Raw genomic sequence first — 72,089 nt, forward strand, 5'->3', positions numbered from 1 at the left:
AGGATTAAAGATCTTGCTATTAGAGCTGCAATAAATACACTTTCGTCATTCTTGGAGATGGCAGAGGAGCAGCCCAGAATTGCTAATGATTCATTAAGAGAGATTTGGGGGTCTATTGTACCTCTAAGATATTTCTCAATCTCCTCCCATAGGTTCTGAATTTGTGGGCATTCCCACATGATGGGCCCGATTCACAGAATGACCTTAAGACTCTTAAGACTAACTTTATTACTACTAAACTGAGAAAAATCCTAATTTTAAGACTTTCGGTATTCACAGAAGGCATTTAGGAGTCCTAAAGTTAGGACTACTAACTTCTGTGAATACCGAAATGAGTAAGTGCTTTCTGTGAATACCAAAATAGTAGTAAGTTTAGGATTGAGTCTTAAGTTCATTCTGTGAATCGGGCCCAGTATGTGTTCAAGTACCTTTCTCTGCACACCGAAAACATTTATCCTCTATTTGCGGGTATATATTATGGAGAAAAGAGGGTGTTCTATATATCAACCATTTTGTATAATATTGCATATGTTTAAAGTTTGCTCTTCGGAATATGGCTGCATTAAATTTATTTAATTTATCCCAGGTTGATTTACTAATCTGTATGCCTTCCCTTTTTCTCCATCTATCCCTGATCTTTTCATATAACAGGAGGGAATTGTTTTCGTCAAAAATGTTGATCCAGCTGCTAACCTTTCGTTGTATGGGGCCATTAAGTCTGGTTAAATTATTGATTCTTAGAATATCATAATATGCCAGAAGCTAGGCTTTTTGTTTAAGTAGCCATTGTAAGGTCTTATAGCGTACTTTCTTCGGGTACTAGTCACTCTTGAGGGGTCAATAATATTATGTTCACTTAAGATATTTTTCATAAAAAAATTATCTGCTTCTTGAGTGTCTACAAAGAAAAACCTAAAACTGTGATGTGCAAACGTCGCATATTAGTAATCTCTAATATTCGGGAGAGATAAACCTTCTTCTGCGATCCACGAGTTTAAAGTGCTAAGTGGCAATCTTGGTACTTTATTTACCCATAAAAAAGAAGAAAACATACTATCTATCTGCTTAAAGAAGGAGGTCTGTATTGCACAAGGAGCTGCACTAAAAAGAAAATTAAAAAGTGGAAGAATAGACATTCAAATTAATGCAACACATCCCATTATTGAAAGCGGGAGCTGGTTTCATCGTGCTAGTTGAGAGCTCACCTTTTTCAATAATGGAATGTGATTTAGTGAATAGAGATCCTCCACTTTTTCTGATATATATATTCCTAAAAACCTCTTTGGACAGTTATTATATGTCTGTCTAAATTCAGGTAGCAGAGTGTTAACGTACAATTGAATAATATGATTTCTGTTTTGGTTTTATTTATTTTTTACACGCCTATTCTTTGAAAGTCTGCAAACACTTTCATAACTTCTTACTGGGTAGCTATCTTCGTATCCAAAAAAAGAACTATATCATTTGCATAGAGTTTTATGTTGGTCATTCCTCTAACGGGGGCCATGTGAGCTCTTTTTTCTCTAATTGCTATTGCTAATGGTTCAATAAATAGGGCAAATAAAATCGGGGAGAGGGGAATACCTTGCCGAGTGCCTCTATTTATATGACATGTCCCTACGTTTGATGAGTTGATTAAAATCTGCGCCTGGGAATTCCTATAATGTTGATTTAATAAAAATACAAATTCACTCGGGAAGCCGAACCTCTCCAAGATTGCAAAGAGACAGTTCCATGAGACAAGATTAAATGCCTTCTCGGCATCTAAAAAACAGATTTGTGCCTCCACCTTATTAACAATAAAATAATCCAAAGCCTCCAATAAAAAATGTGTATTTGTATACAGCTGTCTTCCTGCTATAAAACTGCATTGGTCTGCCCCAATGAGTGATCCTACCATCTTATTTAATCTATTTGCAAGCAGCTTGGTAAAAAATTTGTAATCAGTATTTAGGAGGCTTATTGTCCTGTAGGACTTCAGATTTTCCCTATCTTTGTCTTTTTTCAAAATACTGACCACTACAGCAAAGCAAAAAGATTCTGGCGAGACCCCCCCTTGTAGTAGGTAATTAGCAAGTGTTAAAAATTCAGGGCTAAGTGTTGCATAGAATGCTTTAAAAAAAATCTGCTGGGATACCATCCTCCCCAGTGGCTTTACAGTTAGGCAGGGAGCTGATAACGACATCTAGCTCTTCCTTTGTAAATTCCGCTAGCAACAGCTCTTTAAAGATACTTCCTAACTTTGGATTTTGAAGTTCCTGCAAAAATTGATTGTTTCCGATGTGACTTGGTGGGATGTTTGATAATTATCTTTATAATGTCTGAGAAACATCTCACCTATAGACGAAGTAGTCTTTATATGGGCTTTAGTCACATTATCATATATACAGTCTACTCTATTACGGACTTGGTTTTCTTTTGCTTGCCAGGCTAGCAATCTCCCCGTATACTCGCTCTCTTCATAGTTTTTTTACATATTTAGCCTACTAGCCAAGACCCCTAATTCAAAGTAGAATTCCCTCATTTTTATTTTGGCATTAAATACCTCTCGTCTGCTGTCCTATTCCTATAATACTCTAGATTAGCATGGGTCAATCTGGTTTGTAGCGCCATTCTCTCCTCCCTTTTAGCCTTCGGGTTTGGTATTTCTTTGGAGGTGATTAAATCCCCCAATGTGGCCTTAAAAGCATCCCATACAATATTAACTGGGGCCTAGCCTTTATTTATGCTAAAAAAGACCCATATCTCATTCTCGATTTCCGCACACCATTGTTCCTCCGCTAGATTTAGTTTATTGAAGTACCATCTTCTTGATACTTCTTTATCCGTTTTACCTATCGTTATTACTATCTTATTTAGTGCATGGTCTGAAAATGCATTTGCTAAGTGCTCATATTTATTTATTTCGAGACTATGTGAAGTTAAAAATAAATCCAACCTGGATGATGAGTCATATTTTACAGAGTCACAAGAATATTCCCGTTTAAGCAGGTTTTTAAAACGCCAATTATCCAACATATCTAAATCCATCTTGCATCCCTACAGGGCTATGGCAACTTGTGGTTTATTTTGTCGCCGATCTTTTTTAGTAGAATCAGCCTTGGGATTTTGTAAAAAATTAAAATCACCTCCCCATATTATTTGACCATGTATACCTGTCATCGCTTGCTTTAATTGTAAAATAGGGAGCGGGTCATCTATAACTGGCACATAGATTGTAGCAAGGATTACATTTATCTGATTTATTTTCCCATGTAGAAATGCCCATCGACAACTCATGTCTGAATGCGACCCTTACTGCGATTGATACTGAACATGCTTGTCTATAAAGAGACTCAAACCCCTCTGTGCCGTCCCTGATACAGATGAAAAATGATAGCCCACCCAATTTCTAAACACTCTGCTAGAATCTGATAGAGCCCTGTGATGTGTCTCTTGTATGAAAATCACATCAGGGTGGTGGCCGTTTAGCCATCTCTCTATAGAGTGCCTTTTACGACTGTTGTTTAACCCATTTGCATTCAAAGACAAGAATGTCACTTTATTCCTATTCATAATATACTAAAAACAGGAAGTCATTGCTTAGTTTTTTATCCACAGATTGTAACTAATATTCGATAAAGTGCAGTTTTGTGCTCTATGTGCAAAAGAGATGCTTCTAAAATGCAAGATATGCAAGGAATGTTTCTTATCAACAACACTAAAACCACAATAGCTAACTGCTATATGTTCTAAAAGACAAATCATTTTTCATTGTGCAATTTGCGTGGATATCGGGCCAACACATCTGATCGGAACATTATAGCAATGGTGCAAAATAACATTAATGTGCAAATTACGCTGTTGTCAGATCCGCTGTTATCAGATCCGCTATATACAAAATATTTAAAATACAAAATTATGCAGATATTAAACCAATACAGCCGTCCTGGACCTTGTGACAATGTGCAAAAAATAGTATTAATGTGCAAATGGCGCAGCTTGACGTGTTAGATGTGGGAGAAATGTTTAAATTGCAAACCGGGCAAAATATTATAGCAGCATACAAAAAGAGACAACATGCGTTAAAGTGCATTAAGATGTGATGTTCAATGTGCAGCATACCAAAAATAAAGAACACAGTGCATCAAAAAAGAAACTTTTCTTAGCAGCATTATCCGTCCTATTTGGAAATATAGGGATTCCTATAAAACATGCAACAAAAAAGAAAGAAAATGTTATCTATGTACTCTCTTTTTTTCATTGATTCACCCCCTCCACCTCCCCCCACCCCACCCCGTCTAGAAGGAACGAAAACCCCAACTGTCCCACTGTCCTTCCCTCCTTCTCCTTCTTCTTGTTGGATGCCATCTTGTTGCATCCTATCGCGTTTCCTGATTCACCTTGCGTTCGCCCCTCAGACTCTTTAAATGATTTTCGTTTCCTTCTGACTGTGAGCGGAGCAGCTGACATATCTGAGAAAATTCTGAAACTTTTGAATGTTCTTCTTGATATTGCCATATTTAAGATCTGCTCTTTAATTCTTCAATCCGAAAAGTTCATTAGGAAGGTTTGTGGATATTTCAAATTTGCGGGTTTATGTGCAGGTACCCTATGGGCTCTCGTAATTGTTAGATCACCTTGTAGCTCAGGTATCGCTTTTTTCAACAATAACTCAGTCCATTTCACCATTTCCGTCCCTCCAGTCCCTCTGATACTCCCACGAGACGTAGGTTGGATCTCCTATTATAATTTTCTAAGTCTTCTAGTTTGGACTCCATCTGAGACTTATTTTTGTTCAGCACCTGGAGATCCTTCTGCATGGAGGTGATGGTGTCTTACAAGGTTGAAACCTGAGCTTCCACCTCTGCTACCCTCCTGGGCAGGCTGCCTAGGTTCTCCTCCATCCTCGTCAATCTAGTAAGCCTGTGATGTTTTCAAATCCCTTAGTTCTTGGAGGATAGTTGTGAGCATTTTCTGCACTGAGATATCCTGTTCACGTCTTTCCTCTCCGCAATTTTCCTCAGCCCCCGAGGGCAGAAATATTCCCTTTTCTGGATCTAACTCTGACTCAGGTAGAGAAGCCAGCTCATTAAATAATACCTCTACCCCATCTACCTTTTGCGGCATCTGTTGGGGTGGCCAAATGTCCTGAGCTCCCTGGGTCTCTTGGGTCTCCTCGGTTTCCTGGCTTACTAGCTGAACAGAGAGGGGTGCATTTACATGGATAGCAGTGCTTATTTCTGTGAGAACTACACGATCTGTAGGTTCTGGCACCTTATCAGCATTCGATTGGGAATGTGAAAGTGGGTGCGTGGGTTGAGCTGATAGGGCGTAATCAGGGGTGAGTAGCAAATTCTGCCCTTGTACGTCCTGTATGCTTTCCTCACCCACTTGCCCTTTTACCTTCTCCATCTCCTTCTCCCGGTTTGGTTGTGGGGTGCTGGTAGATTTACCCCATATCGCAAGAGGTTTACTGAAGAGGGGATACTGTTTAGAATTTGCCCAATTTTCTTCCCCTCTACTGAGAGCAACCCCTGCTTCATCCTCCTCCCCACCTCCTTCACCTTCTTCATCGCCCATAGCCAGCATGCTTAGATCCGCCAACAATTCAGACAGTGCCTCTGCCTCTGCATCTTCCTCTACCACCTCCTCTTCCCGGGACTTTGCAAAGGCCTTTTGTCTGTTCTTCTCTGCCAATGCTAGCATTCTAACTTTTAGGTCCATTATTTGCTGTGCATTTCTTCTCCCTTTTCTTGCACCCTTGGGTACAAGTACGGGCGTTGGTGTTGGTGACTGGCCAGTTTTTAAAAACTCCTTTCCTGTCCACGTCTTAGCCTGCTTGCTTCTTACTTTTGCTGGCATTTTTGAGTTCTTTTGTGACGGAGCTAGAAGTCACTTTCAGCTATTTCTTTTAAAGGAGGGCACTTAATGCAGAGCTCTTAATGGACCTAAACACACCTTGAGCCACCTTATACTAATGTCCAGCTCCTGCTCCTTACTCACTGGCAATATGCACTAAAATCTAGTTGTTGCCCGCAGGTGCAGGTACAAGCTGGGTTCAAGTAGTTAATTGAAGCCTGTGGGCTCAGGGGCTCATGGCGCATGGCTCATGGCCCAATGCTCAGTTTTTTTTTCTGGGTTATTGTCATACAATGCTCCACATTACCGTATATCACCGGTATCCTCGGCCCTCGGACATCCTTGCCTCAGTCCATCTATCTACTCCAGGCAGGTAGATCCAGCTGGCAGGGCTTCAGATGTTTCCTGGTGTCCTTGCGTCCTTCACCGCACCTCCTTGGTGTCCTCTCCGATGGATTCTGACACGCTCAGTTCTGCCCTGCCTAGTAGGAGGGGCAGGTGCGAGCGCCACAGCAAAAGCAGTAAGAGGTGGCGTGTGGTGTGTGGCGATAGGGGGAGGTGGGGTGGAGTGTCCGCGACTCGGCTGCGGCTGTGGGTCTTTAGAAAGCAAAAACAAAGCGAAGGCTCGAGTTTTAGTGGAGCATCTGGCCGTGGGTCTTAAATTGCAGAAACAAAGCAAAGAGAAGGCTCCAGGTCCAATTGTCGCTTTCGAGCTCGGTCTCAGTCAGCGGCCCTCAGTGAGCCGCCTCTCACATGGGGGGGGGGGGGCCTGGTGAACCAGGAAACTCTCTGGCATCGTGCGTGGGGTCATGTTAGCCGCATCTCTCCAGGTCCGTTAGCTGCCATTTTCAAAAGAACTGATACCTATTTTGGGACTAAGGGCCAGATGTACCAAGAGTAGAAATAGAGATTTCCACATAGCGGGATGTGTTTCAACAATAAAAAAGGAACCGTTTTGTTTTCATTTTTTAAGAGCAGGCAGTGGTCCATGTCTGCTCTTAAAAAAAGTGTTTCCAAGGTTCAGGGAGGGAAAAGGGTCCCATGGGGAACCCTTCCAATTTGCGAATGCATTACAACCAACTTTGAGTTGGTGTTAAAATATCAAGGTTTGTATTTCAGTTGCAAAGCCTTGATACATGAGAACGAAAATCACAATTTGGAAGGGATGCACTAAACACACCCCTTCTAAATAGTGATATCTATACCCAAACATCTATTCTGGAGATTCACAGTTTGGGTGTTTGTGCATCAGGAAAAGCATTTTTGCTGTCGCTAATGGCTTGATTTAGCAATTTAGGCCATTTGTAACAGTAAAAATGCTTCGTACATATGGCCTCAAATTACCAGATTTGACACAGTGGTAAGTCAGACGTAAAAATGACTACAAGTTTTGCATAGCTGCACAATGTAAGTTCGGGTTGTGGTTTCATAGAAGATAGTTTACACTCATGCACCTAAATAAGTATCATGCTTAAAATCCCAAATTTGTATCCAGGCTACTGAAGACAGCATTTTAGTGCAGCTTTTGGACTAAAGCATATTTTTCTAACTTTTGCAAAGAAATTGTTGCAAATATCGAATTCACCACATGCAGATATTTGTACTTATCTACATACCACTAGTGCATTCTAAGTTGCCCTGTGGTTTCTGAGCCTACCTCTTGTTAGCAAAATGGCAGACCCCATTTTGGTTCACATCTTCTGCATCATCTCACTGCAGCCACAGAGATTATTGGTCTGATCTGAAGGAGTTGCAGCACAAGAGGATTCAAGAAGGGCTGTCCCCACACCCACTGCACACCTCCAGTCAAAATGAAGTATCTCAATTGCTTCTTTGTGTAAAAAGAACCTCCCAGTCAGAGCCTAGTTATTCCCATCATAGGATGTGGGATGGTTGGAGATTTCTTTGATCCTTTGGAATCAATAGTAGGAATTAATAGCAGGCTCACCTTTGCCAAAGTTTATAATCAGGCCAGCGAAGCTGTATGGTAGAAATGCACAGCGGTCTAGGTTTGCTTAATAGAAATTACTGTGGTCTAATGAATAAAGTAAAACACTTTTGCAACACAAGTCACATGGCTATAAATATTAGCTGTGTGAACTACAAGAATCATGTTTTAATTTGTTTAGGTATTTTGTGAATCACAAACAGTCTTTCTATAAACGAGTGCAATGGGACTCTTAAACAGAGAACAGTCTGGAATATAAGAAAATAAGACGACTTCCTTGCTGCTGACTGGACAATTTCCCATCTTTATGAATCTTGAAGGAAAGCAGAGAGAATGTTGTCTCAAATGTTCGTGCTTTTTTATCTCCTATTGATGAGTTATCTTTTGAAGTACACCTTGAATCTGAATGCGGCAAGTGCTAAGACAGTTTGGCTTTTAATGGCCCATGAAGACAAAGGGGTCCATCCATTTTTGAGAGCGTGTTTTTCATTAGGGACACAAACAGAGTCCATCAGAAAAAGGAGGAGTAGACCGGGTTGATTAGGGTTTCTTCAGCCGGTACATGTGAAACATCTAGAGGGTAGAGAAGGCTCTTTAGATAGACGCAGCTGTAACTGCTGCAGAAGCAAACCAAAACCTGCTCAAATAAATTGGACTTTTAGGGCAGATTCTCAAAGGTAAATATCCACCATGTATATGTACTCACATGAAGATTTACTCCTAGATGTAATCACATTTCTAAGTGGAGATTTATACCTACCTTTATACGTACATATCGTCATCCCCTTCCAGTGAGGGAGGGGGATTTGTTCCAATAGAAATAAATGTTACTACTAGTGACTTTTAGCCCATTGGTGGAGGTCTCTGTCATCACGGTAAATATTCTCTATGGTAAAGTATAGAAAATGTAATAAAGTTAATATAAAAAATGTCATACAATTATCATTTTTTTAAAATGTATCCATATAATTTCAACTGTCAAACGAATTTAAATAATTTAACATTACCACCTCCTTCCCAAACCCCTATTTTCCTAAATTCTTATCATCTAGTTGTAACTATTTCCCTTTTACCCTTCCACATTGACTATTAAATCATATGCAAATGTGTGTGAAGATCTCCACAAAGAAGAGAGGTGGAGGCCTCGGGCCATAGTTTTGTGAATTGCATGTTGGAGAATGTGAATAGTTCTACTGTTGTACTGCTTTATATAGTACAAAACACAGTTTCCTATTTGAGCCTTATGTTTTGGGTATAACTAGGAACTGTAGTGAGCCTTCCCATATTTTAATCAGTAATCTGGTGTCTAAGACGCTCATGACAGAAGACTTTTCATGTACCAGGGAAGATGTTACAGAAATTCTCTCCCCCGTAAACCACTTTCTGCCTTATTCAATTCTGACCTCCTTAGACCTTGGGAAAGCTGTAATCCATCTTCCTCAACAGCCTGGTCAATGGTTCTTGTTGTGCAGCATGAGAGATAAAGAGGAAACTCCTTTTCACACTATCCAAATTCCAAGATATCAAACTGCTATGTATGAACTAAGGTCAACAATTAAACGCAGGTTAATTTGTTTACTGTAAACTCTAAAACAGAATAATATACACCAATCTAAGCATAATAGTATAGAAATTCAAAACAAATAAAATTAATTCAAATCTCCGAACGATTCACCCTATATAGCAAATGACTAGTTCAATCACAGTCACATCAGGAGACACAAATCTACGTTGGATTGTATCAAAGTTCCATTCAGAAACCCTTACAAGTCTCTAACTGTCCTTATACTACCCTAAAGTGGAAATCCTGGTCTAAGACATGTTTAAGTGAAGGTGAAAAATGTGTTGGTTGTCTAGTTGGTTGTCTAGTCTTCCGAAGAAGTAACTACAACCGGAGTCATGCATCATAAAGACACAGCATCCAAAGATGAGGTCTGTACCTCAAGGCATCCTGAAGTAAAAGTCTCAGACGTCCCTAACTACATTTCATCACAAGCAATCTGCGAATCAAGGTGCGTCCCACACTTCTACTAGTATTTTCTCTTTATTCCAGCATCCTCCAGCTTCTTCCCTCCACCTGCATGTTCACACCTAGAGGCATTTCGTATGTCCTTGGTGCCATCTCATCTCCAACGAGAACTTGTCCCGCATCCGTTATTGCGATTCTTCTCAGTCTTCTCTATCTACTAGAAACACACAAACTCTTTCTCTAAGCTAATGTATACGTGTCCACCTGTAGTGGGTACACAAGATACATGCAACATTCAACGGTGCAAAACAAATATGCATTCAAACATTAGCTAGAAAATAATTTGGAAATGCATTTGAGGTCTACAGTTAAGCTAAATTAACAACACACTGGTTACATTTTGTGAGCCCTTCTACAAGCAAAAAAGTCATACTTTTAAGATCTACCTTAACAGTTATAAATTACATTTTATATCACAATTATGACATTAAACTAAATTAGCAAACACATTTAGTTTGTTATCCCTTAACTAAGTATTAATGCACAATGCTGTCAATTCCATTTCTGAAGTACAAGTGATTTGCATTATTCATGAGGAGACTTTAACATCTCATACTCCTCCTTCTTCTTGTTCATGTATTTGTCACACAGAATATATGCGAGTGCAGACTACCGGTGATTATAACACACTCCTGCTGTCAATTCAAAAAAGGGGCCCCAACTACTCTGCTCCAACCTCACCACTGGGTCGTCCTCTCCAACAAACTTCAAGACAAATCCTCCCCTCTCATATTTTATCCTCAGTTTGTGGCTCACCTCTTCGGTTTCATGTAACTGCTCAGCTGACATATTTCATAAATGACCTCATGACTATCCCATCCCACACCCCAATCTTGGTCCCAGAAACAAAGAAAACACTGATATATATGACACTTGCAATGCACTGTCTTTGGATTGTGTTAAGTATGGCTCTCATAGAGAGTCTCTATCACGTATTTCAGTTTGTAGATGCTGTAACTCCCTGCTATGGCGTACCCAGTCTTGCCATGTCAGAAAGGCCCTCCAGGCCAGGCTGACCAGCCTCCCTGAAAGCCAGTCAGTGCAGCAGTCTGTTTTGAATGAAAGTAGAACGCACAGCCGCAGCAGAGGAAAGGAAAGCAGAAAAGTTTATGGTATATTTTTTTACTTTTTTGGACAGGTATACATAACAGAGGCCATGTTATGCATATGCCATAGGCACCCCCCTCCAATGACTCCTCCACCTCTATATAGCTGTTGAAAGCAGGAGCAGAAGATTTTGTAGGCATACAAAACATGAAATTCTAGATGGATAAGGGGAGAATTATGGGGATGTTTTTCACCTTTGGGTTCTGAATGACATCATAGATAACTCAAGTTACACTCTTTGATGTCACACAGGACGCCTCAGTGAAGAACATCACTGAAATTCACTGTTACCCATCTATAATTCTATATATTGAACATTAATCACCGTCACTCTCCTTCTACATAGCTATACTCCTACCTACAATCTAATGGATTGCTTGATACTATTATCTCCAACATATGCATAAGGTAGGCAAACCCGTGCTAGCATTTCCATATAAACATTTACTATATGACTTTCTGAATAATTTAAACTTAATTAGATTAATTTAACTTAAATGTATCTTAGGTGTAAAGCCTAAAATGTGGCCATGGATTCAGTACTCCTGGGCCTATATTAGGCAACTGTTCTATTAACAGCGCTTCCTTTGGATACGTTTTTATAATAACTATCTACAAATTAAATGTGTGTATATAGATTTCTTTGAGCTAAGGTAAGGATCTAGGGGCCATATGTATCATAGTTTCGTTTTGCGAATTCCAAATAGCGAATCTTAAGGAATCGCTATTTAGAATTCGCAAAACGGTATGTATGTACAAAATCGCTTTTTTATAGCGATTCCTTAACATTCCTAATTTGCGATTAGCAAATTGCTAATCGCAAATTACCCATTCATTTCTATGGGCCAGGAGGCCCATAGGAATGAAGGGGCAATTTGCGATTAGCAATTAGCTAATCGCAAATTCTGAATTTTTTCAAGGGTGCAGGGGTGTCTCAAGAACACCCTGCTGCACCCCTGAAAAAGACATTTGGGGACATATGGCGCACATACATGCCCTAAGGGCATGTATGGGTCTCATATGGCACCTTTGGTTTGTTTGAAAAAAGCATTATTAAAACAATTCGCAACTTACCACCAACTAGAAGTTGGTGGTAATTTGCGATTCCTTAATGGCATTTTTTTGCATTTTTTTTCTTTGATACATTGCATTTAAGGAATCGCAAAATTTGTGATTCCTTAAGTGCAATCGCAAAATAAGGAATAGCAATTTTTGCGATTCCTTATTTTGATGCAAAAATGTTTCATACATACCATTTAGGTATTTAGCATTCGCAAAGGCCGAAATTCGCAGAATTTCGGCCTTTGCGAATGCTAAATAGCTTGATACATATGGCCCTAGATGCCTTATAAACTGGTGTTAGAAATGCCTGGGTGAAAGGTAGACTCTTTGTATGCCTCACCTAGTCTGTGATGGTCCCTGCAATAACTTGTTTTCATAGATGCATAATTTCTAAATTAAAGTAGCGGGCATATTTTAAAAAACATTTCTCTCTTGATGTAACTGTCTCCTCTTTCAATCATGTTTTCTTGCTAATTCTAACACTGCACACAAGATGTACACGTCTCTGTGTATTGGCACTGGAGACAAAAAGATGTTAAAATCTTGCTCAGGGGGAAGTTTACATTTTTGTAACTCTTGATGACAGTGTCCCAAGTTCTTATCTGCTCTACCAAGTGCCTATTTGTATTCTTTGTGAGGATATATTCATTTGGCCAATGCTAGAAACTCGTGTGCAGTATAGTATGAATTTGAGTCTTGCCTATAATTGAGGAGCTTCTCCCCACCAACAGTATCAGGGGGGTCCCTGGTCATTTGACTCTGTTATTCACACATATTTAACTTTTCTTTTATAAATAAACAATTCAAACTCTTAACTTGGAATGTGAGGAGAGTAATTAGAGAAGGTACAGCAATTTAAAGCAGAGTATTTAAGACCTCCAAAAACCAGGCCCAATTTTCTGTGAAGTTCAAATATAGGGAGTCATTGCGATGTAGGGCGATTGCCACCTCCCGCATGGCGGTGGCGATCTGCCCTACATCCTTCCCCAGCCGCCACCCATTTACATCCACCACATTAGTATGGCGGGGGGAACTGCGGCGGAATGGAAGACCGTCAGCCGCTTTTCCGCCTTGTCGACAAGTCGACCAGGCAGTAAAGGGTTTAATATTGTGGCGGTGTCTGCTAGACACCGCCAGCTGTATTAGTATGTGGGCAGAAACATGCCTTTCTATGGTGCCATTGCCGCTAGGGAAAGCCATCCGGAGTTCACTTACGGAGACCCATTGTGGGCCCCCAGGGAATCTGGGAGGTGGGGTGCACGTGGGGGGTACCAATGATACTTCCTGCATGGACATGGTGGCAGGCACCTCACAGTGCCTGTCACCTTGTGCATGACAATGCATGCAGTGCATTCCCAGCATTGTGGCGGGCGGTGCTGTGAGCACCTCCCTCCATAATGCTGGGAATGGATTATGCCACCCCACGGTGGCATCCTAATCATCAGGGCGGGACCGCCGCACCACAGGCGGTCGATCCCAGCACCGCTAAAGCGGCGGGTGGACAGAAGTCCGCCCGCCATTCTAATGGCCCCCAAAGATTCTATGGTACCTGGATTTTTTATTTGTTGTTGTTCGTGATGCTTTCGATTTTAGTACTAACTCTCAGTATGACATCCTGTGACTTTGAATGATACAATACCATTGGTATATCTAATGCGTTTTCCTCATCAAAGGTAATGAAACAGAACTATTTTACGAGCTCTTAAAGTATACAACCTCATTTTGAAATAACATTGTGTTCTAAGAGCAGTACGAAAAACAAGGACTTATTGGCTCAATGAGCCCATAAAAACACAAAAGTTCTCATTTTTGCATTTCAGTACCAAGCCATTTTATTGTGTTCTGTGTGCTAAAAGTATAAACGTTCAAGACTGAACACCAGGCCTTAAAAATACCTACTGCAAATTGAGAACAAATCCCCGCTGGGCCGTTTTATGACTTCATAGGTCTTCCTCCAGCAAAAATGTACACTTAAAAAGGTATTTATAGATGATGGATTGGGATATGAAGGCTAGTAACTCAATTTTTTTTCACCTCCCACAGATAAATGAGTTGCTTTCCCTGACTCAGACAAAGGTTGCACAGCTGTTCTTTCCCTCTCCATGTTACAGTCACTATTAAGGCAACTAAACCTGGACAGAAAACTGGAAATGAGTTTGGCTTAAAGGCGTGCTTTCGTTCATCTAGAGAATGGTGGTGAATTTAGATGATCATTTTCTTACACAAATTATACTGTTTACAGCAACGCTCGAGCCAACATGATAATTCGAATTTACCCAAGTGTTGGTAGGAAACAATATCCTAATCCATACCCAATAGTATCTGACCTTAATCTCAGCCAGTGTCCACTAAAATGCTATGAAACATACCCCATTCATTTTCCCTCCTGTAGCAGATGGCCAAGAAAGTTTCCATGGGGCAGTGCCTGCCGATTTCATAGACTTGCTAAAGCTTTGGAATTTGGTGCCTAAAGCTTCTAGTAGATTGAAATTCAGATCTGTAACTACCAAAGTCACATTGTCACTGGAAATACTTTCCTGTCACTCTTGACTTTTAAATAAGGAATTTATGGGATTCGAATACCCTCGTCACAGCAAGGTTCGAAGCCACACTTGGACAGTACTCCACAACATCAGATGCCTTATTTTTGTGGTCCTGCAGAAGGCATAAACTTCCTAGCAAAAAGATCTAAGTGGTACTAACAAGAAAATCTTGTTTTCTGGGATTGCGCTTCTGTGGATTAGCCTTAGCACTTTGTCTCAATCACACTTCACAACAAATAACTATCATTTTCATAGCTATTCCCAGACGTTGAAACTTTCATTAACATTTTCTAATATAGAAACCACAGACTTCTCAACCATTTAGTACAGCCAGTGCTTCAGCCAAAGTACAGTCCCACTTTCCTGGCTAAAGATACCTCAATTCCCATTCTCCCTGTGATTGTACTGCTGACCCTCAATATGGCAAGCATCTCTAGATAATTGAGAGAAAGCTTGTTCACTTAGGTGACTGTAGTATACTGCCTGCAGGTTCCTCTTGTCATCTAATTTTCAGCAATTTCCACTTGGGCAACCTGGGTTTATAGGGGTAAGCCAGCAAGGATTGAATGTTACCCTACCCTTATCTCTGTAAATTTTTAACACTATCTCCACATATTGGGGCACATTAGGATTGCAATTTTCCGCATCCTCCGGCCCGGCGGAAGCCACCGCCGGCCAGGAGGATGCTGAAAAACCGCAGCGGACCCACCAAAGACCCACTGCCGTATTAGGATGGCTGGTGGGTCTGTCTGCGATCATAATGGGCCCCATTGTTTGGAGTGTTCCTAGGTTACCTGTGGTGAAGTGGACATTTCATTTAGACAAACGATATAGGTTTCAAGTGTTGCAGTATGTGTTGGCGCCTGCTCCTGTGTACATAGGTATGTGAAACAACTCAATGGAAAAAGGTGCCACAGGCAGGGGGATAACCCCAGACCCCCAAGGTAGACACAAGGTCTTTGAACAAATGAAGCAAGTGGCCTTTGCACACGTGAAAAACTAAAAGCAGAGTGAATACTGCTAGTCTCGAATACAAGTGTAGGCAACACAACAATCACAGTAGTCCAAAGTTGCATTTTGTTCTTCGTTTATTGCCGATAGGATGCCTAGCAAACACGTGTTTTGTCATAGTACTGGACCCTTGAATTCTTCAGGTCTAAATAATGTACAATGGCCTAATGTCAAAACACTGTTACATCCCCCATGGGGCTGAACATTACTGCGAACACTGTGACTCAAGTTCTACCAAACACTCAAAGTGTGTGTTTATTTTGGTTTTATAGGGATAACATTTCGTGAGTAAATTGATTTTTATATGTTTTAATTTGTTTTTTAATTAATAATATCTGTTTGATTGATCATTAATTGTGTTACTTATGGAGGTACACTTGTTTAGAAATTTAGATGTGTGTTGTGAATTGTGTAGTGTTATAGGGTAAATAAAAAATATTATTTTTATGTAACAATTAATGTTTTTGATTATAATTAATTTCTATTTAATGTAGTCATTTGTTTGTAAATTTAAAACAATATATAAAATGGTCGTAGATAATTTTTAGATTTTTTAACATTAGTATATGTTTCTATTATTTGCAATTTTTATTATTTCTATATATGTTTTATTTTTATTTTTTTATTTTTTTGGTATTGTAGTTGATATTTTGTTTGGCTTTAATTTGTAGTTGACTCGAGTGGGAATATTAATTGTAACTCTCTGCTATCCAACACTTTCCCTACTGTTGCACTCACTGGAGTGAGAATAGTAATTTGTTCCCTTCCGCTATCCAACACTATCCCTATTGTTGCACTCACTAGAGTGGGAATAATAATTTTTACTCCTCTTCTATCCAAATATTTTAATGTCCAAAACGTTCCGTACTTTTGCACTAAATGATGTGCAAAGTGTAAGTATACAAATTATTAAATATTTCAATGTTTTAATTTGTAACATAAGGTTTTTTATTAGCTTGTATGTTAAAGGTGTGTATATATATATTTGCATTTTTTATATATTTATAGCATTTTAAAATAAATTAAAATTATTAGTTTCTTAATTGCTTTAAAGTAAATATACATTTATATATTACATTCAATTTTTAAATTACGTATGAGTTGAAATGTACATTACATCTAAATAATTGTTTTAAGTTAATGTTATTTGATTTATTTAGCATTATTTTTATATATAAAAAAAGATCTTTGTACATCAATATTTTTTACATCTATATTCTGTTTTCAATATTTTTGTACTTTACATAATAAAGATAGGATGTTGATATTTTGGACATTGATATTTTAGTGTTGATATTTGTGCATGGGAATATTATGCTAATCGATATTATGGCAGTGATCCAGAAAAGTACCCAGAGTGCATTGTGTGATTCGAGACGCATTATGGGAATGCTACCTGTGGATAACTGGTTGTTGGAATTAGGGATAGAGTACCCCATCTTCTTTGCCTTCAGAGAGAGAGCATCTCAGAATGAGTGCTTTCTTTGTGATGGTGGCTTTATGCTACTTGACCCTTTGATGGTGAGGAGACTTCTTAAGAAGACTCCATGCACTGACACCTTTCATCTTTCGTCTTTGAAAAGGCTTTGTAGGGATGTCACCTTAGCGCTAGAGTAGGGATGAAATTAATTATTTTCACTCACCAACCCTCGATGCAGGAACATTTAGACTCATGCTTCCTGATTTCCTGTATCCTACCTCTTAACTTAATTGTGTTCTTTATGCTACACAGTCTGTATTGAATGTGCAGATTTGGTTTCTTGCTAGTTCCTTTGTATTTCTATACCCTCATGATGAGATGTCGCTATGTCTAGTTATTTTTGGTTTTGTAAAAAATGAACTAATCTTAAGCAGTTGTCTGTGGCTTATCATGTACTAAGGAGAGTTATTGGCTAATTGACTATTTCCTAATGACTTTTCTCCCCAATACACTCTCATGCTGAGAAAAAGAACCTTCAGAGTGTGACTCTAGAACAGGTCTAGAACTAATGGGCCTGGCTCTTTCATCTGCCAAGAGCTTCTCTCAGGAAGCATCTGATAATTTCAAAATATTTACATGGAGGCTCAGGCCAGCTCACTGGGATAGTTGCCCTAAATCTGCCTCTAGTTCCACCTATTCTAATTAGGTAAATCCTTCTATACACCAAAAATAAACCCCTACAACTAGTATTGTCTCTACTGGCCCCATGTGTTGAGGAGCCAGTATGTCACTGGACGTGTGTCTTCAAAGGGTCTTCCCTATGGTGAGACCTTTACTTTGACTTCCTTCATACACCAATAAAGACTTCACACATCATCAGTGGAGAAGTGTGGCTCAATGGTTAGAGCGGCAGACCCTGATGCAGAGGTCTAGCCCGGGACCAGGGTTCAATTCCCCGCCTCGGCGGGTCTTGGGCTCAAAATTCCACAGACCTGATAATTCTCGCCTCGTGCCTATTCCAATCATGGAGTCCCACTCTGCAACTCTGGGCAATAGCTTGCTTAATCTCCACAACAGCCCCCACAACGCTAAGGATGCCTGGCCTCCACCTTGGGGGTGCCCAGGAGTGGACGCCTCACAGGGAAAGCCAGGATGGGTTCCACAGTGGTATTCGTACAAGCGCCTTGAGACCCTTGCGGGTAGTAGTGCGGTATACAAGTATCAATTTACACATCGACCACCAAGGCTGAAATATAAAAATTGGATATCATTTGAGAGACAAATAACTTAGAGTCAAAAGATGCACTTTGCTAAACTGCATTTAAAAAACTGCAAAAAGCAACAATCTCATATTTATCTTGTACAAATTATAATAGCGTTTCATATGGTGGCAAGTAAATAATCAGTAAACAGCTGTTTCATTTTGTTTGGACCATGCTAATTTATGCCATAAAATGCACGTAAGCTATCATATTCTTTACACGTTTGACCATATAACCAAAAGGAATCACATCAATGACTCCCAGAAGGATAAAAGTTACCTTTTTTAGAACAGCATAAGCTTTTTTTCTCAGAATCGCAATTAGGAAGTCGGCATTCCTAATGTAGGAAACTTTTCAGTTTCAATAGGGATTATAGTGGGTCGTACCTCATTTATAATATTTGATGACCTACTTGGAATTGCAGCCATTACATGGATGGTGACCTGCTGAGGTCAGCAGAGCACCAAGTGTGTTGGTGATCAATCAAGATGATCCCTGGTAATAATATACAGAACCAATCATCAATGCGTTTCGGCCAATGCCTTCCTCAGGAATTCTGTATTACCAAAAAGAGCTATGAGACAAGAAATGTGTATACACATTTCTTGTCTCATAGCTCATCATCTTGATTGTAACCATCCTAATGAGATATTGTCATCAATTTGCGTGATAAACCAACACATTTGTAATTGTGACTAATTGTCCCTTGCAGTATCAGGGGTTTACAATATAAATTTAAAAAGAGCTTGTATCAGATATTTTGAGATTGGTTATCAGATGGTAGAGAGTGTCCGATATGATTTGTATGTACCATGAGATGCACTGAACATATATATTTGATATAAGAAAGGATCAAAAAAGCCATGTATTTATATATTAAAAAAAGAGAATTTATTAAATAAAAATAATATTTTTCTACATCTTTGCTCTATCTATTTTGTACTTTTAAAGTGTTCAACGTATGCATTGTTTTATATATCCATGCATGAAACCCGGTGCCTTCTGTTCATTTTTTCTAAGCTAGTTATTCCTTGCTAGGGTTCTTCCTTAATTGCAGGGGCCTGTAACATTTACTAAAATCATGACACAGATAGTGCAGCCATTTCGGAGTAAGCAAATCAACAGTAGTACACCAGCAGCCAAGGGGAGAATTAAAGGTAACCGACAGAAGATGCTGGAAAAAATAGAATGAAAAAATTGCTGGTATCACACCAAATATTGTTTGGAACGAGGTCACAATGCCAGAACCCACAACTTTAAAAAAGCGTGCCAAGCCAGTTGCCGCAGAGGCATTGAATATTGTGTGGATCAAAGCGCCCAAATGAAGTGGGAGATCAGTATTTAAAAGAGCATGCACTTCTGTACGGGTGTTAGCCACGTGAAGGACAGATTTTTCATGGGAAGTAGGAAGGACAATTTCTCTTTGGGACAATAGAGCCCTTATTCTGCTCATTTTGTTGAACTCTGCTTTCAAGGTTGTAATGGAAGGTCAGATAAAAACATCAAGTCTCTCACGCGGGGGCGGGAAAAGCAGATTTTTGCAGCAAACTACACGTTGGGAGAAAGTTACAATGTACAGAATCCCTGCTAGCATCCCACAGCATGCTTCATTATTTAAAAGTAAATAACTACTGTTAGCTTGTAATGTAAAAGCTGGTGCAATTGCCGGTAATGGAGTACCTTTTAAAATGCAAGCTAAATTGCGGGCTTCCGTGTTACACATTCTGTGCAATTGTATATTTGTGCACACCAGTGAGTGATCAAACTTGGAAATGCACTTTTCGCCTTTTAAATAAACTTCTTCACCATCTCGCATGCACCTGTATGTGAATGGCAGAGAACAAACTTCATGGAGAAAAGCACTACCCAGTGGTTCATATCTGCCTAGGGCATAATGTTTCATACATGAACTAAAACAGTGTTATGAACCCATGAATAAGCCAAACAGCAGAATTAGATTCAGTGACAGAAAAGGTAAGGGTTTACATTTTTCTAAATGTAAAAGTGTATATGTTGCATCCTTCATGGACATGAACTGTTGTTTATCAGTTAAATTAAACAGTAAAAACAAAGATGAGGTATTCATGTAGTCCCAAGGAACTTTACGATACTTCAATGTTTGCAAAGTCCAAGCAAATTGCATTATCGAACGCAATTGATTTTGACCATGGAACAAAACAGAAAGATCATCTTGCACAACATCCACAACAGATGAAACAATATTATCTAAAGTGTAAATTCTAGAAGAAAGAGTATTAATGCTATTATCAACGACTGCAAGCACTTTTTCTAAATTAGCTTGATCAATAGCCCTTAATCTAGAAGCAGCTTCAATTTGAGACAATTTTCAAACTTCGTTGTAAATAGCATAAAGCCATCTTTTGGATCTGCCTCCTACAGGGTATTTAACAAAGTCATTCAAATCAACATTGTCAGTCAATTGTGATAAGTACTGCTTAACTGATGGCATGGTGGAATGTTTAAGCCAATTTTGACATAATTTGCATACGGAATAGGTAGTAACAGAATGAGAGTTTTCCAAACGGGGGTCCACCTTAACCTGCGTATAGCCCAGGGCCAGACCCAGAAAACGATGTTGGCATGAATCAGCACTTTTTTGCCATAGCAACAAAACTTGGGGATCCAAGCTGGAAATATAAAATGAGGTATTAGTAAGTAGGGACTGCAATTCATCAATTGACATATCCGTTTGATTGTCCCAAGTAGGATAAGCACCCAGATCAAGAATGGTAGGGGTTTTCATCTTTTTAGAAGTAGCCAATCCAAAGCAAGTAGTTTGAAAAATAGTAGAATTTAAAATCAACATGTTGGCTGGGATAAGGCACGCGCGATGTAAGGCTTCTGTGCCTTGTATATACCAGGTTTTAGAACCCCAAACAGATTTAAGATCAATGGTATCTTTCCACAGCTCATAGCCACCTACAGCTAATTGATCCATAAAGGATTTTGAGTACAATAATTTTGCATGAGTGAGTCTAACTTTGGAAAATGACTTAGTGGCCGTTTTAAAATATAAAGCTTCTGGTTTGGATTGACTAAAACCAGTGATTTATGTACATTTTTTCAAAAGAATTTTCGAACTGCTTTCAATGAGGGCTGGACAATGTTCCCATTGTGTATAAATCAGCACATTTCTAAATGTATTTGCTTTATGCATCAGCATCAAGAGGGACTTAAACAGGTTGAAAATAATACATGGTATAATACATGGTACCGATGATTGTCAGGGGATCCAGTTAAAGAAATACAAAAAATTATTTCAAAAATCTTGCAAATAGGAAGAGAGGAGGGATTTCTGTGTCCAAAGGAGTATGACTTTTTGGTTAAAAAATTTCCAAGAACCCCCATTTTATATCTTCTGCCGAAGATCCACAAAAACCTTAGTGCACCCGCGGGACGGGCTATAGTCTCGGGCTGCGACTCTTGCCTCGAACCAATTTCACAATGTGTGGATTTCTTTTTAAAGCCATTCCTTAAAGGGGTTAAATCCTATTTAAGAGTTACCACTTATTTTTTGACGAAGGTAGAGGGTACCCTTTTCGATGATCAAAAGCAAATAATGGTGACGATGGACGTCATATCATTATATACGCAGATACCACAATAAGAGGCATTAGAAGTGTTGGAATTATACTTGGTGAGCAGAGAGAAACCCCATAGAGTGCCAACATCATTTATTGTTAAATTAGCTGAAATTGCCCTCAAAAAGAATTATTTCACCTTTAATGATCAATTTTTTATGCAGGTGAAAGGCACCGGGGGCCTCATTTATGAAAAGTGACGCATCGCTAAGCATGGGTGAATTTTGCGGATCTCGCGTTCGCGAATTTGCGGATTTTTGAACTCGCAATCCGCAAAATCCGCGAATTCTTGCGAATTTGCGGATTTTTTTTTTTTTTTGTGTTCGCAAGGATTTCTGCCAGTTCGCGAGGGTTTCGTACCAGTTCGCAATTGCGAACTTACATTTCGTCGCGCAACGGTCGCGAATTATGTTGTTTCTACGTCTGGTTCATCATCACAGGTTCCCAGCACCCTCTGTTTCACCACTGCAACCCTCTGTTACATCAATGCCACCCTCTGGTTCATCATTACTGTAGATTATGGGGGGGAAAAGCAAGCACACCATCCCTGCTTCAACTCAGATGAATTAATTTGGGGTTAGTTTATTAATGTGTCACTGTTTTAAAATTCCAGTCTGGCACCTGCTTCCTTATCTGTAATTTTGCTTTCTGTTGCAGTGCATTTTTTTTCCCCAGGACCTTCTTTGTGGCCTACTTGTAGCTATTGTATGAGCCTGCTGTGAGGGTCAGAGCAGGGTCATACAATTGTTGCAACTAGCAACTGAATTCTGGAGGGGCCCCAGTCAGGAAGCACTACCGGGAATTGTTACTAATGATGAGTTTGAACTCTTGCCCCTGCCGAGTGCTTTCACTTTTGAAAAACTCGTTTTTCTGCAATTTCGCGGGGTTCGCGGGGTGCGAACACGCGCAAGATCGGATTCGGAAGCCGCAAATTCGTGCGAATATGCAATTTGTTTTTTTTGCGGCGTGTTAGTTGGCAAGGTTTTGTGCGTTTTTGCGAGCCGCTCGTAGCGCAAGACGCAAAGTTACCCTCGCGGTCGTTCAAGGGCGCAGCCATCTTGTTTGCCTGACGTATTTCCGTTTCCGGGCGCGAAGTGTAATCTCGCAAAGTCCGCGGTTTGCCAGTACAGTCTCGCGCGTGTTCGCAAGGAAAATCTCGCGCGAACTTACCCGCGCGGTCGTGAACGGGCGCGGCCATCTTGTTTCTCATTCATTGCTATGGTTCTGGGCATGGTCTTTGTATCCTCTGTCAATCTCTGCCATCCTTTGCTTGTTTGAAGTTTTTTTTTATCTATTTTACTTATTATCTATCCCTCTATTTTTCTAGCCCTATATTTTTGTGTTTACTGCTACTTTTGGTTAATTTTAAACTACTTTTGTAAACTCTTTTCTTTTCTTCTCTTCCCTATTCTATTTTCTTTATTCCTTTCCGCCCAGACCATGGTGAAGGGAGCCGGGAAGCATCCCGAGAAGGGGAAGGGTCCCGCACCCCGTGTCCGGCTCCCGTGCGGGCGTTTGAGGGGGGAGCTAGTGATGCCACGGGAGATCTTTACCCCGGAGGAGGTGGCCCAACTCATTTTTTATGTTCAGCGCCGCCTCCCCAGGACCATCATGGGAGGCGGCAAGATCAGTGCCGGGTACGGGGCCCGGGAGCGCCGGAAGCGGTGGGAGAAGGTGTGCCAGGCCATTTACCACCACTCTCGGGTCTGGCGCACCTACAACCAGGCCACCCACCGCTGGACGGATGTCCTGACCCGTGAGTGAGATCTGCTCGACCTCCTTGGCCTTGAGATCCCCGGGCTTGGTGAGTAGTAGTAGCTATGTCTTTACTACTATGTTTTCTCCTGCTGTGTTATTATATTGCAAATTTTTGTTTTTTACCAAGAGCAATAATGCTGCTCATTACATTGTAGGTACATTTTATTTCAAAATCTTCTGTGCATTTCAGGTACACTGCTCTCCTTCTTAGTAGTGTTGCTACTATGCTTATTTGTTTTAGATTTTGTGTTCATTTCATTGGCCTGTGAAATTATGTATGAGTGTAGTTGAAAGAACTGCGCAATGCTACACACTAAGGTTCAGATTTTTAATTACCGGCGCATCCCTGCAAAGTTGCAGGGATGCGCCAGTAATTGTGCGTCACGCCACCATCACCCATGGTGCGCCGTATTACAATGCGGCGCGCCATGGGCCCAAAACGTCACCAAAGCGTTACGCATCTGTGCCGTAAAGGTGGCGCATTGCTGGAGTTGCGTCGCAACGATGGTGCAGCTCCATCAATTCTCTGGGGTGCCCTATCTCCCCAATGCTGCGTCAAGCCGTACGTCTGCTTCAAGCAGGCGCAGGGTTTGAGTCACGCATCATTGTCCTCAAAGTGACTGATTGAAATCTTGTAGATTTCCCTCAGCCACTTTTAGGATGCGTTCCTGCGCAGGAACGCCCTCCCTTGCGCCGGAACACCCCTATTGGCGCAGGGCTTTACAACGTGATGCATCTCCCAGATGCGTCACGTTGTTAATATACGCCGCACCATTGCGCCTCTTTTGTGCTGTCGCTGCGTCACAAAAGTCACGCAACAATGGAGCAAAAGAGCCGCAAGGGCCTTATAAATCAGCCCCTACAGACTCAAGTCCAGTCCTTCCTTTGTACACATGGCGATAAGAAGAAATAGTGGTGGTGGATTAATAGTTTGAGTATTTTAATGACTGGTGAATGTAGTAGGAAACTTTAGTGTTGTCGCTGATCTTCAATCACGATGGACTTTGGCTGTCACTTTGCGTGCTGCGGACTGCTGCCTGCCAATCCTAGGCAAACCTTTTTAGTACTTTGTTTAGTGAGTTACATAGGGTAGTTTCCAATTCGACGGTCCGCAAATCAAGCAATACTAAAGTAATGACGTAGTCGACCACATGAGATTGGTCAATAATATATCCCGTGGAGTCGTTCCCTATTTGCTATTTCGCAAAAATATTTTGTTACTTTGTTAGTTCTTTTTTAAATGTTTGATTTGGTTGAGAAATAAATATCATCCATGTTTTCTGTTTTTCTTTCTTTCATGTTGTACATCAGCTTCCCCCAGGGGCAAGAGGAGGACACAGGAGGAGGAGGAGGAGGGTGCTGTTGTCGATGCAGGCCAGGACCGGGCAGTCGAGGGCTCCTTTGCTGGCCCCAGTAAGTTTTAATTTTAATATAGAGTACTTATTTTTTCCTAGCGTTCCTCATTCGATTTTTTCTAAATCGTCTTTGATCTTCTTGTAGACAGGATCTAAATTCTTATCCCTATGACTCCGTGTGGTATTACTAGATTATTCTTATTAGTCTGTCTGTGTAGCTAACTAAGATTGCACATTTGGCATTTCCATTGGACTCCCATTCTAGTCAGCAATAGCTCTATGCACTGAGTGTAGTCCTCTGGGATTGTCCATAATGTCTTTTCAAGTATTCTAAATGTTTATGCTTTGACCATTGCCAACAATAAAAAGGTGAATGACCACCACCAAGAAATAATAAGATACTACTTTACTTTTGGTTTGGATAGGACAATCCATTCTACTACTGTTGCAGGGACAAATCTGCACAAACAGAACTATGGACACTAAATAATGCATCGCTTAGCTTATCAATTATAATAGGTGCTGTAACTGTTAGACTTTCCACATACCTCAGTGATAACAGACTTTGTAGTTGAACCCCCAATCTCCTTACTGACTAGATAGTGTGGCAGAGTCATTTAGCTCCCAAAGTCACCGATGGCAGAGGCACGGACTCATGCTTGCAAAAATTCGAAAACCTTTAGCTCATCCACTCTAGTCTGGAGGACCAAAAACCACAGAGTCTATTTAAGTTTAAAAGCTTTATTAAAAGTAAACACATTTATTAAATTCAAGTTTGTCATAAAAGTGAACGTGTAACTGAAAATGGAAAAGTGCTTAGTGCTGACGATTAATTGGACACATTTCTTGTGGTCGAGCCGAGCTCTCACCTGGTTTGAACTTGATCCTGCTCGTGTTCTTAGAAGTCAAGGTTCTGTCTGTTAGGAGAAAAAGTGGTGCGTGTTTAAAAGTAAAAAGCAAACATTCATCAGTTGTGCCAAAAAGTGCAGCAAGACAACAGCCTTCCCTGGAAAAAGGGACATTTTTACTCTAGAGTACACAGTCAAAAATTATTAAATTGTACACTTTTTTTCACATTTCTTTCTTCCTCCTAGACCAAATATTATATAGTAGTGAGTGGTGTATTCTAACATTATTAAATGTACTTTGTAGGTGGAACATCTGGAGACGGGGCCAGCGCGGAGGTGGTGGCATTGGACGAGGAGGACAACTCTGGGGAGGAGGCGGTGCAAGTGCCGGAAAAGGACATGCCTGTGAGGGTTCACACGGTGGTGGCGGGCAGAGGTAAGCTATACATTCCTTAGTCATTGAGATTGAAGACTGCAGAGTGTGCTTTCTGCACGGGTGTATTATAAAAAAAGCAGGTAGTAGCCTCCTCTAAATGTACTTCGACTTAGCTGTGAAGTTTTTGGCGAGAAGAATCCCAATCAGATCTGAGGTGAACTTGATGGATGGGATGAACGAAAAGCGAAAGAAGGGTGTAAGTAAGTGTGGAAGCACGAGAAATGTAATGATGACTGGCAAAGAAGAATGATATGTGTTTGCTTGGTCCCCGAGGTGGCTGGGAAGGTAAGAAAATGGTATGGTGCATGGCTGGGTGAATGATGAAGCAAGGATGGGTGGAAGGAGAACAGCCTGGGTGGGTGAGACAGAAACTGTATGTGTGCAATATACTTTGAATGGATGGATGCCTGGATCATTCATGGTACTATCTGACTCTTAGATAGCATATGTGAATCTAGAGAGAGTAGACGGTCACTGGATGAACTAAGTGTTACTTTGAAGAGCATGTAACACCGCACCCGCACGTCCGTTCCAGTGTAGGAAAGGCAAGGAAAAGAAGTTGTAACGTTGTCCAAAGACTACCATGAATAGTAGCAGTAGTTTGTATTGCAACTGCAAGCACAGCATATATCCAGTTATTACGGTGGGCACTCCCTACCTCCCTTAATAACTTTAGTTTAGTAGTAGTACGTCATTCATGTGTGGGGGTATCACTGTTCACTCAATAATAAGCAAAGCACCTAAAGTCATCCCATATGTCATCAAATACATCCCATGTGAAGTGATAGATAATCAGATAATTTAGCTTCTTCATTTTCCTTTTCTAATACTCATTTGCACTGTAGGGTGAAAGCTAAATTAATTAAGCAGTAGCCCTTTTAACAGAGTATTCTCAGTGCCACCCGTAATAGAAAAGTAAGAGCTTTACCACCTGCATGTACTGGACCGGTACAGTAACGCAAGTCTGTCTCACTCACCATGGTGTGCGTCTGTTTTTCTCGGGTGCAAGTTCACTGCGCTGGCATTATGCCGGCTTGCATAAGATAACGTACCAATGTTCCTAAACAAGAGAGAAGAAGAAGAATAAGAGTGGTGTACTGTCATAGTCGACTGTAATAGAAGTCCATAGTGCTCGTAGAATTTGTTCCTTAAACTCCCACTAATGTTAGAGCAAGGATGAAGAAGTCGGAGGTTACATAGATACTGTCCTCAATAGTTATGCACTGTGCTTTCAATTTGCTACTTGTACTGTGACAACTTTCTGCTCAATCATTTTGTGTTAATCTTAAGGAGCATTGGTTACAGACTATGTCTTTCTTTTTTCATGTAGTTGCTCCTTCCAAATCCAAGACACCATCAAGGAGGAAGGAGCAGGCTCGAATGGCCCGGCAACGGAGGCTGGATGCCACTGTTGCTGAATATCGGCGGCTGGTGGCCCTGGAGGAGGAGGAGACGCAGTCTGGAACAACAACAACGTCCACTGGGACAGCTGCCTCCTCCTCCGTGCGGGCTGCCAGCCAGCGCAGTGCTCCAGCGGTACGGAGCCGGGCTACCAAAGCCAAACGCCACCGCCCAGCAGCAAAGAAAGCAGCTGCCCCTCACAGGATTTGCAAGGCACACCGGCGCCGCTTATCCCTCAGACTGTCCTACCTGGAGCAGGAGGTCCATAATTATAAGAACGTGGTGGAGGGCCTCCGCTTCGAACTTGCCACCCTCCGCAAGGAGCATGATGCCCTGGCTGCTAATTCCAACAGCACCCTGCCATAGTGTCCCTTGCCCCCTTTTTAGAGACTTTTGGGGGGTGGGAATTGGGAGTTGTGATTTTTGGGGACTTTTGAAGGACAATCGTTGGGGTTAGGGAGGGTCTTGCGGGAGATTCTTTTGTTAGGGCTATAAAAATATACTTTTTGAAACTTTATCTGACCATACCTGTTTTTTACTGCTTTTGAGTCTGGTGGGTGGGGGTTTAACATAACAGTAAGTTTGTTTTCCTGAATAGTCCTAGGACTTTAGTAGTACTACCGTCAATCAAATCTCTCGTCTCTCCTAATACTCCATTATACTACCTCCAACCAAACGCCTATCTTACCTGTAATTTCTGTTTGCAAGTAGGGCTAGGCCCAGGGCTGGCTCCACGGGAAACAGCAAATAAGGTTGGCAATCCTGGGCGGATAAAATTTCCTCATAGCGGTGGTACTAGTGGTGTGACACAGTGGCAGTTGCTTGCCTATGAAAAAAAGAAAATGAAATCTGGTTTGTCCTCCTGAGCAATACAAAGGTACAATACAGAATATAGCAGGTGACAGAAGTACACTAGAACAGTGCCACGTTGTAGCCTAACAAATGTTAAAGTATAACTAATTCGGTTGAAGTTCTTTGACATTAGCCATGGGTCTTTGTCAAGCAGAGTAAGAATATATCCTCGGATTTCTTCACCAGCCTGTTGCTATCACCTTATCCTCCCCAGCAAGTGTGTGGATTTATTGCTGTAATTTAGTCACACATCAATCAAAACCACACAGCCCGGGGGAAGAGGGTTAGGGTTTGAAAAATGGATGGGTACGGGGGTTTTTGGGAAAGGTTTTGGGAGACAAGAAAAAGTAGCACAGCATGGACGAACAATTGTGAACATAAACAAATCTTTGGGTACAAACCTATCCATCAATCTTTGAAAGTGCATACACTACTGTAACTGCATGCATGTCAGTTAAAAGTAATTAGTACTTTCGACAACTGTGGAAGAAAGAATGCGACAGTACAGGGCGTGGGTGGAAATATTGATAACTATATTCAACATAAGGTCTCTGTAGCCAGATACCTGAGAGCCTTGCTGGTCACTATAAATCCATTCACAACAACACTCAATGGGGTTGGTCTGGAAGGTGTCAGGTTTACTCCCCGTGATCCAGTCGATGCAAATATGGTTCCACCTCCAAATGTCACCAACACCCAGAAGTGTAAACACAGGGTGTTCGAGGCATTAGGCGGGGGAGAAAAATAACAAACTAAAATAAAAAATGTGGGATGGGTAAAGGTAGGGTCAGCAGGGAAAGGATACCTGTAACAGAAGACAAGACAGGCATCAGTGAAGTGCTGTCCTAACATACAAGGGTACTCTCATATAGTCTCACTAAATAGTCTGCAAGTCTCCCGCCTACTCATGGGAAATGTAGTTTCATAGTACGGTAGGCGCTTAGGGGCTGCGTAACCTGACAGAAGGTATAGTAGATAGAAAAGGAGAAATTGCTTTTTTTCTAGGTGTCCCCTCACTCACCAGGGTTGCCCCTTGGTGACATGCTTCATCATTGGGGCCATCCCAGTCCTCTACGGCCTGGGGCGTGCTGCGACTTGCGAATTACGTAGGAGCACTTACAAATGACTATGTGTGGTGCAGATGTGATAGTAGAGTGGACTAAGTGATGTGTTAAGGGATCAATGTAGAAGCAGAGAGAGAGCCAAGAAATGCAGTCACAGTCAGAGAAAAAGGCAAGGGATACTGTATCTATGTGGTTGTAGTGGTCCTGTTGGAAGTGGTAAGTAAGTTGCCCGCAGAAAAAAAATCCTCCTATTAGCGGCACTCCTCCATTGCAGCCGACGCTTCGTCCATCGATGTTGGTCACCAGAAGACACCCTGTCCACTGCCTGCCTGATGCTGAATTGTGGCTCGCTACTGTGAAGCCTGACTCCATCCTTTTTTCCCCATTGCAGAGACTGAAACCCGGCCTGTAATTATTCAACGAAAAACAGGAAGTGATATAATATTACAACACCACTGATAAATAAATATAAGGTATGTAGGCTGTGGAGTGCAAAAAGTCACAATTTGTTTTTCCTAGTAGACAGTACAATGTTTTTGAAAGTGCGTACTCTGAGTCACCTTTTGAAGGATAAATAAGTATGGGCAAATTAATGTATCGGATCTTGCCCCTCAAGCTAGGTGTACTGTAAACTGTGTTTTAGAACAAAATTAGATCTTCCTAGCAGTGCTCCCACCCAGACCCTTACTAAAGCCAGTCGCAAAAATGTAGAAGACCCCCAATCAAATCTCAAAAAACGAGGCCTAGCAGAAAACTGGTGACAAAACTTACTTTGAAAGTAAAAGTAGGCCGAAGTACCCTAATTACCCATTACCCACCGTGGATTGCATTCAAACCACTTGCAAGCAACCAAGCAAAAGTAGCCATAGCCAGCATCGCTCCAAGACTCGAAATCCCCCCCACTCAAACACATGCAATAGAAATACTGCTAACCCTAACGAACCCTAAGTTAAGAATAGTGGCAAAGGCTTTCTTTAACTATGCCAAATCCCCCCTTTCCCACCATGGATTTTCTTCAAATGACTTGCAACCAAAATTACACATTCTCACGAGTGCTCTAAGACCCCAGAACTCAGTTTGAAAAATCTAGAACACCCCGAAACACATGCAATCCTGCTGCTAGGGCTAACCCTAACGAACCCTAAGTTACAAAAAGTGCCAAAACTAAAGGCTTTTCCGCGCGGATTTTGTCCCAACCACTTCTACCCGGTATTAGACCTTCCCAGGAATGCCCCAAGACCCGGCAACCCACCCGCCAAGAAGCGTAACACCCCCAAACAGGCCAAAAGCAAAATCTCATACTTGCAATATTTCTGGGCCTTCGGTCCAAACGCGCTGCGTAGCTAGGCCATAAGTTGGGGTTGGCACGACGGATTTCCTGAAAAGCAAATGCAATCAAGATTAGAGTGTCCCAGCAGTGCTCCCAGACCACGAAACTCACCCGCAAACAGACGGAACCCCCCCTAAGAGCACCTCAAAGGCAAGCAAGTCATCAAAAACACAAAAAAAATTCCGCCTGGGATTTGGTCCAAAACACTTTTATCCGGTATTAGAGCTTCCCAGCAATGGCCCCAGAGCCGTCAACCCAGGAGAAAACGAGTAGAAGACCCCCAAACAGCCAAAGAGCAAAAGTACAAAAATGGGGACTTAGTCACTTTTTCACAAATTTCCCAAATCACTCCGCGCGCGCTCTGCAGCTAGGCCCTAAGTCCCCTCAGCCACCATGGATTTGCTTCAAACCTCTTGCAAAGTAAAGTATATATAGCCAGCAGTGCTCCCACACCACGAAACTCACCCACAAACACCAGGAAGCCCCCCAAACAGGCCCCCGAAAACGCTACATAGAGCAAAATGTCAGAAATAGCCCCAAAAAAAATCGGCCTGGATTTTGTCCCAACCACTTCTACCCGGTATTAGACCTTCCCAGGAATGCCCCAAGACCCGGCAACCCACCCGCCAAGAAGCATAACACCCCCAAACAGGCCAAAAGCAAAATCTCATACTTGCAATATTTCTGGGCCTTCGGTCCAAACGCGCTGCGTAGCTAGGCCATAAGTCGGGGTTGGCACGACGGATTTCCTGAAAAGCAAATGCAATCAAGATTAGAGTGTCCCAGCAGTGCTCCCAGACCACGAAACTCACCCGCAAACACCAGGAAGCCCCCCAAACAGGCCCCCGAAAACGCTACATAGAGCAAAATGTCAGAAATAGCCCAAAAAAAAATCGGCCTGGATTTTGTCCCAACCACTTCTACCCGGTATTAGACCTTCCCAGGAATGCCCCAAGACCCGGCAACCCACCCGCCAAGAAGCATAACACCCCCAAACAGGCCAAAAGCAAAATCTCATACTTGCAATATTTCTGGGCCTTCGGTCCAAACGCGCTGCGTAGCTAGGCCATAAGTCGGGGTTGGCACGACGGATTTCCTGAAAAGCAAATGCAATCAAGATTAGAGTGTCCCAGCAGTGCTCCCAGACCACGAAACTCACCCGCAAACACCAGGAAGCCCCCCAAACAGGCCCCCGAAAACGCTACATAGAGCAAAATGTCAGAAATAGCCCAAAAAAAAATCGGCCTGGATTTTGTCCCAACCACTTCTACCCGGTATTAGACCTTCCCAGGAATGCCCCAAGACCCGGCAACCCACCCGCCAAGAAGCATAACACCCCCAAACAGGCCAAAAGCAAAATCTCATACTTGCAATATTTCTGGGCCTTCGGTCCAAACGCGCTGCGTAGCTAGGCCATAAGTCGGGGTTGGCACGACGAATTTCCTGACAAGCAAATGCAATCAAGATTAGAGTGTCCCAGCAGTGCTCCCAGACCACGAAACTCACCCGCAAACACCAGGAAGCCCCCCAAACAGGCCCCCGAAAACGCTACATAGAGCAAAATGTCAGAAATAGCCCAAAAAAAAATCGGCCTGGATTTTGTCCCAACCACTTCTACCCGGTATTAGACCTTCCCAGGAATGCCCCAAGACCCGGCAACCCACCCGCCAAGAAGCATAACACCCCCAAACAGGCCAAAAGCAAAATCTCATACTTGCAATATTTCTGGGCCTTCGGTCCAAACGCGCTGCGTAGCTAGGCCATAAGTCGGGGTTGGCACGACGGATTTCCTGACAAGCAAATGCAATCAAGATTAGAGTGTCCCAGCAGTGCTCCCAGACCACGAAACTCACCCACAAACACCAGGAAGCCCCCCAAACAGGCCCCCGAAAACGCTACATAGAGCAAAATGTCAGAAATAGCCCAAAAAAAAATCGGCCTGGATTTTGTCCCAACCACTTCTACCCGGTATTAGACCTTCCCAGGAATGCCCCAAGACCCGGCAACCCACCCGCCAAGAAGCATAACACCCCCAAACAGGCCAAAAGCAAAATCTCATACTTGCAATATTTCTGGGCCTTCGGTCCAAACGCGCTGCGTAGCTAGGCCATAAGTCGGGGTTGGCACGACGGATTTCCTGAAAAGCAAATGCAATCAAGATTAGAGTGTCCCAGCAATGCTCTCAGACCACGAAACTCACCCACAAACAGACGGAACCCCCCCTAAGAGCACCTCAAAGGCAAGCAAGTCATCAAAAACACAAAAAAATTTCCGCCTCGGATTTGGCACAAACCACTTTTAGTGCTTCCCAGCAATGGCCCCAGACCCGTCAACTCACCTGCAAAGAGGTAGAACAACACCCCCACAAGTGCTGAGTCTTTCTTCATTGGGCGTAAACCAGCCCTCTGCTTTGATGGAAATAGGAGTCTGGAGGAGGAGGATAGAGGAGCATGTTCTTCTGAACTTGTGAACCTGAGGAATGCAGACTGCGGCACCTTCTAATAAATTAGCAAACAAGTGAAGACAGTTCTGCTGATGGGCTTGTTTTTGTGATTATCTGATTAAAGTTTGAATTATATTAACTGTGCACAACAAAGAAAGACAGACACACAGGAATAAAAGTGAATAAGGATGAAAAAGAAAGTTATTGATTCGTTGTCTCATTTTCAGGGCTCGAAGTCGGTATCACGGTCCAGGAATAAGAATAAGGCTTCGTCATCATACTCTGCGAATTCAGCCAGGGTGAGGTCAGTCACAGTGCCACCTGACAGAGTAGAAATTCCCTCATCTATGGTGCTGGCCACCTCCTCTTCATCCGGCACGCTCTCTCGTACTCTTATATCTGGTGGTATGAGGTGCTGATTCATCTTGATCATTGTTAACCTCTCCACATTTTTGGGCGAGAGGCGGCTCCGTTTGGGAGTTACAATCCCACCAGCCGCACTGAAAACCCGTTCAGAAGACACACTTGCGAGTGGGCAAGACAAGTAGTTTAAAGCCAGGTTGGTGAGCTGTGGCCACAATTCTTTTTTCCCATGCCAATACGCCAATGGGTCAGAATTAACATAGACCTCTGTGGAGTCATTCAGATAGTCCTTCACCATCGACTCAAGGTCCTCCTCCAAGGTTCCTCCACTTTGCGTAGCTCTTGCTGTGCCTCTGACCTTTTGAGAACCAAACCCACGCAGAGCTAGCCAATCCTCTTCAGCCTCCAATGTTTCTGTTGTCTTTCGTGCAGATGATCCGGTTGCCGGTGTCTTTAACGGCTGAGAGGTCACTTGTGCCACAGCCACAGGTGCAGAAGTGGATTGTTTTGACTGGGGATGGCCTGCTGATGTACTGCCATTTCCTTCAATTTCCATCCGTTCTGTTTCAAACTTCTTGGCTGACAAGGCTAGCCAACGTTTGTACTTTGTAACATCTTCATCAGCAAAAGGAAAGAATGCTCTGCCTGCCAGCGCCTTTTTGTAGCGTGGATCCAGAATAGTAGCACAAATGTAATGCTGTTCTGAGTGGATCTTTTTAAGACGTTCATCACCTTGTAGGAGCACTAATAATTGCTCAGCCAGAAGCAAAGAGTCTTTCTTTTTGTCATCTTTTCGAAACACAGAACACACCTCCTTCAGTTGGTCCTCCAGCATGTACAACAATGGGATAGCTTTTCCCAAATTAGAGTCCTCCTTGCTGACTGCACGTGTGAAGACCTCAAAAGGACGAAGCATGCGTGTTAGGCTTTCAACTATGTTCCATTGCGGCCCACCCATCCTCAGCTCCTCTATACCCTCTTTCAAGAAATATTGATCGAGTTGCGTATACTGCTCATACAGACGCTCAAGCATGTAGAAGGTTGAGTTCCAACGTGTTACCACCTCCTGGATGAGTGCTTTCACTGGCATTTGACATTGATATAGCATGCTCCTCAGCTGCTTGCGGGCCTTAAAAGAATGCCTGAAATGCTTGCAAATTTTTCGGCAGTTCTCCAATACACTGTACGCTGCACTGCGTTTATTACCCAAGAATTTTTGGACAACCAGGTTTATACAGTGCGCCAAACACGGCACTCTGAAATAGTAACCGTCCCTCATGGCCTTAACTATATTGGAGCCATTGTCCGTGGAAACATAACCAACCTTGCGTTTTAGTGGGGACAGACAGTTAAGGACCTTTGTGTTAAAGACATCCAAAATGTTTTCTGCTGTGTGACGTTTCTCCAAACCAAACATGGCTAGTGTTGCATGTTTCCGAGCACCTTTAAAAACAATGTTAGTGTCAACACCTGAGTTTAGCTTTGCTTTAGCCCCTGAAAAAGAGACCCAGTGTGCAGTGATGCACATGTAATCAGCGCCTGCGCCACTGGTCCACATGTCTGTTGTCAGATGTATAGTGTGAACAGCACTCTTCTGCAAAGCTGCCCCAATCACCTTCAGAACATCTTCATGTAGTGCTGGAACCGCAACTCGGGCAAAATAGAACCGGCTAGGAACCTTCCATTTAGGGCAGAGCGCTGTCACTAATTCTAGAAAACCAACCCCTTCTACAAAAGAAAAAGGGAGAAGGTCCAGAGCTAGCATTTTAGCCAGCTTAGTGTTATACAGACGGGTCATTGGGTGGTTGCGTTCATATTGCGCTTCTGTAAACAACATCTTTTTAATGTTGCCCTGGACCAATGATTTACGGGATGATGATGATCTCTTCGACCCAGTTACGCTCGCTGATGAACTTTTCCGCATTGATGTCTCACTCTCTCCCACACTCTTAGTGTGGCTCCCATGGGGTGTGCTGCTGACATGGGAACTGGGTGTAAGTGAAGTGTTTGAATCGTCTTCTTCTACCTCCTCGTCATCAGCAGATGACAAATCAACGTTTTCATTACGTGCAATTCCGGCTTTCTTGACCGCCTCTAGGTGCGGAAACCATTCGACAGCGTGCCTTCTCTCAAGATGACCTCTCTGGCCTCCGGTACCATAGTTAGAACCAAGCTTACCACGACTAAATCGAAGCTTACAAAGGCTACAAATGGCTACGTTTTCCTTTTTTGGGCAAACACTAAAGAAGTCCCAAACTGGAGACTTGAAATGTCTTCGGGGGCCGGAGGAGGCGGCGATACTGGTGGTGGTGGTCCTGCTGCTAATGACAGATGAAGTGGAGGATGTGGATTGCCGAACTTCAGTACGTTTTGCACTTTCACCACCACGAATTGAGGTCGAGGACGAGGTGGGTACCTTCTTGCGAAGAAATATTGAAGCGGTAGGTTTTGGTGTACTACTTAACTCCAACGAGGTGGGCTTGAAGAAGATGTAGACACCCCCCTTGATCTTAACCTTGCTAGGGATGTGGAAGACAATGAATGATCATCAGGAGGAGTGGCTTCCAATGATACCTCAGCTTCATTGTCGATTTCCAAATGTGCCCCTACTTCGGGAGGAACAACTATTGTGGGCACTTGTGAACGTCCATGCACCTTTGCTTGCGCATCTCCTTTTGCTGCCTCTCCTTCCACATGTACTTGGGCGTGTACTTGCACATGGTGTTGTTGTTGCGGCTGTGGTTGTTCAACACTTGTCAGATGAGTTACAACAACCTGTGTTGATTCAGGGACATTGCTGCTACTTTCTTGCGATGAGCCAACATCACTGGTCGATGGTGATTGGAGAAGTACACTGACTGCCTCTGAAGCACTCAAGGGCTTTGACTTAAGTTGGCGTGGTGGTGGAGGCACTGAACCCAATGGAGCAGGGGTGCTGCTCTCAGGTTGGTCCCCAGCAGATCCTGCTGCTGCAGGCGTACTTTTTTTTTTGCTCCCAAAAAAAAGTGGCGGGTGGCACACCAGCCTCCTTGGTAACTTGCTTCTTCTGCTCCTTACTAGCAACTTTCTTGCTAGAGGAGCTACGGAGAACTTTCTTTGGGGGCGGGGCCATCTTCTTCAGAGCAGGTCAGACAGCAGGCCGCAGTTGCACGAATTGTAGAGTTGTCTGAGGCCAGACGTGACGTCGCGTGACGTTATGCTGCACACACACACCGCTGCAGGACTTCTTCCTGGCACTGGTGGTTCTCTTGAGTCTTGTGCACCTAAAAAAAATGGAAGACAGAGGAACATCAGTTCAGTTATAGAGCACAAAAAAAATCGAAAAACACTGCAAAATCAGCACAATCCCAATCCATCCATGCCCTCCATAATGTTTAAATTCAAGACAACCCACAGAAAGACTAGGCCCATGCAAGACTCACTACCCCTGGGCATAAATAAAGGTTGAAAAGTAGGCAAAATGGTTGGAGGCCTAACAACAAAGCCTGCATTCAAAATGGCCACTTGCCTGCCAGCACATGGCCAGTGCCTGTAGCTGCACTCAAAATGGCCACCAGCCACATGGCATGTCCCTCCCCATGAACACCCCCAAAAATCGAAAAACACTGCAAAATCAGCACAATCCCATTCCATCCATGGCCTCCATGATGTTTAAATTCAAGACAGCCCACAGAAAGACTAGGCCCATGCTAGACTCAAATACCCCTGGTGAAAAGGCCACAAGTACAGGCCCAAAAATCGAAAAACACTGCAAAATCAGCACAATCCTATTCCATCCATGGCCTCCATGATGTTTAAATTCAAGACAGCCCACAGAAAGACTAGGCCCATGCTAGACTCAAATACCCCTGGTGAAAAGGCCACAAGTACAGGCCCAAAAATCGAAAAACACTGCAAAATCAGCACAATCCTATTCCATCCATGGCCTCCATGATGTTTAAATTCAAGACAGCCCACAGAAAGACTAGGCCCATGCTAGACTCAAATACCCCTGGTGAAAAGGCCACAAGTACAGGCCCAAAAATCGAAAAACACTGCAAAATCAGCACAATCCTATTCCATCCATGGCCTCCATGATGTTTAAATTCAAGACAGCCCACAGAAAGACTAGGCCCATGCTAGACTGAAATACCCCTGGTGAAAAGGCCACAAGTACAGGCCCAAAAATCGAAAAACACTGCAAAATCAGCACAATCCCATTCAATCCATGGCCTCCATGATGCTTAAATTCAAGACAACCCACAGAAATACTAGGCCCATGCAAGACTCACTACCCCTGGGCATAAATAAAGGTTGAAAAGTAGGCAAAATGGTTGGAGGCCTAACAACAAAGCCTGCATTCAAAATGGCCACTTGCCTGCCAGCACATGGCCAGTGCCTGTAGCTGCACTCAAAATGGCCACCAGCCACATGGCATGTCCCTCCCCATGAACACCCCCAAAAATCGAAAAACACTGCAAAATCAGCACAATCCCATTCCATCCATGGCCTCCATGATGTTTAAATTCAAGACAGCCCACAGAAAGACTAGGCCCATGCTAGACTCAAATACCCCTGGTGAAAAGGCCACAAGTACAGGCCCAAAAATCGAAAAACACTGCAAAATCAGCACAATCCTATTCCATCCATGGCCTCCATGATGTTTAAATTCAAGACAGCCCACAGAAAGACTAGGCCCATGCTAGACTCAAATACCCCTGGTGAAAAGGCCACAAGTACAGGCCCAAAAATCGAAAAACACTGCAAAATCAGCACAATCCTATTCCATCCATGGCCTCCATGATGTTTAAATTCAAGACAGCCCACAGAAAGACTAGGCCCATGCTAGACTCAAATACCCCTGGTGAAAAGGCCACAAGTACAGGCCCAAAAATCGAAAAACACTGCAAAATCAGCACAATCCTATTCCATCCATGGCCTCCATGATGTTTAAATTCAAGACAGCCCACAGAAAGACTAGGCCCATGCTAGACTGAAATACCCCTGGTGAAAAGGCCACAAGTACAGGCCCAAAAATCGAAAAACACTGCAAAATCAGCACAATCCCATTCAATCCATGGCCTCCATGATGTTTAAATTCAAGACAACCCACAGAAATACTAGGCCCATGCAAGACTCACTACCCCTGGGCATAAATAAAGGTTGAAAAGTAGGCAAAATGGTTGGAGGCCTAACAACAAAGCCTGCATTCAAAATGGCCACTTGCCTGCCAGCACATGGCCAGTGCCTGTAGCTGCACTCAAAATGGCCACCAGCCACATGGCATGTCCCTCCCCATGAACACCCCCAAAAATCGAAAAACACTGCAAAATCAGCACAATCCCATTCCATCCATGGCCTCCATGATGTTTAAATTCAAGACAGCCCACAGAAAGACTAGGCCCATGCTAGACTCAAATACCCCTGGTGAAAAGGCCACAAGTACAGGCCCAAAAATCGAAAAACACTGCAAAATCAGCACAATCCTATTCCATCCATGGCCTCCATGATGTTTAAATTCAAGACAGCCCACAGAAAGACTAGGCCCATGCTAGACTCAAATACCCCTGGTGAAAAGGCCACAAGTACAGGCCCAAAAATCGAAAAACACTGCAAAATCAGCACAATCCCATTCAATCCATGGCCTCCATGATGTTTAAATTCAAGACAACCCACAGAAATACTAGGCCCATGCAAGACTCACTACCCCTGGGCATAAATAAAGGTTGAAAAGTAGGCAAAATGGTTGGAGGCCTAACAACAAAGCCTGCATTCAAAATGGCCACTTGCCTGCCAGCACATGGCCAGTGCCTGTAGCTGCACTCAAAATGGCCACCAGCCACATGGCATGTCCCTCCCCATGAACACCCCCAAAAATCGAAAAACACTGCAAAATCAGCACAATCCCATTCAATCCATGGCCTCCATGATGTTTAAATTCAAGACAACCCACAGAAAGACTAGGCCCATGCTAGACTCAAATACCCCTGGTGAAAAGGCCACAAGTACAGGCCCAAAAATCGAAAAACACTGCAAAATCAGCACAATCCTATTCCATCCATGGCCTCCATGATGTTTAAATTCAAGACAGCCCACAGAAAGACTAGGCCCATGCTAGACTCAAATACCCCTGGTGAAAAGGCCACAAGTACAGGCCCAAAAATCGAAAAACACTGCAAAATCAGCACAATCCCATTCCATCCATGGCCTCCATGATGTTTAAATTCAAGACAGCCCACAGAAAGACTAGGCCCATGCACCACTCACTACCCCTGGTCAAGGCCCCAACAACAGGTCAAAAATCGAAAAACACAAAATTTTACAAAAAAAAAAAAATCGAAAAACACAGAAAAATCAGCACAATCCCAATTCATCTATGGCCTCCATGATGTTTAAGTTCAAGACAACCCACAGAAAGAATCAGTCCACCCACCACTGAGTACCCCTGGGGAAAAGGCCCCAAAACAGCCCAAAAATCGAAAATCCCAAAATTTTAGTTGCAGCAACTGTAATGCCCCAAACAAACTTACTTGTAAAATTTCTAATCCAACAGTGATCCAAAGAAAGTCAAAAAGGCCTCAAATCCAAAGATCCAGCAGCATCCACAAAAAGTAATCCTTCCAGGTCCACATCCGAATGAAAAGTGACCAGGAGATGGACAAAGCACTGGGAGGAGCCTGCTGAACAGGAACAGGAAGTTGAAGACTATGGGGCACTTCCTTCCTCCCACCCCCCTGCCCCCCTCCCCAAAATGGACTCCTCGCTAAAAAAGTGCAGGCAAATGTCAAACTAAGGAGTTATTCACATAAAAATCATCATTTCTAGAAGGTTTATGCTGCTTGCTGGTGGATTTCTTGTGCAGAATTGCAAATTTATATTTTCGCTCGCCGCATCTCAAATCTCGCAATTGCGAAGTACCGCGAGACGTGATCTCGCCGTACTCGCGTTGACAAACTATCGCTGGCAAGCCGCGATGACGTAATCGCGCTCGCCAATTCCCGCGGGATCACACAGCAAGATCCAAAATGGCGCAGCACTCGCAAACTATCGAAAAAAACAACTCGGCAAACGATGATAAACGCCGCGCGCCGCAAAAATTGTATCACCAACGCCGCGCGCCGCCAAAAAAATCCGCTGCGTGCGAATTTGCGGATTTTGCGGGAAATCCGCAAATCTCGCGGATTGCGGATTTCCCGAAAATCCGCAAAATCCGCGAGCGGAACGGATTTTCCGCCCACGCTTACGCATCGCTGCGTGAAAACAGCGATGCGTCACTTTTCACTGCGCACTCCTTGCGACACCAATGATGCGTCATATTTAATGTATGATGCATCATGTCGCAAGGACTTACAGATACGTCAGTATTTCTGACGCATCTGTAAGCGCAAAAGTGACGAATTGCTGGAGTGTGTCACAAAAGTGACGCATCTCCAGCAATGCGTCCTTTCACATGGGGAAAGCCCCATGTGAAAGGGCTTGCGTCAGTCTTACGCCTGCTGTGAGGCAGGCGCAAGATTTTGACGCAACAGCATCCTAAAAGTGACGCAGTGAAATCTCATAGATTTCACTGCGTCACTATTACGAGGCTTTTTGCGGGGGAACGCCCCCTCTGCATACATTATACCTGACGCAGGTATAATGTGGCGCAGGGGTTTAAAAAGTGACGCATCTACTTAGATGCGTCACCTTTTAAATATGGCGCAACAAGGCGCATGTTTTACGCCGCAGATGCATCACAAAAAGTGACGCATCCGCAGCGCAAAACTGACGCAAGGCCTCATAAATGAGGCCCCGGGATGGGCTGTCCCTATCCCCCAGAAATGGTGGTGTTGTACATGGCCCAATATGAAAAGAGATTCGTGGAGACTAATAATCCATTTGGGAACCATATCAAACAATGGTTACGCTATATTTACAACATCTGGCTCCCGTGGCAGGGGAGCCAGGTGGTGTTAATAGCATTCCATGAATGGTTCAATGTCAGACATGAGGATATAAAATTCTCACTTGAGTCCAGTAAAATAAAGATGACATTCCAGGATGTGGAGGTAACATGCGTTGAAGGACAGTTGAAAACATCTCTGTTCAAAAAGGGCACAAACAAAAATACCATTTTACACCACAAAAGTGCCCACCCTAGGAATTTGAAAGCTAATTTACCATATGGACGACTCCGCAGAATCAGGAGGAATTGTACAGAAGTAAGCGACTATGAGGAACACGCTCAAACCTTCTGTAGGGAAATGATAAATAGAGGGTACCCTAAAAAATGTCTCAAGCATTCATTCAAAAGGGCGCGCTTTACATTGCAAGAAGAGAAAAATGATTTAGAAAAACTGGTATGTGTCACAACGTATGGACCAGACACACATAGAATGAGACAGACTGTACTCAAAAATTGGCACCTCCTTGAGGAACTGGATTGTCCTTTTCCAAGACCTATTTTTACATACAAAAAGAACCAAAGTATAGGACAACAGATTGTCCGAGCTGACATCACATTACCAAAAATAATAAGTGACCTGCTCTCACAATGGACCCTTAAACCAGTAGAGGGACACTACTGGTCCCTTTTCATTCTGTGTGATGAGGAGTGGGATGTCAAAGTTCCATTAATCAACCTAATTTCTGATCTTTCGATTAGGTAATGTCCATTAATTAAACAAAAAAAGAAAACCACAAATCCAATCAACATGAATAAAAAATCGAGATGAGTACAAATCAGATGTAAGTCCAAGGGGTATCAAAAAATGTCTTTATACCCGAACAGAAAAAGTGAAATGTTCGATGGGGCTCTTGATCTTGTAGAGCTAGAGTCAAATGAAAAACATGACTGGTCAGCTGCACTTGTTTGCACGCCAGGCAATGACACATCAGTAGGATAGGTATACTCAATATCTTCATTGGGATCAACAGTCAGTGGATTCAATAATGAATCAGTAACTGTATGCATCTCAATGGCAATGTCAGGCCTGTTCATATTTGCCGGGGCCAAAACAGAGATTCTCAGCATTGCTGGACAAGAGGCAGCTGGAGTCACACTAAGAAGAATCGGCCACTCGCTGTAGTTTGACATTGTCAATGGAGATGTGCCTGTTATCCTTGCGACCATGAAGTGGAGGTAACACAGCAGAATGATTATCTACATCAAAAGGAATGGCTGATGCCACCATGTCTAGACCATCAAGGTCCGGGACAAACATGTTTATGCCAAAGAGCTTCTAGGGAGATTATTAAGTGCACGTTGTATGCTATACAAATGGGCAAACCAGTTCCTGCCAGTGCCTAAAACCCTAGCTGTCAAGGATTGCTTTAAGTCACGGTTCATTCGCTTCACAACAGAATTGCCCTCAGGCCGGTATGGAGACAAAAATTTGACTTGGACCACCAAAGACCTCATGGCTTCCTTGTATGCCTTAGAGGCGAACTCTGGATCTTGGTCAGAATGGAAGGTACCACATGCAAAAATTCCCACAAAGACACGCATATCCCTGATGACAGTTCGAGAATCAGCGCTGCGCTGTGGCCAAACCCAAAGAAAGCGTGTGCATGAATCCACTGCAACTAAGATGAACTTGTACGCAGTATCAGAGGAGAAGGGACCGCAGTGATCCAAATAAACACACCCAAGTGGCTTATTAGATATGTACAACTGTGTTTGTGGTGGACGTGCAGCAGTTTAAGATTTAATCTGCTGACAAATGTCACAAGACAGGACATTATCAAGCGTTTGTTTGTACAGTCTGCGCCACCAGTAACATTGCTGCAATATAGTGACAGTCACAAAAACGCCTGCATGAGCCGAGACCATGTCCTCGAGCCGAGGCCATGTCCTCGTGTGCGGCTGTTATCAAGGCTTGTCTGCGGTCCATGTTGGGAATCAATTTGTCACCAAGGTTGTTAATTCTCACATAGGGAACTTTATTAGGATCTAAATGATAAGGGTACTTCGAAGGGAAACCTCTAGGGAAATTTTCACCATTCCATGTAGCAGCGGTAGCCGCCAAGATGCCATCATGAAACTTACTTTTGGATCTTGTAACTGCTGCTACTAAGTATGTTGGCACTGCTGTCTTCGCTGCTTCGTCTGCTAGACTGCTACAAACAGCGTGTACTCCTACGCTCTGGTGACCAAGAGTATGAATTACATTCACGAGAGGCAGACATTATTTTAGTTCTGCGACTCAAACCCAAAGCATTTTATGCTTGATTGTGCTACCTTTGGAACCACGATAGTCATTATGAGTCCAAAAGAAAGCACGGAGCTCTGCCAAATGGGTGGTACAGTCCCCTAATGACTGTGTATGCATGAAATCTGACTTGAATTCACCATTCACTATGGTACCAACCATTATTACACAGGCCCATGAATAAGAATGTTTAGAACCCGTCGCCGCCTGCACCGAACTATCTGTATAAATGATGCAATGATAATCCTCAAGCGGGCGCATATAAAAAAGATAGGATGTACAAATTCATACAGTAAAAACTCCTGAGTTTGCAATGAGGGATCAAAGATAAACAGGAAATCTGGATATGTCAGTGAAGTAGCCCATAGTTTTCAATGCTGATGTAAAGCTTTTGAATTAGGTACACTGGCTCTCGTCACTGCCTCAAGGGCAGGATACGGAGTAACAACCAACATGCATTTCCCCTGCAATATCGCTCTTTCCTTTAGAATTGCCATCTGTAGTGCTTTCAAAACCTTTTTGACAGTTGAAAAGTGCATTTTAGCCAACGTGTACAAGTGTGACTTGTAACCAATAGGGACTGTGTCTCCTTCATTAAACATCAAGTATGTGAAACCCACTACGCCTGGCACGATTCTTATTACCAATTTTGTGTGGTTATCACATGTCAGTAAGTATTTAGATTCATGAAGATCAGATTGCAAGGATTGCAGTATATCTGTATGTTCTGGAAGCCAGCAAGATTTGGTAAAAGTAGGTTGTATCAAGGCATATAGCGCTTGATACGCTGGGTTTAATCAGGAATGTAAGTATGCCCGAAATAAAAAAAACTGTAAAGATTGTAATTTTTTCAGAGTTGTCAGAGCGCCCAACCGGGGGCATTTCTCCAGGAAGTGAGGTGGTAAACCTCGACCTTCGTTGTTGAGGTCATAGCCCAGAAACAAAACTGTGTACTCCGCAATATGAGATTCTGCAAAGTTAAATTTTAAACCGAAGTCCTCAAACATGACAATGATGCGGTCAACGTGACACAGATGGAGCCATTATTCGTGATCTGTGAGATAAATATCATCAACATATGAGTAAGCATCAGGGGCAATGCCGTCTAACAAAGAGACGACACGGGCGGCAAAGACACGGGTGGCAAAGACGCACAGGCTAATCTTTCGAACTTTTCTTGTTTGCCGCCAAAAGTAAATGCTGTCCATTGATTACTGAGAGAGGACAGGTTATGACTAAAAATGCCATTAGAAATGTCAAGTGTGGTTTTAAACCTTTTTCCCACTAGGCTATCCACTAATGCAGAACTGCGAGTGTTCTGTACCGCACATGTACGACACAGAGTTCAAAGGCCGATAATCCAAAACCAGGCGGTACGACCCATCAGGTTTGGTTACAGTGAAAAGAGGATTATTTATGGGTGACACACATGTCTCAATTACACCATGATACTCCAATTGTTCAAGGATTTCTGCCACAGGAGCCTTCGATTTCCGCCACTAGGGTTATTGGGGATGTGGCTGTGACAGAGAGCGCAATGAAATCTCATGGCTGGGCGAAAGTTTATCTCATCCCACCTGAGTACGGTATAACGCTGGTGCAAGCACCAGAGCTCACTCGTCTGCATAGTTCTGTGCCTGCTCCTTGGGCACAGTATGTGCAAAGGGACTATTACCTCCTCCCCTCTCAAATCAGCCAAAGCGTAAGGCGGGCCAGTCTGCCTCTGCTAACAAAATGTCATATGTAGAAGTCAGATTTTCCCCAAAAATCCCTTTTATTACACGTTGTATGTCACCTTCAACTAAAAAAACAATTTCATATAGTCTGTCAGAGGGTGCCACTCTAGTATCAGCGGTTTCCATGGTAATAAACGTGTCAGTTGCTGTGGCCTTCAGATATGAACGCAGTGCTTGCTGCACTATTGTAACCTGCACTGTCCAGCAGCGTGAGTACCCATGTCAGGTTCCGAAGCTGTGTTCTCACTATCTGTGGCATACCTTGCGATTAATGCAGCAACTTTCTTTTTCTGAAACTAAGGGCGTTGACGTGGAAAGTCATCCTGCTTGTCTTTACCGTCAGTTGGGCAGGGCTTCTCATGTCCTTGTGGGGCACCCCGACCTCTGCCAGGTTCTCCTCCACCAGCTGATGAGCCTTATGTTTCCTGTGAAGAATGAGGAGAATGTTGATCAGGAACCTGAAATTCATCAGGAGACCTAATTTTCGCACGGTGGCGCAAATTATAAGTGCTCTAGGTAGACACTGTAACCTGAGATGCAGGAAGCAACCCTTGTTTCTGTTTCTACTTCCCCTGTGTTTTACCTTTCCAATTCTGCTTTGGAAAATTTGGATGGTTGTCTTTAGCAGACTTAGCCGTCTGAGCTTGCGGTTGTGCTGCTGTTTTAGCAAAAGGCTTAACACCCAAACTATTGCTGCCAACGGTCCTATAAGCCTCTGCAATGATTTTCAGTATTCTTCGGGGCTTCTCAGCATCCGGGTCAAGGTACAAAGCATTAGACACCTCAAAGTTAACTGCATCCCCCTTGACATTGGCAATGATTAGATCAGAAACCACGTCAAACAGCCTCATTCCTAATTCGACAGCCACCTCCGATCCGTGTTGATCCTGAAAACGCTTGATCATGGAATACAGTACAGTCATAGACGGTGTGCCAAAGCACTTCAAATATACTGCTGCTAATATTTTACCCCAATTTTCATAATTGGTTACCTCCGGCACTAAGTCTTTCTGCAAACTAATAATGAGGATCCTGTGTTTTTCCACAGGTGTTGTATTCGGAAATACTGCTTCCAGTTGGTCAAATTTGTCAGCAAGCCAATAAGGCATATTGTCCTTATCTTGGGGGTGCTTCCCCATAACTGAATTAACCATGACGGAACTAATCTTCATTCCGGCCAGTCCAACCGGTTGCACCACAACCCCAGGTACCCCCCCCTGGAGGTTACGAGTAACGTATTGTACTAAAGGTCTATGAACCCCAACCAAGGAGGTATAAAGTTGACGCAGATCATCAATATGGGCATTTAGATAAAAAGGATACGGTGTGAATCCGGCCAAGACTTGCCAAGTGGCCCCAGGGTTTGACAGGGGACCCAACCGAGCTGGAGTCACACCGTGGGGAAGGTTCACATTTAACCAAATTTGATGCTTTGCCAAAATCGTAATCTCTAGTGTCCTATATGGAACATAATTTGCTGGTACCGCGGTGTGAGTGTATATATGGAATGTATTATCATCTGCATTAACTGCAGGAAATGTAACCTCAAGAGTAGAAAAGCCCAAGGGGGAACTCCGCATCAGCACTAGCCACATAGATTACCGCCATACAATCGTCAGGCACTCCAAACTTCGTAGGATGACGCCGGAGCGCTGCGCAACTATGATGAGCTATGTCAATATCGGCCATAAGGACACCGAGAAGAAAAACAATTTACATAAATTGTAGCACAAAAAGGGTAGTAATTCAAAAATGTAAACCTTTATAAATCTCAAGCTTGAATGAACCTATAATCTATCCATATAAGCAGGTTAATCCGTCACTTCTGTCTACCGGTAACAGGAGTGAGGGTGTTGTTGACTAAGAAAAGCACTAACTATTAAAGTGTCTCGAATATAAGACCAAACGTTAGGTGCGCCATGTTGCAGGGATTCTGCTAATGCACAGAACTATGTGCAGGAAACCAGGACCTAAGGGAATTGCGGTGTACCAAAAACTCACCTCAATATCCAGATTCCCTATCAGACTAGCATCAGTATCTCATTCGTTCTCCGTCCTACCGCGACACTACCAATGATTACACAACCTAGAACAAGCGACTTAGAAAACTCTCAGGAATGGTGGGAATCAAGAACACTCTTTTGTTTATATTCTCACAACATGAGTATTCAGAGTCACAGTAAAGTTTAAAATGTTTATTTTAACTACGTGCTCTAAGATGCAGTAGTATGGCTAACATAAGCAGGCATATGATTGAGAAATAAAACAATCAGCATTGTAAAATTCCATAAAACACAAAAGGAAAAATCATATTATAAAGATAGTGGAAACAGGTCTTATAGTGCCTTGTGTACCACCGTCCCCCAGGAGCTAGGTCTTATAATAATAGAAGATCTCTATATTTAAACGGGGAACCCCATACCTCCAAGATCGGCTGAGGTGAATCACATCACAGGATCAGCAAGCTCTCTGAAGATGGAAAGGTTTTTCTCCAAGTGCCTGAAAACATACATGCAGTGTACTATTAAAGGCACTCGAGTTTCAGCTATTTGCATCTGGGTGCATGTTGTGTCTAGAGCATGGGCCGATTAACCTGAATCAACAGCATACATTGTTATTTGACCTTGAAGCCTGCGGCACTAAGTGTACAAACTGAGGTCGCCGTGTTAGTCTAAGGAAGTGGAGAGCAGACCGTTCTCATGTGAAGAAAATCAAGCAGTTTAACTTACAACAAGAGATATATGTAGTGTTGTGTGCAAAAGTGGCCAGGTGTCAAAATGGTGTTTAAACTTCTAATACACGTATACTAACATAACAATGGGTACAGGCAGAACCCGGTCTTCACTACATTATTTATAAGGAAAAATAATTTTTCAAGATTTGATTTAGACAGACTTGAAGTGTGAAGAAAACACATAAATAATTAATTACATCAGTATCTAAAATCCTTCTATATTTTTCTTTATTACATTATTTTATTAATTTTTTGGTATTCTAAGTAATGAATCCCACTGAATGGGATAGGAGGGCGGGATAATGTTAGGCTCCACGGGCCATATTATCAAGAAAGGGTCGATACATTATTGCCGCTTTTATCAGAAGGAAACTGCAGCTAAAGCAGCGATAATGGGCTTGATAATATGCCCTTGTGAATTCCCATAGAAGCCCAGGTTAACACCAGAACCTGGGCTTCTATGGGAATTCACAAGGGCATATTATCAAGCCCATTATCGCCACTTTAGCGGCAGTTTCCTGCTGATAAAAGCAGCGATAATGTATCGCCCTTTCTTGATAATATGGTCCTATGTCTAGCCATATCACCTCTCATAGACTGAGCATGAAGTTTCTGTAAATCAACACCAGCCTGCCGCATAGTACATTTCATGCACCTTGCAATAGTTGCTGTGGTATCCACTTTAAAGGTTTCAACAAAAGAAATCAATACTTGCTTGATACCATCAGGGCAAAATTCACTCCTTCTGGAATCATATTCCTTCAGGCAATCTATTACACACAATTACCTGCACAAGTAAAATCTTGGTTCTTTTAGTAATATCCATAGGGATCATTGAACTTGTTACCTAATTTTAAAGCCTTAACTTCTGAAACTCAAGGACAAGAGATTTGATAGATTTAGGAAGGTAGCTTTGTAGAAAGTGTTTTCAAATTTAAAATTCTATTACATTGCCATGTGGAAAATAAGGTCAGTCCAAGTTAACATCTCACAGGGTTTCATATCTAAGTCTAGGTGGCCTCCTTAACCTGATGCTCTTAAGTGCTCTACAAACCAAAACACATTTTCCCCAGACTCCTGCCACTAATCAGACTGTGACCCTCCGAGATAGCTGATCTGTAGTTGATAGCAGTTCTATAACTAAGGCCCCTATCTAACTGCTCCACCAGGAAGTTAACTACCTCAACTATATATTCCTTACACCAACGTATCCAGGTCTTCTTAAATTCCCTTCTACCTGTACCGGGTTCCTGGAGCCCAAGATTCCTCGAGGAGCTTTTCAGCTCTTCCCAAAAGGCATGACAATTCCTAAGAACCCCTTATACTTTCCATGCAAGAAGGTAGGAAGTGCCTTTTGTGCACCAGAGGATGTTCCTCTCCATCTGTGTATTTCAGCAGACCCTCCATGGCAGGCAGGAAAAAATGAATGTCACAAGCGAGCTCCAAAGTCATTGGGAACCACGTCTGTGAAACCCAAAACTGTGTTATCAGAATAAGTCAGCATATCTCCAGTGGCACTTTCTGAAGGATCCTCTGAATCATTGCAAAGGGGTGAAACGCGTAAGCTTTGCACCCCTTCCTACTCCGAAGGAATGCATTCACACCTAAAGCACCTGGGTCTGGCATCCAACTGTAGTACTTCTTCAGTTGAAATGTCAGTTTGCTCAAAAAGAGGTCTATCTCCAAGGGACCTAATTTCCATGGGTGGGCGGAGCTTGCAGATTTTCACTATATGGAATTCTGTAGAGTTGCCTAAAAACTCAGTGGAATTTTGCTGAATTCTGCTCAGCCCTAGGAAGGTCTTGAATCTAGAGAGAACAAGAACACAAATGACCTCCTTGCTCAGGGCTGATGCGGAGGAGGAAGTCATTTCACACAGTTGACACTTTTGGAACTATCAGCAGCTCCCCACTGCATCTGAAAGCTAACAGTCCCTCTCCACCATCCCTCCATAGGCCTATTAGAATCTTCCATCCAGCTACCATGAGATTCCTCAGATGAAGAGCGGTCAGGTCTCGTGATGCCACCTGACCGACCCTTTAGAGAAGCACATCCGAAACAAGGTTACTACAAGATACTACATACATAGCATTGGCCCCCAAAAACTGAGTGATGCTGGGATAATCCTTGAGGCGATATAATTGAGATGCAAAAACATAACAAATTCCATGGCAGTTGTAAGGAAAAGCATTGTTCATTTTCCATAAAACTGCCCTGCCTTGTAAACAATGTCTGAAACTCCTGAGAGCATAAAGACCTGCTGTTAATTCCAAATAGTATATGTGATGCAACCTCTCTGTGTTTGACCACAATCCACCAGTTTTCTGTACACCCAAGACTGCACCCCAAATAGTTAGACTTGCATCGAACTCCAGAATGACATCTTGTGAACTGCCAAAGATTACCGGGCTGGTTCAGACATCTAAACCTTCCAAACCACCAACCCAGTTCCATCTTCATTTCTGGATCTAGCAATAACCTGTCCCCATACCATAATCCTCCCTGATGGGCCCTTGCCTTTATCATTTGCAAAGCATGATAGTGTAAGGGGCTGAGAAAAATGGTTTGAATAGAAGGAGGCAGTACACCTAAAAGTCTTGCTAACTCCCTCAGAGTTAAAGAATCCTGTCTGAGAACATATCTTCTTTCTTTCCGAATCTTGTTTTTTCTTCTTGAAGGGAAGAACAGAACCACATTGACTGTATGAACCCTAACAACTCCAGAGAGAGAGAAGAGATTAGAGTGGATATTTCCTTTTTACTATGAATCCCAAACCTTCTTCACCTATATAGTTACTGACACAAACACACTCTCACCAATAAAGCCAATCTTACATCCACTCACTTACTCGTACTCATGTACTCCATCACTCAACTATGCTGCCTTTCATATTCCAATTTACTCACCCATGAAACTCTGACACATCCACTCTCTCACCCACACAGTCATACACATAATCACTCACCCATACAGCCCCTCACATATGCACTCACTTACCCATACAGCCACTGAGATACCCACTCACTCATCCATACAGGCAGTCACACACACGCTTACCCACCCATACACTTAGACTGCCATACACATACTCAGACACCCAAATCTCTCACCCATACAGCAAGTCACATAACCACTTACACAGCCATACAGCCACTTAGACACCAACTGACAGACTAATACTGACATTGACACAACCAGTCACTCACCCATGCATTGACTGAGAAACCTATTTACTCACTTAAAGAGTCAGTCATGCACCCACTGAATCATCCATACAGGCACTTATACAGGCACTTATAGACCCACTGATTCACCAATACACCTTGGTGTATATATATTTTGCACTTATAAACCTTTTTACAAACTCAATGATGTCTTCAGTGCGGGTATCAGTGATATCACTGACCATGTCATGAGTGATGTAATATGCGAGGTCATAACCAGTGCATTGCAGGGGCGCAAGTTATAGTTAGCTCAGTTAACTATAACTGCTGAATTTAAATGGTATATTACCAGTGAAACCTGATCCTAACTATAACGTCTCTGCAACCTTTGGTTTTTTTCAGTGAATAAAATATATATACATATATTTAATCCAAATTGGTTCCCAGGAACAGCACTTTCATTAAAAGGGTGCAGGCGTTCAGCATGGAACCTTGTCCTGCCAATAATAATCACCAAAAAGATGTACGTCGCACTCCAGGAGTCTATTGCAAGGTCATCTTTATTCAGTGGAAATCTGTTGCCACTCAGCACACTAACTCTTACGTAATATATATCAAAATTTGAAAAAATACACACACACATATATATATATTTATATATTTTTTTCCAAACATATGATGCCTCTACTTCAGCGCACTCCCGATCAGTGCGAGTAGTACAGGATAGGGATCAAGATCCGCATTACGTATTTTCATCAAAGAATGAATTACTCGCACTCCGGGAGTTTCAATTACCAGGTTTATTAAATCCAGAGTGTTACAGCCAACACCACCAAGTTCCCACAAACCAATGCGTTTCGACCAGATTGGTCTTGATCACGGATCATGTGAGTAAATGTATATAAAATAAATATATTTATATATAATGTTAAGTTGTTAATTTATCACAAATTTAAACATGTGTGTTACTCGTGTTTATGTATGTATGTGTTCTCCTTTTGATATTTAAACATATGAATGTATATCTACTCATTTATCTATAATATATATATGTGTGTGTGTGTGGATATGGAATAGATATATAGACATATCTTTGCAACAATTATCGTAGACACATGTGCCCTCTGGCGCAAAAAATGATATTTTATTTATGAGGGTGGTACCATGCCGATGTGTTACCATGTGTCACTCACCCTTGTAAATATTTGAAAAAATGGTATTTGGTGTAAAAATACCCCAGGTTTTAACATCTATACACTTTGCTAAGTGCATCGAGGCACAGAGTTATCAACCTTTATTTCACACAGGGGAGCTTGATGCACTGCACCAAAGCGAGAGGGCAGGAATGCGGCACATTTATTAATTATCAAGCCATGTCACATTCCTGCTCTCGCATCACTCTGGTGCAACTAAGTGCTGCCTACCACGCCAATGCAGTCACCCTTGCATTATGGTGCAAGGGTGCCACAAACATTACAGAGCACACTGGATTGTCTGCGCAGGAAGGGGACACCTCCCTACACAAAGCAAGCCTCATAAGCAAAAACAACACAAACAAAGAACCCTTGATAAATCTGGGCCCTGGGATTAGTGGTACATGGTGTCAGCCTAACAGGGAGGGATTTTCATCATAGGAGTGGAGTAGATAACAAAAGAATGATGCTGTCGGGATTCTTTTCTAGTTTGCTCAGCAGCAGCACTTGTGTGGGCTGATTTAGGAAGGTATACCGACTTCTGTCCTGTCACCATTATGATAGTAGTATATCAGGGTGTTAGCGTTCTTCTCTGTGCCTTTATGTACCTCATACAGTCACCTTCTCCCTGATACTTACCATTGCATAGGGAGACTGACTTTGACCCAGCAATGGGGGCATAGAATCAAAGATCATTTGTTGAAATGCATGAGTAATTCAAAATGTAATTTTAGCTTTAGGAAAATAGAAATAGGCTATCTGATTTAGAAAGTACAATGCTGTGCCTGACAGTAATTATTTGGGAGAGTACCACTAATAATTTTTTAAATCTTTTTTATTCCTTAGATCAGCACCAAAGGGCAAGAGATCATCTGAGGTTGAAGTGGCTGCCGCTACTTGCTCTGCGGTTGGTGAGACTCCCACCACCAGCGCTGTGCCGCAGCAGGTGGTTCTGCTGGCCCCAGTAAATCCTGTTGATTACTATTTCTTGGTTTACCGCTCCCCATTTGTTAAGTCACTAACCATTAGAGACTCGCACAAATTCTGGCGTATAGTCCCTAATGGTACAGAGGATCTACCCTCAGCAATTGAGCCGAACATAGCTCCAAGCCTATGGCAGAGTCACTGTCAGGCACTGTATTCAGCAGAAGAAGGGTACCTTCATACAACAAACAGTATGATAGCCCCAGGTCCAACTGTTGACCCTTTTACTGAAAAAGAGGTGAGGGTGGCCATAGCTGGTTTGTCCGCAGGGAAAGCGCCCGGTCTCGATGGGGTACCTGGGGACCTGTTCAAGCAGGAACCAGGGATATGGGCCCCATATCTTACATTGATATTTAACGCCATTCTGGGGGGAATGGAGGTCCCGGATACTTGGTTGGGAGCAAAGGTGGTTCCAATTTATAAAAAGGGGTCCCCTCTGCTCCCAGCCAACTATCGCCCAATCAGTCTCATTGATATATCACAAAAGCTCTTTGGAAGACTGATTCTGGACCGGTTGCAGGATTGGATAGATGATACGGGTATCCTGACTCCATACCAGGCGGGATTCAGACAGGGGGTCTCCACAATAGATCAAATCTTTAGGCTGAACCTCTTATATTGGAGGACAGCTGTAATCGAGGGCGGTACCCTGTATACTGCCTTTGTAGACCTGCGTGCCACCTTTGATTTGGTACCCAGAGCGAAACTGTGGAAAGTCTTGGAGGAGTTGAATGTCCCTGGAGACATCTTGGCAATCCTGATGAGACTACATCATAACAACTATGCCCGCTTTAGGTTTGGCAGAGGTGGCAACTTATCCGAAAGGTTCCCCGTTCGCAGGGGGGTAAGACAGGGCTGCGTGCTCGCACCGACCCTGTTTTGCCTCTTTGTGAACGGGGTAGTTGCCCACCTCACCAGGATTCCCAATACTGATGCCCCAAAACTGACTGGCAGCAGGGTGCCTGCAATTATGTTTGCAGACGACACCCTGCTGCTGTCCAAATCACCTATGGGCATTCAACGCGTTCTGGACGGGTTTCTGCGGTTCTGTTTAGAGCGGGCACTCGAAATTAACCCACAGAAAACCAAATACATGATTCTTAATCCCAAGCCCCATATCCGTCCACCACCCAGGTTGGGAACTGTCCAATTGGTACGGGTGCATACAATCGAACATTTGGGGATTACTCTTAACGAAAATCTAACGTGGTCTGCTCACCAGTCAAAAGTGAACATCAAACTGGCACAGTTGGCGGGTGGCACTATGAGACTGGTGAACAAATCTCCCTACCGGCCACTTAGCCCCATTATTCATAAATACAAAATCCAAGCCCGGGGCGGTGTCACATATGGGGGCGAGCTGTGGGGCCATATCCCATCACCTAAATTACTAACAACTGAGAACAAATTCCTGAGAAAGATTGTTGCTCTTCCACAGAGTACTCCACTACTCCCACTCAGACTGGATATGGGCATTCGACCAATAATGGAGGAGCTGGGTCTTAAGCCTCTGACATTCTGGCGGCGTCTATGGAGCAGCCCAGACCTTTCAAATTACAGAGCTGAGCTACAGGAATTCTTACAGTTACCCAATGCCAAAACAATATCGTGGCTGACTTACATCAAGGGAATGCTGGAGGCAATTGGACTACCTGAACTATGGCTGGACCCATTAAACATCTGTATCAAGACCCCAAAAAAGGCACTCGTGAGAGCTTATCACGAATACATGCTCTTCAGAGCTACCGAAGGTACCCGGGACGGATCACTAGCCAACCAGTTCTTAAAAATTAAAGACTCTTATAAACTCGAATGTGTCTTAGATGCCATCTCCCCAGCACTAACTAGGAAATTATTCCTCCAATGGAGATATGGAACTCTTCCCCTAGCATCATTCACAGCATCCTGGTCTTGTCACTCCTCCTCAGAAACCTGCCCGTCATGTGCTCATCCAAAGGAGAATGACGTTCACATGGTCTTCTTTTGCAGGGACTACGAGAGGAGTAGGAAATACTGGCTAGTCCCTTTGCTCAGGAATTTGGTATTTAGAACTTTTCTACCCGCTTACAGAGTTTTAAAGACAGATTTATCTCCCCCTTTAGTTTTTGCCCTATCCAAATTCTTAACTTCTATGTGGTACGCCCGAAGTCGCTGTGTAAAAAGACTTGTGTAAAAAGACTTAAAGACCTGAGATAGACCTAACTTGTGGCACATCACTCTTTTTATCTCTTTTTAATACTCTGATCACTAATGCTGTTTAATACGTTTTTAAATTTTGTATAGAATGTAATGTATATCTTTTATGATCTTGTGATCGAAATAAAGATTTTTCGAATCGAATGTTAAGTATTTTATTTATACCATCTACTTTTTTCAACTCCCGTCTAATGTTTCGTATCCCTACATTACCCTGTTTTCTATATTCTGCAGATGGTTTTCCCCTGTCAGTAGCTTTCTTCTGCTTTCTTGTTTACTAAGCTTTCCCTTGCCCCTTTGGTATGTCTTCTTTTAAGGCTAAGACTATTTTGGTAACATGCAGAAGATCGGAGGCCCAAGTAAACTATTCATCAAACATGTTGGTTGAGAAAGCTTTCTTGATCAAATAGTCAAACAAAAATGTGGCCATGGCCGTACTGATTTTCCAATGCACGGACAGTTTTCATGACAATACAGCATGGCAGGAAAAGATTGAAATCAACCAATACCATCTGCCCTTTATTAACCATTCCTATCAACTTCTTCATTGTGCTTCATTCTCATTGTTTCATAGCCTTGTCCCTCCATTAGAAGAAAAAAGGTTTTGGTTGACTTGACCTTGTCAACCAAACCTCTAAAAGTGATAGATTTGATGTAAGCTACTGGTAACTGAACTATAGTGAGGTATTGCTGTTGTACTTTGTGCAAAATATTTACTTAGGTGGTGAATCTGGTTTCTAAATTGGGTCATTTATGTTTTTTTTTCTATCCACAAAGTGCCAGCATCTAGTCAGGGAGTGGAATGGAGGAGACCCAGGAGGTTGGAGGGGGAGCAGTCTCAGCAGAGGCAGGGACAATTGATAAATCCCCTTGCTTTATTATTGACAACACTTTATTTGTAAAGTGTAGCAGATATTCCACCAATTACGTTTATGCCCACTGCATTTACCCACCTACAATTGCAGCATGATTTAGTTAGGCGCTGCAGTGTAGGCTGTGAAATGTGCAACTGCTTCAATTAATAGTACTGCATTATGAAGTTTGCAGTGCATTATAAACCAAAAACAAGGTGAGTTTCTCTGTGCCCACTCAGTCACCTACTAATAGTACATCATTTCATAATTCTTTCCTTCTGTCCCAGCCTAACCAAAAATTGTAAATAATATCTCGGCTTGTGCTACATTTTTCTGCCCAAGTGACATTTGTCATGGCTTTCATTACAGTTTGATGCCTACTCCAAATTTTTCATTCTGTCAAGTTGTCATTCGTCAATGACTAAGCAAAAGCATAGCTAATGAACAGTGACACCCCAATATTCTACTATAGATAAACCTCTACCTAGCTTAATTCCTTTAACTTACCTTTCAGCAGAGTAACTTTCCCTACTGCCAAGTGAAGGGATGTGTTGAAAATAATTTGTGGTGGAAGCCAGGGTGTAATGTCTACACCTACATGCCTGATTTAGGGTTTGACAGATGGGACACTCTGTGACAAATGTGACAAATGAAATGTATCACGCCCTCTGTACTGCTGTGCGCTATCTTCTTATGATGGGATGGGATATTTGTCATATGTCATGTGTGTGATGGAATATTCAATCTGCCTCTAAATTTGGAGTAAGGGTAGAATTGGAGAGGCGTTGAAGAGCATGCCCATTGGAAACAATTATAATAAGGGCATAAATTATCCATTACAGCTGCCCTAAAAAATATACCGCAGAGTAGCAGACCTGCCAGAATGCCTCCATTAAATTTGTACATATACTATCAAGTACATTTTTATTTGTGCAGCATATACGCCTTACTCATTAATGAAAGGTAATTCAGAACACACAAAGAGACTGTTTAGTTGCACTATGAAATCCTTACAATACAAATAACTTTTTGATTATGGTGGTATTATGCCTTAATTACTTGCTGTCAGTGCTATTGCATTATGTGATGCATGTGTGGGGAAAACCTGGCCATCTGACTAATCATAATAATACATTTCAGCGGCCGAAGGGGAACAGCACTGTTCTACAATTGAGCCACAATAGTGTACACAAGTGTGCGCACTGAGCATTACAATTAGCGTTTTTAATTTTTTTCTTACATGGTATAGCTACTCCTGCTGCTGGAGGTCACCTATTGCGAAGTAGATAGCTGCCCCGCTATCTCAGTAGAGAATGGAGGATGTTGTGGCTGAATACGGACGGCTGGTGGCCTAGGAAGGGGAGGAGTAGGAGCCACATTCCTCCAGTTCCTTGGGCTACCAACCTGGCCCCATCCATCCGAGCTACACCACTGCTAGTGCTGCTTGCAGCTATGGTCAACTGCTGCCCAGAGGAACACCACCCCCCTCCTTCTCCTTGTCATTTACATACCGCCTCCTCCATGCACTTTACAAGAGCTGGTGCTGCTTTGACATGGTCAGCAGAACCTGGCCAAGGGGGTGGCCGGTCTATAAGCCTGTATGGATGCCCCCTAAGGCTGTTTTAAATGGACATTTTGTTTTTTGTTCTTGTTAGAGAGGGTGGGAATTAGGAAGGGAAGTTGGGAAAAGGGTGAAATATGAGACATTTGGGGTATTTGCTTGGGGTTAGGGGTTACCATGGTTCATGTCACTTGCTATCTGTCCTTTCTCTTTGCACTGCTCCATAGCGTAGCATTGTGAGTTTTTTCTTGACAAATAGCTGTCCTCTGAAATATTCACATACTTTACATCAACTTTTCCCTCTAGACTTTCCCTGCCTGTAGTCCCTTGCCATGCATTTATTTAGTATGTTACTTTACTTACCTCTGTAAAGTCCAGCAAATCCCACTACCAGAATGGAAACCAACTAGGTCTATTTAACTTATTGCTTCATGGGGTTTTTCCACTTTTGCAGCACCCAGCCACTTATCAAAGTGTATTCTAGTTAGTTAATACCCTTGTCCCTCTATAACTGATGACCGTTAGATGGTTATGCCTACAACATACAAAATAATCTTAATCTTACTCATCTATCTCTGCTTGCCAAAAACAACTTAATTAATTAGTTTACATCCTATTTATTACCTGAATAGATGAAGCGATGGCTGTTAGCTCTCTCAGACTTCCAGAACCTTTTTGCAGGTTTTCCCAAAGGGCAATCTTAATGGTGGTGATAGTAGATGGCCAGCATTAACAGGGAATATCATAAAGCAAGGTCCCACTCCCATCTATTCTGAATGATGTGAACTCCAGCTGCAGGAATATTCAGAAGGATTATCCATCACAGGCAACTAGACTCAAAGAAGCCACAGAGTTAGTGGGTTATCACAAACTGACTACCACCATGACAAAAAACTCATATTACAAAAACTAGCAGTAGTAACTTCTGAGCTATCAGGGGAGCAAGTATTCAATTTAGTAAAACAATTCAAATTAAACTTATGAAGTCCTAGAGTCAGGAGTAGGAACTCAAAAGAAGGTTAAGCATTTAAGCAGTACAAAGCCTGATTCCCAATGTTGGTGCTACTTTACTCTTGCAGTGTCAGTTTACGACTAGTAACGTTTTCACCAGAAACATTTAAAAACACTTACCTTTAACTGTGACGTCCCCGGGCTGCCCTCCTCCTCTTCTTCGCCATTAGAAATACTGCTTCAGAAAACTGCGCATGCGTGCACCACTGCGCATGCATATTTCTTACAAGAAATGCGCATGCAGGCATGCACAGTTTTCTTAAGCAGTATTTCTAATGGCGAAGAAGAGGAGGAGGGCAGCCCGGGGACGCTGCAGTTAAAGGGAAGTGTTTTTTAATTCCTTTAAGTTACTGTTAAGTTATATATTAATAGGGGGTGGAGGGGACGGCGGGCAGACTCCGCTCCGCTGCGGAGTGTGCAGAGTTTTGTCTACTTTGTTTTCTCCGTGGAATAGGGAGTAGGCAAAACTCTGCACACTCCGCGGGCGGAGTGGAGTTCTCCACCCACGGTTAGTCTTCAGTTACAGCCCTCCAGACCTCAACCACTTAATTAGAGGAGTTTGACATTTGAGCCAGCAGACTAATCTGCATTTCCCAAAACAACGTAGCTCTCCCCAGTCCAAAGAGCTGAGCAGACCTATTTGACTCATGTTGTTTTACTTTGAAGTAGATAAGTATTGTTCTTAACTTTCTTCTTCTGGCTGTTGAGATAGTCCTGTCCTGAGTCTGACTCTGGGTTCCAACCGAAAGGAGATTTAGAGAGATACATCTGTAGTGCGGGTGATAAGCAAGAAGGGCAAAATAATTTGATTGTTTTGTGTTATTTATTTCACTAAACTGACTGATCTGGTCTTTGACGAACCCAAAAAAAAGAAGTACAGCAAGTAGTGGACCATGTAATAAATTCTTGCGAAGTCTGAAAGGGGCAGAATCATTCATTGGGCCTCAAACATGGCAAATCAAGTTAACAAATTACTTGGACAGCACACTAACTGCCACCACATGAATCATCATCACTCATTCACTCAATAATGTGTCACTCATTAGTGCAATAGTTACTTGTTCCAAGCATGGTGGTGCACATGTGTCTATTGTATCTCATCTTCCCATGTAAGCAACAATGAATGGCAGTCTTGTAAATTAATGATCCTTACTGGCAGTCCAGCTAGGGAATGATATAAAGGATTGGGATGAGAGGCATTCTCTTCATGTCCTTTAGGCAAATAGTGAAACTTCTTCTGTGCATACTGGTCCAACTCCATTACAGTACATACATGTGAATAAATGGTGGAGCTGCATGCGTCAGACACCAAATGCATAAATGTTGCTCTGTGTCCTTTATTTTTTTTGCAAAGTAGTTTAATGATAAATGAAAGTCATCTTTGGCCTACTAAGTCAGGGAAGTAGAGTTCGTCCTCAATTTCAGGGGGTTCACCTAGATGTTAATCAGCAAACACACTTGAGTCTGACCAGTTGCCTTCATCCTTCTCATGTGCTGTTTCGGGAACAGGGTAATCTTGTGGTGGGAAGTGGTTTAATCATGGTCATTCTCTCCGGAGCGTGAGGTGAGCACCTGGCTCTTCTGTCTGTGACATCTGTGCCAACAGCACTAAACACTCACTCAGAAGACTCACTAGCTACCAGACAAGCCAGATACTTTATTGCCAGCCTTCTGAGCTCTGGCCATTTGTGCATAAACAATGTGCCAGGCACTGCGCGGTGCCTAGGCATTGTATATGTGGTACCCCCCGTGTGCACCCCCCAACCCTCCTTCACTTTGGGGGCCGCCAAAGTGAAGACTGCATGCCTTTTCGTGGCGGCATTGCCGCCACGGAAAGGCATTGTAAAACGACCATCATAATATGGCTGGCAGTGTATGATAGACACCGCCACCATATTATCCTTTTTCCGCCCCGGCCGCAAGGCGACCATGCGGAAAAGCGGCAGACGGTCTTTCCGTCCGCCAAGGTCCCCCCTGCCATACTAATATGGCGGGGGGGGGAAACGAGTGAGGATGTCGGGTGGATTGCCCCCGCCAGGCTGGCAGTGGCTACCACCAGCCTGGTGGGGGCAATCCGTTCGACATCCTAATGGGCCCCTAAGACTGTTCCCATTTTGCGGGAGCTTCAAAAATGCTCCCGCCAGCTGGGAGCTTACTTGTGTTCCTCTTCCTTGCCTGCACTGATGTGGGCAGAGAAACAGAACAACATATTACTCCCACCCAGAAGCTGCAGCATAAATAGCTGCTCTCTTCGGGCAAGAGCAGTTTTGGCTCCCGCACCATGCAGTTGAGGCTGCGGGGGTCCAAGTACTTCCCCTGCTGCCCCTAACATGTGCTTGGTGGGCGCCCTGGGTGGGTACTTGGGCACTCATCTATTTAGTATGCAGGACATGGGGGATGGAGTCTCCAGGGCCAAAAGAGGCTTGGGGAAGGGAGTCGAGCAGGAAATGGGGTACCCGAGGCTGACAATGGTTTAGGGAAGGGGGCTGGATGGCTCCTTCACCTAAGAAACTATATTGGGCCCTAGGATATGAGGCCCCTGGGGCCAAAAACAGCTTGGGGAGGGGATTGCATATCCCTGCCCTTTAATATTTGCCTTACGTCCTGGGGAATGGGGCCCCTGGGGCCAAAAATGGCTTGGGGAGGGGGAGTCACATGCCCCCTCTCCTTAAATATACCCAACCCAGGGGGAGGGAGCCCTAAATGGACTGGTGAGGGGTACCTTCCTGATGCTCCACTACCAATATAATTAGTCTAAAATGGCAGTCGTCAGGGTTTTTTTGCTGCTATCCCAGAGGACTCCTGTGTTATCAGGGCAACCTTTGCTGGTTCATTTGCAATTTTTGCCATTTGGGGATCCTTATGGTGTGCAGGGAATAAGGAGAGGTCAGAACATTGTAGTATACTCCTGTGAACACCTGCACATCGCAGCTCTGCACACTCCGTCTATCATGAGACTTTGACCTCTTACGAGAACAAGAACTACTGGGCACAGTAAACTAGAACAGCCATAATCACCACTAATTCCCACCTGTCATTAAAGTTTACTTGTAGACGTGGTTGACTCCCCAAGCAGACTCTCCAGCTTCCACCAATTCCCCTCATTCCAGAAGACTGTCAATTCAAATGACTGGATCTGTGCCATTATGACTTGGAAAACAAAGGAAAAGAACAACAGACAACCAATCTTCACAACTAAGGTAATGCAACCATGCAGTGCATGCAAGCCCATACTTACCAGCTTTGGGGAGGCACTTTCACTACAGATTGCTCTTGGTGAGCAATTGCATTGGTCCAGTTCTTCCTAGTCTTCATCATCTGTGATGGATCATTATAGAGAAAGACAGACAGTTAGCTGGGCATTTGTACACAGCACACTATGTCTCAACAGTAAATTTAGGCACTTATGAACACTGCACTGTATTATTGAACCCTGAACCTATGATTTGCACATTGGGAATCAATTGTGCATTCAGAGAACTGCACCAAGTAGTTTAGGAATATCTGTGTTTGCAACACAAACCCACATGCGACATAACACTCAGCAAAGGCTTGAACGTCTCTAAGGTTCTAAGGAATGCAGTCCATTCTCAAAGGGGAACCTTGTGATAAATTCCTAGCGCATACTGCAGAAGCCTATTCTTGCTCCACTTCCAAGTACTTCACCTCACAGTGGGAACGAGAGGATCAAGTGGTCAGCTTGTCCTATCTAATCATCATTTGAAGGTATAGCAAAGTGAGAGCCTAGGTCACAAGCATATGCCAAACATGTTGTTACTAGGGCAGGGCGATAAAGTCCACTCTGCTGGCAATGTACAGAGTTATTGCCACTCCGCATTATGCTTGTAATACTGAGTTCCAGCCAGACTCCAGTAACCGCTGTGTGGCAGAGTTTTTCTCTCTTTGCGTGGCTCACCAATGATGAGTTGGCGAGCGCAAGCGCAAATTGGCGTCCTCTAGCTCCATTTTCAGGCGCTAGGAGAGTACCTGGAGAGATTTTTCCAATGCGGGCTGTTGCAAGCCATCCCGACCATTCACAGTGAGAAATTTGCTGCAGTAGTAGAAAATTGACTCGAGTCACAGCAAAGTAGTAGTGCCCTTTGGTGTGGTGCCATGTGCTGTTCGCACTGATTTTGCAGTGCAGAGTAACGTCCTGGTGCTCAAAATCAGCACGAACAGAGCGACATGTCAATTTACACCCACCTGCAGAACTGCGTGGAATCTCATGGAGTTTTCATGTAAGTCGCCAGAATTTGTGGAGTGAAACTCCGCAAGCTGGTCCCTCTAATTGTGAATCGCCCTACAGTTGAAGTGACTGGCTGCTTTTCTGCCTTAAGGCAGCAACGAAGAGAACATTCATTCATACCAAACCCTGTCTGTGCAGAAGCAGCTGAGATGAAGTCTTCTTTTCTCTCTAGTTCCATTCTCCTATCTTCTCAAGGGCTGGCTGATTTCCAAGTACACAGGGAACAGTAAGTCCTTGGGGGGAGCTGGGAAGAAGGCCTCATTGATGTCATCATGACTCTACGAGATCGCAGTGCAGTTATAGTTAGGACTAAGTTTCCAAAGTAAGTAGCTTTTTTGGTTTGCTAAAAGGCTCAATTTGACAAATCCTAAATAAACTTTCCAACAATTTGCTTTTTTCTCTCAACTCCTTGCAGGAATGTTTCACTGTGATCTGTCAAGCAGGGGCTGAGAAAAAAAGAAGGGTCACAAAAAGCAATTCGGGTATGCAATTTCTAGCGGGATTTTTTAATAGGCACAGCCAAAACGGCTTGAATGGATTTTCACCAAGTTTGGCAGAAAACTAGATCTTGGTCGAGAAAGTGTGCTTTTTGTGATTTGATGTGAATCTGTTCAGTAGTTGTTGAGAAATTAAGGTTCAAAAACATTGTAAATTTGAACATTTGGGTTCATGAGTAGCTCTCAAGAGCCCCATGATCCCGTGAACTAAAAAGACAGAGCCATCTGATGGGTCAAGTGGCTGACGGGGCTATTTTCCCGTAGTCCGCTCGCCCAGTGGTAGCAAGGGCTCCTGCAGGAGCTCACACTGTAATTGGCTGACCACAACATGAAGAAGCAGCGGAAGGTGAGGGGGAAGATGGCGGCTGGGTAGGAAGCTCAGTCGGAGAGCTCCCGGAGCACCCGTGATTCTGAGGAAATGTAACGATTGGAAAGCACCCACAGAAGAAAAATGAATGGAGCACCACGAGAGTGAAAGCCAGAGGCAGTAGATCCTCCTACCTTGAGCGAAGAGCTGATGGTGTGTTCCCTTGGTCCCTTTTCTCCCCTGTCTGGCTGTGAAACAACGAGGGAAGTCCTGTGCCTGCCGCATGGTGGTTTAGTGGAAGCTGCGACGACTCTCCTGCGTGGAAAATGCCGTCTGAAGCTCAGGGAGACATCCGCTGGCACAGGTGAGAGCGGCGGACCTGGCAGATTTGGACGGGGGTTGGAGAGCTGCATCGGGGTGGGAGAGCAGTCGGACCGGTGGAACGCTGCCGCGGAGGCAAAGTCGCGCTGCTGCTGTGCCTCCGGAAGACTGAGCTTTCAGTTCCGGGGCACGAGCGGCAGAGTCAGAGCAGACCTCCTCCAGTACTCTGAGGCTCACAGCAGCACGGAGACAGCCTCAAACAGAGCGAGCGCAGAGAGGATAACACGGTACAGGCAGACAAACGATAAGACAAGAGGGTGCTGGGTCATTAAAAGAATTGCAACTGAAACTCTCCACAAATACGATAAAAAGGATTTAGACAAAACTAGTCTAACAGAGAGGATTTGGACACCTGATGAGGTAACCAGTACAACGTTACAAAGTAGCATGTACAGTAACAATAACAGCCAGTACACTGCTCAATCCTGCCATACTGAGAGCCTGAAATATAAGACACTTGTAAACTACCAGCTTATGAGTAAGTCTATAAAACCAACACAGGAGGACAAAGAGGAGGCATATCATAAGTTAGGGGAGAGCCTTGCAAAAAAAAATCAAGTGGGAATTAAAGAACCATTAGAGCCTCAGCAATCACAAAGTCAGGATAAACAAGTAGTATCTTTCTACAGCCTGCGCAATAGAAACTTCTTAAGGCAAGAGCAATTCCCTAAAGGTATTTCACCAAGAGTGAGTAGAAAAAGGCAAAAAAAACTAGCAAAAGATCACCTCAAGATCATCTCAGAGAAAGAAAAATTGGCCTCCTCACAGAGATCTAAAATAAAAGTGACTCCCTCTTTAAGAACCTACTTTAAAGTCCAACAGCAGGGGCTGAAGCCAGAGTTTCAAGCTCCCGTGCAAGCACAGTCCTCTCCAGAATCTCTGAGGGGAGAAAGAGAGGAGGTTATCAAATCTATGGGCATTCTTTCTTCGCAAAAAGTGAATCCGCGGACGCCCCCCCAAGTTGAAAAAATAGGCTCAGGCAGCGTAAAGAAAAGGAGGAAAACCAAAAACAAGAAAAGGAACTTATCAGAAACAAAAAGCTTGGAAGATATTTGGAAGACTAACAAGGGAAGCGGTGTAGCAGAAGGTTCCGAAGCCCAGAAAACACACATGGCGGAGGGGGGCACTGAGCTCTCTGTCGCAGTAGCACATATAACTGCAGAAGACGAGGACAAGGAAGAGGATGATGCAAGTTCGTTAGGGAGTCAGTAAGAAACCTCAAAAAACCACACAGACGAACCCCTTGAGAAGATATGGGCAGAAATGAAAGAGAAATTCTCCATCTCAGAAGCGAAACAAAACAAAATTCAGGAAGTATGCGAAAAACTAGACAACAAGTTGAACGCTCTGGGAGACAGAGTCACGGCAGTGGAGAGTGAAGTCGTTGCCCTAGACAAAAGGGTTGAAAAGAATAGGAAGGAAATAAACTCCCTACGGTTAGAAAACAAAATCATGAACAAAAAGATGGAGTCCTTAGAAAACCAAGCAGAAAAAACAACATCAGGATTTTGAATGTGCCGGAGAACCAAGAGGGCAAGGACATTAAAACGTTTGTAGTGGCATTATTGGCAGAATATTTCCCATGGGCGGATAAAACTATACTGGAAGAAGATATACAGAGAGTAGATAGAGACCCCTTTGGAAAAAGCAAAGAAAGGAAAACCCCTAGGAAGATCTTAGTCAACTTCAAAACATATGTGCTGAAAGACAGGATCCTGGGAGAGGCTTTGAAAAAGGGAACTTACAACAAGGATAGTTGGACTTTTAAAATAAGGTCCGACATGTCAAAGGCCTCCCAGACCAGGCAATGGGAACTGGGAAACTTAATGTCAGAACTGCAACAACTAGGTGCCACGGTGCAGATGAAATTTCCACCATCGCTACGCATAATGTGGCGGAATAAAATGCGAAACATGAGAGAGCCAGAAGAGGTGAAAGCCCTCATAGAGCAAATAAAAGATCAAATGCGTTCAGAGGAACCCCTGAGCTAAGGGAACCCATGTAAAGAAATAGATCACAAAATAAACTCTTATGGAAAAAACATATATAAGTCAAACACAATGAAGTGTAAAGTATAAAACATGAAGGTGCTTGCAATCAATAAATTCTTTTAATTGTACAAAGGCAAGAATCACGGGAACGGGAAGCTAAAAGGGTTACGAAGATAACCGAAGGAAAAGAAGATGGAGGCTTCCCCGGGGAGGGCAACTTTAAAACACAATCAAGAAAACATAAAAATCACACGATAAAGGGTGGGGAGCAAAATAGGGAAAAAAACAAAAAATTCCTCATTTGCGAGAATTTAGAAAAAAAACAAAATGGAGTTATATCTCGTAAAAAATGGCAATTCATGAACAAAATCAATGGGGAGCACGAGTAGAGACATTAAAATGTTATCATGGAACGTAAATGGCCTGAGGACAAAGAGTAGGAGGAACAAAATCCTGGAATATATTAGAACTGCAAAAAGTGAAATAATAATACTGCAAGAGACTCATCTCTTAAAAGAAGAATGGGACCAAATAATCAAGAACTTATGGTGGGTAGATTCCCCTGTATGCACCACACAACAATGCAACATTAAGGGAATTGTGATAATTTTTAAAAAATCACTAAAAGCGGTTGTAACCTCCTCAGAAGTAGATAGTAAAGGCAGATGGGCTATAGCCAGCGTAAAAATAGGTAACACTCCCCTTACCATTGCAGGTTACTATGGGCCCAACCTCGACGATGCTGATCCCTTGCGAAAACTATATTCGCAGTTACTATTAGCCACTTTTCCCATAATATTGGGAGGTGATTTCAACCTAGTGATGGACCTAAAATTAGATAGATCACCACCAGGAAGACAGGCCAATTTGAAAAAAATTAGAGAATGGATTGGGATCTACAAAAGAGACCTTGACCTAGTAGACATTTGGAGAAAAAAAGGAGAAAATATGCACCCTTTCACCCTGCATAATAAAAAGCTGGGGCATAAATCAAGGATTGACTACTTTTTGGTCAGCAGTGAATTGACAGGGAAAAAAGTATCTCACTTACCAGCTCATTTGTCAGACCACTCGGCTGTGCAACTAGTACTACAGAACACAGTAAAAGTAATAGAAAGAAGATTCACAGTTGAGAGAGCCTTGTTACAAGACGAACAGTTAATAAGGGAACTGGAAATTGAAACAAAAAACGTCTTTGAATTAAACGCCTCAGGCACCACAAAACAAATAACTTGGGATACTTTTAAAGCTGTTATAAGGGGCAAACTCCTGAGTCTAGGGACTCGTAAAAATAAGCAATTAAAGCAAGAGATCTCAGATCTGGAAAATAACATTCATTCCTTAGACATCGCTATCTCTATGGAACAAGAAGAGGTAAGGAAACAAGAACTTCTTCAAAAAAAACAGCAGCAGAAAGAGGAGATTGAATACATCTTGGAAGAAAGACTGAGAAAAAAATCGGACTCTAGCAAACTAGCAAAGCATGAATATGGCAAAGGCTGTGGAAAGTGGCTGGCATGGAAACTTAAAACTGATTTGGCCAGAAACAAAGTGAGAAGTATAATTCAGGATGGTCAAACAGGGCAAAATTCTGACGAAAATATCATCAGGCAAGAATTCTGGAAATTCTTCAAAGAGCTTTATACGGAAGATACAAATCCGCAAGACAAGCAGATCAATTCCTACTTGGAAGATGTTCCGCTCCTAAAACTTATGGAGGACGAAAGAGAAGTTCTGAACAAAGAAGTCCTTGAAGGCGAAGTGGCTGACGCCATTAAGAGCTTGAAGAAAGGAGAGGCAGCGGGGCCCGACGCTTTACCGAACGAACTCTACATGGTATTAAAAGATTCTATACTTCCTCACATTAATAAATTAATTAATATAATTCTTAAACAGCATGAAGCCATACCAGATTCCTGGAATGATGCCATAATTACAATCATCCTGAAACCCGGAAAGAACCCTGCCAGATGCGAGTCGTACCGCCCGATTTCACTGCTGAACGCAGATTATAAAATCTTTACTAAAATCAAGGCAGCACGGCTAGGGAAAGTATTGCCGAAACTGCTGCATCAGGATCAAAAAGGGTTCATCAAAGGGAGGCAGTTGTATGAAGTCACACAAGAACTATTAACTGCAATAGACATTGCAACACACGAGAAAACTCCTCTCACCATACTCACCGTCGATGCCGCAAAGGCTTTCGATAGGGTCAATTGGGTCTTCCTAGAGAAAGTAATGGTCAAAAACAACAAACCAAACTTTATACATATGGTAAAGCAAATATACAAGGATCCAAGATCCAAGGTTCTAATAAATGGAAGTCTCACGGAAAACATAAAGATAAGCAGAGGAACGAAGCAGGGTTGTCCCCTTTCACCTTTGCTCTTCAACTTATATATTGAACCGCTAGCGAACAAGTTTAAGAAATTACTCCATTTAAACACCATACATGGGAGAAAAAAATCGCATTATATGCGGACGACTTACTGATTTTCACGGACAACTACCTAAGAGCCAAGGATACAATCGAAGAAACTATAGGAGCATTTGGGAAAGTTTCAGGGTACCTGGTAAATCAAACGAAAACAGAGATCATGACATGGAATACTTGCTTTCAAAGTCACAATATAAAAAATGAAATCAGATACCTAGGAATCCTAGTGAATCACGACATAGGAAAGATTCCACAGCGCAACCTGACCAAGGTAGCCGGAGACGTAAGGAAACTGCTCAAGGCTTGGGCCTCCTTACCACTCAGTCTGATTGGGAGATCAAACATAGTCAAGATGACCATCATACCAAAGTTCACTTTCCTATTTAACGGAATACCAATGGAGTTTGGAAAAACGGTGCTAACACAGGCACAGAGAGACATCACAAGTTTTATATGGGCAGCAAAAAGCACGAGGATTGCCTGGAAGAAAATAAGGAGGGGGAAGAAAGACGGAGGACTAGCTAGCCCGGACCTGGTGGAGTACTACAGAGCTTTCCAACTTAAGAACATTAGAGTGCTGCTAAAAAGTCATGAAAATTACCCGAGCTACTTACAAGCGATCACAAAATCAGATGACCATGTATTGTTTAAGTTTGGACACCCCAAGTACTTCAAAAAAATAAAACTTAAGATACTAAGGGACACAGCAAAGATGTGGGCACAAATCAGAGGAATCCTGAAAATATCATATTATAGCAAATGGCCTCCCATTTGGAACTCGCCAGGAACCCCAGAATGTTTCAAAGACACACTTGCACTTCCTTTAAAAAGAGCCAACGTAAAGTATTGGGGGCAAATACTAAACGGACCTAACCTGAAAGCATGGTCAGAGCTTCAAGAGTTGACAAACAATACACTATCTAAATTTAAATACTACCAAATCCTAAGCTGGTCTAATACTTTACCCAGTGTTAACAACGGAAACGAAAAAGTGGAAAAAGAAATGGTTAAAACAACACCAGTACCAAAAGAAGTAGCTAAATGGTATTGGGCCCTGATAAAGGCCAACGACACAAACCTCAACATAGAAACACAAATTTGGGGAAAAGACATACTAACAGCGGACCTAGACCTAATTTGGGAAAAATCCGTGGGGAAATGCTGGTCTACTTTGAAATCCGCGGCCTTGAAAAGGAACCATCTGTACACCATTCACCGGGCATACTGGACACCAAGAAAGCTCTCCAAGTTTAAGAACGCAGGAATAAAGAAATGCCCAAAATGTGGAGAAGAAAGAGCAGACGACATCCACATGTTCAAAAACTGCCCCCAGTTGAAAGAATTTTGGGACGAAGTTGGTAAGACCCTGAGCATTATCCTGACCAAGCAACTAACTGTAACAATCACCCTTACCCTTTTTGGGATTGAAGACTCAGGAAATGAAGGGGGGCTCACTAAAGGGCAAGACAATCTCCTTTTTGTATTGATAGTTCTTGCAAGGAGGGAAATTTGTATTAAATGGATAGGGTCTTCTAGCCCAACCCATGCAGACTGGTTGAACTCGACCATAAGAATTAACAAACTTGACAGGAAGGGAAACACAAGTAAGAGATTTAAGTTCTGGGAAAGTTTCGAAAGTTTCTTAAACCCCAAATAAGACCAAAATAAGTCCTATGATTAACGCGATATATCTTCTGGTGGACAAGTATGGTACTTGTTGAAAAGTCAAGTTGACTAGCTCCCCTCGCTCCAAAATCAGAGGCAATGGTATGTAACGGGCAAAGGAAACTCCTCAAAAATCATCAAGAGGATGATAAAAACTCCCCAGACAAGAGAGACCGAGGGGCAGTGTCGGAAAGAAACTAGAGGCAGATACCTGATACTCAGTATTCATACAGATATCGCAACATGAGGACAAAAAAAAAAAAAAACCATGAAGAAGCAGCTGCCATTTTAAAATCAGAAAAAATGAAATATAAGGGGGCAGGATAGGGGTAACTATAATGTACCACTCTACCGTGCACTGTGTTCTGATAACTAATGTCATTTGAGATGTCATAAGTGTTGTTATTAATGCTCCTCTGTGGAACACAGACATAGATAAGCAGGGCATCTGGATTTCCTCCTCCACACTGTTGGACACAGGAATAGGTCGCACATTAGTGTGTTCTCTGTAGCCCATTACATTAGGTTATATACAGATGAGCAATTAATTCACTTCCCAATTCTGCAGATGGCAGCTGAAATGCTCCTGCATGGCGAGATGCATTGTGAGAGCCAGAGAGAAGTAAGTGAGCAGGCATCACCCCTGTGTCTGTTCGACTTTGTCAAAATCGTGCACAAGCGTGTGCGAGCTGATCTCCCCCTTGGGGACTTGCATAATGCTATAGATAATGGAAGAGAGAGAGGCCTGCTACCACCACCCCAATTCCAGTTTCAAACAGGGCACAGAAGCAGTTGCACATAACTTGTTCCTGCCTCATTTACTCCCACCTCACATCTGGGCAAAGGAAAGTGGTTGCAGTCACACAAAAACTACCCAACCCTTTGGAAAGGCATGGGTAGTTCAAGTAATACATCCTCCACCCTTGGGCAAGGTGGAGGAGGGATAAGGGCACAGCCCCCTGTCCTTGGGCTAGGCAGGAGAGTAGAGGCCTCTAACTGCCTCAGTACTGGTTCATTTTACCCACCTAGACCATTTTATTAAGGTTTCTCCCGATGTTTGTGAAGATCTTAAGATATTAAGAAATAATTGAACCAGGGAATTGGCGGGTATGAAAGGATTTATTTTTCTTTTTTTTTAAAATCACTTCCGATGTTTGCAAACATTAAAATAAATTAAAAATAAAATATTGGTGAAAGCAATGGCTCTGGTTTGTATTCAAAGTTACAAGCCAGACATGCTGGTTTTGACAATCTTGTAGGTTGGGGCACACAGAGGGGGTGCAAAGGA

This window comes from Lissotriton vulgaris, chromosome 4_1, assembly GCF_964263255.1.
Source record: "Lissotriton vulgaris chromosome 4_1, aLisVul1.2, whole genome shotgun sequence".
Lineage (NCBI taxonomy): Eukaryota > Metazoa > Chordata > Amphibia > Caudata > Salamandridae > Lissotriton > Lissotriton vulgaris.